This window comes from Coffea arabica, chromosome 7e (assembly GCF_036785885.1).
Source record: "Coffea arabica cultivar ET-39 chromosome 7e, Coffea Arabica ET-39 HiFi, whole genome shotgun sequence".
NCBI classification, from domain to species: Eukaryota; Viridiplantae; Streptophyta; class Magnoliopsida; order Gentianales; family Rubiaceae; genus Coffea; species Coffea arabica.
This window is the reverse complement of record NC_092323.1, coordinates 18,406,032-18,478,120: the sequence shown is the minus strand read 5'-3', so window position 1 is coordinate 18,478,120 and position 72,089 is coordinate 18,406,032. Positions and strand designations below refer to the sequence as shown.

The 72,089-nt window shown below is 35.0% G+C and overlaps 4 protein-coding genes, 1 long non-coding RNA gene and 1 pseudogene across 5 annotated transcripts; 4 read left to right on the top strand and 2 right to left on the bottom strand.

Moving 5' to 3' along the window:
• Positions 1–19,940: 19,940 nt before the first annotated feature.
• On the top strand, positions 19,941–22,210 carry LOC113700677 (uncharacterized). Its single transcript, XM_027221139.2, has one exon. It carries the CDS (start codon positions 19,943–19,945, stop codon positions 21,812–21,814), a length of 1,872 nt encoding a protein of 623 aa, XP_027076940.2. The 5' UTR covers positions 19,941–19,942; the 3' UTR covers positions 21,815–22,210.
• A 17,921-nt stretch (positions 22,211–40,131) lies between these two features.
• Positions 40,132–42,725, top strand: LOC113700344 (uncharacterized). The gene is made up of 2 exons (XM_027220770.2): positions 40,132–40,275; positions 40,448–42,725. The coding sequence occupies exon 2, from the start codon at positions 40,479–40,481 to the stop codon at positions 42,102–42,104; it is 1,626 nt and encodes a 541-aa protein (XP_027076571.1). The 5' UTR covers positions 40,132–40,275; positions 40,448–40,478; the 3' UTR covers positions 42,105–42,725.
• Positions 42,726–44,438: 1,713 nt separating this feature from the next.
• On the bottom strand, positions 44,439–45,154 carry LOC113700345 (probable calcium-binding protein CML29). Its single transcript, XM_027220771.2, has one exon. It carries the CDS (start codon positions 45,054–45,056, stop codon positions 44,583–44,585), a length of 474 nt encoding a protein of 157 aa, XP_027076572.1. The 5' UTR covers positions 45,057–45,154; the 3' UTR covers positions 44,439–44,582.
• A 3,130-nt stretch (positions 45,155–48,284) lies between these two features.
• On the bottom strand, positions 48,285–48,911 carry LOC113700673 (large ribosomal subunit protein uL16-like; annotated as a pseudogene).
• Positions 48,912–54,825: 5,914 nt separating this feature from the next.
• LOC113701315 (uncharacterized) lies at positions 54,826–57,230 on the top strand. The gene has a single exon (XM_027221903.2). It carries the CDS (start codon positions 54,967–54,969, stop codon positions 56,914–56,916), a length of 1,950 nt encoding a protein of 649 aa, XP_027077704.1. The 5' UTR covers positions 54,826–54,966; the 3' UTR covers positions 56,917–57,230.
• Positions 57,231–59,100: 1,870 nt separating this feature from the next.
• Positions 59,101–63,119, top strand: LOC140010860 (uncharacterized). Its single transcript, XR_011818008.1, has 2 exons — positions 59,101–62,408; positions 62,515–63,119. It is a non-coding gene; the product is annotated as an uncharacterized lncRNA (long non-coding RNA).
• Positions 63,120–72,089: the final 8,970 nt, after the last annotated feature.

The following is a 72,089-nucleotide window of genomic DNA, read 5'->3' as shown; positions in this document are numbered from 1 at the left end:
TTAGACTTACCATTAATTTTGAGCAGAGAAAATCTAATGCTGTAATCTACAAATCTGATATACAAATCTAGTTTAACAAATGCTGAATGCAAATAGAGAAATTTCACTTAATGAAGATTCTAGGGATGTAGATTCCACTTATGGCATAAACTACACAAATAAATGGATTTACTTCTTGCTATTATTCTTGCTTAACCAGAGATTTATTTCCAAGATTACCAAGTCTCATTTCCATGATGAAATGGCTTAGAGCAATATAGATTTCCCTATTTCCATGGTGAAATACTACTACAACTCTGTTTTAATTCATGAAATACTAAGTAATCCACTTAAGTGTATTTCTATTTTCATGAACATACAACTCAAGCTCTACTCATGTGTTTCCATTGTTATTACCAATTCTCATTGAACAATAACAACTGTAAACAAGTTATTGGTGATCAAACAATAACAAGAAATCACAGCTACACAAGTAGACAAGTTAACTCAAGATATAACAAGTGTAAATCACATTCAATTAGTATTATTTAGCCATAAGTTTCATCTACTCCCTAGATGAAGGAGTTTAGCTACTCATGAATGATTTAACAATCAAATTCACAAGTTTATTAATGCAAAACATCATAAAGTACAAGTATAAGAAAGATAAAAGAAAGCTTAGCCAATTGAAGGTGAAGCTCTCCAATTCCTGCTATGTTCTTGCACAATATGATTACAAGTGAAAACTCTCCAAAAAATGCTTCTCCAAGTACTCCTATCTAGAGAGAAAACTTGTTGCAAGAAGGAAAACTAGCTACGTATGGTTATCCTTGCTTCTCCCTTGTGTTTCTGCATAAAAGGTGGTAGAAATTCCATTCCTCTCACTTCATAATTTCCTCCACTTAGATTTTGTAAAAAGAAGTCAAAGATATGATGTTCCTTTTGTCCACACTCATTTGGTCTTCTCTTTTATTGCAGAAGCATGTGCCACCGATTTCTGTCCCTCAAAATAGCTGTAAAAGTTGTGAGAAAGGTAAAGAAAAACGGCTGTGCCACTTGCTGAGGAGAGAGACAGATCCGAGCCTCGGATCCGAGGAGTGATAATGGATCCGAGCTCGGATTATAGGATCCGAGGCCTTCCCATGATGGATCCGAGGTCGGATCGTCCTGACCTCGGATACACTCCGCCAGAAGTACAGACGAGGGGTCGGATCCCTCTTGTACACACGGATCCGACCTCGGATCCGTGTTGAGCATTTTTCCAGTTTTTCACTTCTTCCCTTTTTCTACATTTTTGCTCCCACTTTCTTGTGTACTTTGTCCTCTGGATGACCCTGACATTTCTTTCAACTTGTGCATGAATTTCATACATCAATTACCTTCACAATTTCACAAAATTACGCATTAATCACTCATTTATCAATTTCTTAACTCTTAAACAATATTTAAGCAATTATCACCAAAAGAGTTTAAATATGGCTTTAATCTTCTCAAAACATACCAAAAATTCATGCCAAATTCATACAAAATGTACGTTAAATATTCACTTATCATGGTGTCCCTATAAGTAATGCCTCTATTTGGTAATAGTTGTGACCAAAGCCAATAGCTCTTTTTCATATATTGACAGTCCTAAGTTCTTCTGCATCATACTTTGACTCAAGTATGCCAATGGCCTTCTATTTTGCATCAGTATAGCTCTTATACCACCATAGCAAACATCTGTCTCCACAACAAATGGTTGAGAAAAATCAGGAAGTGCTAATACAGGTGTACTGCATATAGCCAACTTCAGTTTCTAGAAAGCGTCTTCTACTTCTTTACCCCACTTGAACCTATTCTTCTTGAGGAGAATGGTTAATGGCTTTGCAATGGCTCCATATCCCTTGAAAAATCTCCTATAGTAGCTTGTTAGACCCAGAAATCCCTTTAACTGCTTAACATTCTCTGGTCTTGGCCACTGTATCATACTGTTAATTTTCTTGAGATCAGCCCTAACTCCTTTTGCTGTGATAATGTGGCCTAAGTATTTGACCTGCTCCTGTACGAAAGAGCACTTACTTGACCATTTTGCATATAACTGATGTTGCCTCAGAATTCCTAAAACCTCAGTAACATGCTCTATGTGCTCTTCCAATGTAGGACTGTAAACTAATATATCATCAAAAAATACTAGTACATGCTTCCTCAACTGCTCCTAAAACACATGGTTCATCAGACTCTGAAAGGTTACAGGGGCGTTAGTTAGTCCAAAAGGCATGACCTTAAGCTCATAAAGGCTTTGATGAGTTCTGAAAGCTATTTTAGGTATATCTTCATCCCTTACCCTTATTTGAAAATATCCATCTCTAAGATCAATCTTGGCGAAGTACTTGGACCCATGTAGCTCATCCAACAATTCATCAATGAGAGGCATAGCGAACTTGTTCTTTATTGTCAGCTCATTTAGTTGCCTATAATCTACACAGAACCACCATGATCCATCCTTTTTCTTAACCAGAAGCATTGGAGAAGCAAAAGAGCTACTACGCAATTGGATGATCCCATTCTGGAGCATTTCCTATACTAACTTTTCAATCTCAGTTTTCCAAACGTAGAGACACCTATATGGTCTAGTCTAGAATGGCTTAGCACTCTCCTCAAGGATGATGGCATGATCATGACTCCTTACAGGGGGTAATCCCTGAGGTTCCTTGAACACATCACCAAATGTCTCCAATACTCTTTCCATCTCTGGAAGAAGTGATTCATAAACCTGCTCCCTGTCCTTTACTCATTCACCTGTGCTAGGATCCCATAGGCTTGCTTCTTGACCCATTTATGTTATCTACTCCCCCTTATTAACTTCAATTGCACCACATTGCTCTTTTCTTTTAGTTCTACTTATTGCTTACCATTTTTAAATTTCATACTTAGTCCCTTGAAATCAAATTCCATTGGGCTGTATTTGGCAAGTCAATCCACCCCTAACACCATATCACACCCTCCTAGTTTCAGTGTGTTAAAATGATGCTGGAATTCATACCCTCGCATCTTCCATGTTACAAGTTTAGCTCTTCTGGATTGTAATTTCTCCCCATTTTCTTCTTTAATTGCTTGGGTATGACCAGCAGTACCTAATCCTAGGCTTTTTGCCACCTGTTCATCCATAAAGTAATGGGTACTACCATTGTCAACTAATGCAATGATATTTCTTCCCCTAATCACCCCCTTCATTCTGATAGTTTTATGCTCACTACCTCTTGCTAAAGATGAATAGAAACCTCCACGAGCTCATGCCCTAATTCTCCCCTAATGCAATCACAGAAAATATCCGCTTCATCCTCCATTTCTTCCCTATTTACAGTAACTACTCCTTCTTCTTCACTCATCGGCAAGAGGTTCAAATGAGATTGCTTGCACACATAACCCAGGGTATAAGGCTCAGCACACTTAAAACAAAGTCCCTTCTCCCTCCTGTGGTTAAGTTTAGTTGGAGTGATTTTTTTTGAACTGGTTCTAGGCACTGGTAAGAGTATTGTAGGCTTTGGTAGTCTGTTTCTCTGAAAATTTGGGATTAGGTGGGTTCCATTTGGAGTGATTTTGGAGTTTAGGAGTAGATTTCTAGAAATATGGGCTATTAGAGGGTGATTTTTGGATTTTTTGCAGGGCTCTCAGATTTCTCTCCTATAATTTAGCAGCATCTATTGCATCTGCTAGGCTCATTGGTTTAGCCATTTTAATCATATTGACTATATCTTCCTTTTGTTCACTCAGAAAATATGCTTTGTAATAAGAATCCTGTAAATGAGGGAGTGAAGGCATTACCAGAGCTTTGAGCATCTCAAGCTTCTCTAGGTAATCTGCTACAGAACCTGTCTGCATCAGTTTATTGAATTCTTCGATAGCTTCTTCTGGAGTCCCATCACCAAATCTCTCACATAGTGCATTAGATAGCTCATTCCAGGGAACTGTTTCCCGGCCACTGAAAACTCCATGGAACCATGTGTCTGCCTTATCTTTGAAGTAAAGTTCTGCAATATGTAATTTTGTAATCTCCTCTACTTCATTGATCTTGAAGTACTTATTGGCCTTCTTGACCTACTTACTTGGGTTCTTGCCAACAAAGTTTGGCAACTCCATCTTAGGCAACCTGGTATTAACTTTATTTTCCTTTGGTTCAGATATACCCTGAGTTTCTCTTTGTATCTCCTATATCTTGTCTCTTTTTTTAGGTCCTGCTCCGGAACTACTGGCCTCAACATCCTTACCCTTGTCATTCAATTTCACCATCATTTGTGCCATCATGTTCATTATGCTTTCATATTTCTGGTCCAGAGTTTTAAGAGCCTTTTCAGTGTTTTCTTGCCTGTGCTCCATTGTTCTGACTGCTTGTTCCAGTCCATCATTTTTATTAGCGAACATCCTTACTGCACTATCCAACTCAATTAGATCTTTCCTCAGCATTTCATCTTATGTTTTAGTCAGCTCGGATACCACTGTTGTTGTACAGAACCAGAGTCGCAGTAGAGAAGAGATGTCTCAGAATCAAAATGTCTTAACCATAGCAATAACCAATGGAACAGTGAATTTAGAAATTAAAAGATGAACTCAACTTTCATTAATGAACTTCAATGACAAATTACAAGAATAGAGAATACGAATTTTGAAGGGAAAGGGAAAAAATTGTAGGAAACTCGGGGAAGAGGAAATGAGATTGGTGACCCAAATCTCTTACAACCGAATCTAGAAAATGACAAAGTTGTTGATTACAAATAATACCATTGCTTATATCACTTCGTATTCTAACAAACTCTCAAACGGATCAATCAGCTCCTAACATGTGGCCATCTAGAATCAATAGTTACAGTTGTACCCAGTAAAGGCATGATCCTATGAGCATGCCTTCCCCATAGCTCGTTTTGTTCGTTCCACGCCTTCAGTTGTCTAATATCTTGCCTTCTCCAACTTCCTCCTTATTTCTTCATTTTCGGCTGTCGTTTAACACTTTACTCCAATCCATTGTGATAGATGGGCTCTGTAAGATGGGCAACACTCAAATGGCCATTGAATTCCTACAACTCATGGAAAAAGGAAAAAGATGTGAGCCGAATATTAATTTATACAATACCATCATTGATAGCTTGTGCAAGGATAAAATGGTTGATGAAGCTCTTGGCCTCTTACAGGAGATGATTGAAAGAGACATTCCCCCGAATGTTGTGACTTACAATTGTTTGATTCAGGGTCTGTGTAACTTAAGCATATGGAAGGAGGTTAAAAGGCTCTTCTCTGATATGAAGGATTATAAAATTGTTCCAGACGTTTTTACTTTCAGTATTGTGGTGGACGCACTATGTAAGGAAGGGCATATAGAAGATGCTGAAAAGGTAGTCTGGATCATGATCCAACAAGGTCAAAATCCCAACCTGGTCACATATAATTCCTTAATGGATAGGTACTGTTTACAGAGGCAAATAGATGAAGCAAGGAGAGTTTTCGATACCATGGTTGCTAGCGGCCTTACTCCAGATGCTCATAGCTATGGTATTTGATAAATGCCTATTACAAGAACAAGAAAGTGGAAACAGCCATGAATCTCTTTCGAGAGATTCAGCATAAAGGTTTAACACTTGATACTGTTGTTTATATCACTGTTTTGCAGGGGTTTTTTAGTGTAGGAAGGTATCCTAGTGCAAGAGAGGTTTTTGATGAGTTGCAAGCTTCTGGCATAAAGCTTGATTTTCACACTGACTGCGCGATGTTGGATGAGTTATGCAAGACTAGACATGTCGGTAAAGCATTGCAGTTATTTCATTCAATGGAAGCTAACGGAATAGATCATCATATTGGCATGTACAATATCATCGTCGATGGCTTGTGCAAAAGTGGGAGGCTAGATGGTGCTCGCAATCTTTTTGGCAATCTTTATATGAAAGGATTTGATCGTAATGTCACAACATACACCACAATGGTTGCTAGCTTGCTTTCAGAAGGCTTGCTCACCGAAGCTAAAGAGCTTTTTGAGAAAATGGAAGAAAATGGTTGCCGGACAGATAGTGTTACATACAATGTTATTCTGCAAGAACTCCTTAAAGGAGGCCATTATGATGATGCAATAGTCTATCATAAAGAAATGTTCACAGAGGTTTCTTGCTTTTCATCTACTTTTTCCATTTTACTTGATTTATCTAATGAAATATAGAAGAATCCTTCTTTGCTTATGTTGATGCTGAAGATTGATCTCGATAGTAAGAAGTTTATGGACGGGGGATAAAGAGGACCTTCACATTAGTTGCAAGTTTTGGTCCTACTGGTTTTTGGCCCCTAAATTTTAATTTACTGGAACTAACATTATTTAGGATTGCTTTTGATTCTATTTTAACTTATCATCTTTATGGCATATAAAAAGTGTTGCAGCTGAGTCTTAAAGTATCTATCTTGGTCATATTTTGTGAAATGCCTAAAAGTTCTTCAGTACTGGTAGAAGAAGCTGTGGTCTTTAAGGAAGTTGAATTGATGTGTACTATATAGCAGTTCACAGAAATCTGTTACTGTTAATTGGATATGTACTACTTCTTCAGAAAGACTAAGGAAATTGCTGCATGGCACAAACTTTCAAAGAAGTGTTAGTGGCCAATCTTTCACTCCTTTTGTAGCCAAGTTTTTAAGCTTAATTTATTGGGGGATTGAGCTTGGGAATGATCTTGACCTTGATCTTTAATTTTGAAGCATACACATCTTTAAAAAAATCAACTCTCCTTGTTACTAGACATGAAATTGCTAGGTTTGTTGTGATCCTGAAGGTTTTCAAAAATTGTTGTAACTGTCTTTTGTAGTTATGCATTTTTTTTCCTTTGGTTGTTTTAGACTTTGTCTTCTCCCCTTTAAGATGTTTACTACAGTGCACTTTGCCAGCCAAACTGTAGTAGTTTCTGTGTTTACATATGAGTACATGTTATAATTTTTTATACTTCTGCCATCAGTCAATATCTAGCTTTTAGGAAGTTGATAGGTTGCAAAATTGCTATTCAATTTATGATTAGTTTTTCCTTGATTTTAGTCAAATATTATATTAATTAATAGATTCTATTTATATTTGATTAATGGTGCTAATTGTAGGAAATTAAGCAAAACGTGATTAAAAGGGCAATTTTCCAGCATGTTAAGGATTAATTTGGTGGTGGCATATTCGTAACCTGCTTTCAAGTCCAGAAGACTTGAAAATTTATTGCGCGCGAGATTTTCTAGTTCGTGTCAATTATGGACAGCTTGTGGTTGAAGATTGAGAAGACTTTGATTACATTTATTAGTAGTAGTATTGGATTATGAAATGTAGAAAATTATCTTTTGTAAGTTATTTTTCTAATTAGGAAATGTGTCTTTAGTATTGGTAGTAGATACGAAGTAGGAAACTAAAAAAAGGACCGGATTCCCATTTGATTAATACTTCCTGCAAGAAACAATCTGGTCGGGACTTTCTTGGCTTTAAGAAGGACCCTTTGCTTTTTAAGAGAAAGGAGAGGAGACGGCCGCTTGGCTTCGTTCTTCATCTTTTTCCCTTTTTTAATTTTCTTCAGTGTGAAACACTTGAGCAAATGGTTCCAATGAAGTTGTGCGGATTGTTCCTAATGATGCGAGGCAAAGTTCTCTTTTCTAGTCAAGAAATAACAAGAATTTGGTTCATCTACATGTGTAAGATCCAATTATTTTTATTAATTTCTTTTATTCGTTAGTATTCGTATATTTTCTGATTTAATTTCTCATAGTTGTTTTGTTGTTTGAATATCATGAGCACCTGATATTTAATTCAGCTCGACAAACTAATACCAAGTAGGACAATTAAATTTATAATTGTTTAATTGTTTTAAATTAATGACGACTAATGTGATTGAATTCATGTTAGAGAGACATATAATCTAGTTTAAATAAACGCTAATAGCGTGTTTATTGATTAGAATATGGTTTTTTTAGTTTCTAATGCAACTAAGAAATTAAATTCTACGGGCTTAATTAGGATTATTTCTTGATTAGAAAAATAGTTAACGGACGTACCTTAACTATCGAGAAGGTAAGGAAAAATTAATTATCATTGCTTGTTTGGCAATTATAACCTGTTTATTAATAAATAGATGAAATAATTATTGCATCGATGATCAGTTTTATGAACCACTTTCGAAATTATTTCCTTGACTAGAGCTTGCGTATTGATTTAATTTTAATTCTCTTTTATTTGCCAGTTCTTACTTAAGTAGTTTGTTTAGTTTAATTTCAATTTTCCAATGGTTTTTACTTGGAAAGAGACAGATTTTCCCCTAATCCCTATGGAGACGGCTCTACTTATTATTATATTCGAATAAATATTCTTGTGAGTAGGAATTTATTATTGTACAGGCCTGACCCTTGTCAAATTTTGACGCCATTTCAGGGATTGGCGTTGGTTAAATTGTTTATTTTTGAGTCCATCTTGTGTTTTATTTTTTATTGTTGTCTTATTATTTTCTTTTTACTAGTTTATGACTGCTAATATTTAATATTTTGGTGATAAACTGAATTTTATTTCTACGAGGGGTAATGGGGTTCGTGTTTTTTCTAATGAACAACATTTAGATATACTAACATCTCTTATAGAAAAATTGGATGTTGGACAAATGCAACAAGTTAGAACCTGTAGAATTTGAGATGACTCGGATCATTCAACCGACATATGCCCCATGTTTCAGGATGACCTGAATGTTTAAATTAATACTTTTGTAGGTTTTTTAACCATGTCTCAAACGTGGTATGACTCTTATTCAAATGGGTATGATTAAGGATGGTGGAATAACTCCAACTTTAATTATGCAACAGGACCAATGGATTTTCAACAGTAAGAGTCTCAAGAACCATTATCCACATCAGGTATATCTCTTGAAGAAATAGTTAAATCACTAACTATTAACACAATTCGATTTCAACAGGAGATAGAAATGAGCATTTGTAACCTAGAGGAACAATTGTGTTTATTGGCATCTACAATGACGCAACTGACTTCTCCAATTTGTGAAGAATTGTCCTCACAAACCATTATCAACATTGAGGAAGATGATCAATTACCTTGACAAGTGACAAAGAACTGCAATAGTCTCAAGAAGGATCTAAAAATGCAGTTGAAAAGGAAGCTGAAAGTGAAGATATGAAAATCCAATCTCAAATCGTTCAAGTAAATGAATTCAGTGAACAATTCCTAAATATGGTGACACCTCCTCTATTCTCCAACCAATATTATCCCGACTCTTATTCTATAATTTCTGTTAGTGCCATTGATTTTGTTATATCATAATTTTCTAAATTTCATTATAGGAATAAATTAGGAGTTGTTATGGCCAAATATCTTTGGAACCAGTAAGTGCTTGTGATAGAGGAGTTAGTGAAGAATTAAGGTCACTGTTTAATTGTTTTGAACCATCTACAAGTCAATGGAAGAAAGTAACTCATAAGCTCAAAGATCACTCTATTTACGAGGTTTATTATGATTACATAGAGGATGAAATATTGAAATCAGTTACAAGATTTTATCCTCCGTGAACAAAAATAGCAATGTCTAGCCAAAAATATTAAAGAAATGCACTTATTGGTAGGCAACCCAATTCACTTTTTGGTTCATTTTTATTATTAGTTTCATTATGTTTATTTTAGATTTTTCATATTTAGTGTGTTTAATTTTCTTTTTTAATATTTCAATGGTTACAAGACTTCCACCCAACAAGGCGTACCCACGCCTAATTGACTGGAGAATTCATGTTCCGATTTCAAAAATTCTGGTAGACAACTAGGCAACATAACATGCCCACGTCTTGAGCGTACGTTGTAACTTACAAATACCCAACTCCACCATCAGAAAACTACAGTGTAACAGGACGTGCCCGCGTCTTGTTCCAGTGAGGAGGAGTAAAAAAATCGAAACCCTAACTATTCTCCTTCTTTCCTTTTTTTTTTTTTTCTTTTTCCTTCATCTCTTTCTTTCTTTTCATTCTTTTTCTCTCCCCCTTGCATTCTAGATGACGAACTCCTCGCCTTCGCAGTTTGAAAATTATCATTGAGTTTGAAGTCATCGCCACCGCTCACCCTTGTCAGCTGTGGTTAGGGTTGCAACCATTTCGTTTGTTGTACTCCTCCTTTTGCCCTCACCCATAGCTGCCATGCCCCCTTCATTGATCAGAAAAGTTTTGTTTTCCCTTTTTTTCTTTTCTATTATTCTTTATTTCTTACATTGGGGACAATGTAAGATTTATGTGTGGGGAGTGATATATGGAAATGTGCAAGTGTAGGCATTTTTGTTGAAATTTTTTGTTCGATTTTGTCGAATTTTATCCAATTTTTGCCACTTCTTGTATATTTTTGTGGTTATTCCTGATAAACGATGGCTAGATTCTCAAATTGACTATTGTCAAGATTTTATATGCTAAGAGGTCAAGTATGACATGGTTAGGTTTAAGACTATCTCTCTGGTGAATATTTGAGATTTCGTGGTCTTAACTTTTCTGACATTTTTCATGTGAATTGGTTCAACTATTAATCTCAATTCTCCATGTTTGAAAAATGAAGCAAGTTTGTGATTTTTAATTTTATTTTATTGCTTATTTGTGAATAATATTTAGTTATACTCCACTAGTTATCATTGCTTAGTAATCGGGGATTTTCACTAAAAGTGTCGACTTTCATGTCAAACAATGGCGATAACTATGAGTATGTGATCCTATAGTGATGACAGTTGAGTAACCAGACTCCTTCATTTAGTAGATGTCAGAATTCACGTCAAAAGATTTGAATGGCTAAATACTACAATTTCTCCCCTTAAAAAAAGTGCTCAAGTATGGGGGTATATTGGAAAAAAGTTGTGCTAATAGAGAAAAATATGCAAGTGTGTGAATGATTGTATTAGCCTACTGATACATAAGTTTTAATATTGAGATTTTGCTTAATAATCGAACTGTTTACTAACAAATGTTGGTTGAATATTTTATATTCTTAAATTAGTTAATCGGCAGTTGGAAGAGTCCTTGGTTTTAAAAACTAATCGGAGAGATATATCTTGGAAACTAGCCACTAGTACTTGATATGTATTTTAATTGTAACTTGGCAATGGATGATTCGAATGATAGCTGTTGTTTGAGCTCAATTGCTTAATTGGTTGTTCTCATGCTTGAGAACAAGTATGGTTCAGATATGAGGGGAATTGATAGGTTGCGAAATTACTATTTAATTTATGATTATTTTTTCCTTGATTTTAATCAAATATTGCATTAATTGATAGATTCTACTTATATTTGGTTAATGGTGCTAATTGTAGGAAAATGAGCAAAATGTGATTAAAAGGGCAATATTCCTGCATGTTAAGGATTAATTTGATGGTAACACGTTAGGAACCTGCTTTCGAGTCTAGAAGATTCGAAAAATTACTACGCGCGAGATTTCCTAGTTTGTGTCAATTATGGACAGCTTGTGGTTGAAGATTGTGAAAACTTTGATTATATTTATCAGTAGTAGTATTGGATTATGAAATGTAGAAAATTATCTTTTCTAATTAGGAAATGTGTCTTTAGTATTAGTAGTAGATACAAAATAGGAAACTAAAAAAAGGGCCGGATTCCCGTTTGATTAATACATCCTGCAAGAAACAATCTGGTCCGGACTTTCTTGGCTTTAAGAAGGGACCTTTGCTTTTTAAGAAAAAGGAAAGGAGACGGCCGCTTGGCTTCGTTCTTCATCTTTTTCCTTTCTTTAGTTTTCTCCGTTGTGAAACACTTACGTGAACGGTTCCAATGAAGTTGTGCGGATTGTTCCTACTGATGTGCGGTTAAGTTCTCTTCTAATCGAGGAATAACAAGGATTTGGTTCATTACATCTGCGAGATCTAATTGTTTTTATTAATTTCTTTTATTCATTAGTATTCGTATTTTTTCTAATTTATTTTCTCATAATTATTTTGTTGTTTGAATATCATGGCTCTTGATATTTAATTTAACTTGACAATCTAATGCCAATTAGGATAGTAAGATTCATAATTATTTAATTATCTTAAATTAGCGACGACTAATGTGATTGATTTCATGTTAGAGAGATATATGATCTAATTTAAATAAATCTTGATAGTGTGTTTATTGATTAGAACAGACCTTTTCTAGTTTCTAATGCAACTAAGAAATAAAATTCTACGGGTTTACTTAGAGTTGTTTCTTGATTAGAAAAGTAATTAATATACATACCTTAACTATGGAGATGGTAAGGAAAAGTTGGTTGTTATCGCTTGTTTGGCAATTGTAATCTGTTTATTAACGAATACATGAAATAATTATTGCATCGATGATCAGTTGTATGAACGACTTTCAAAGTTATTTCCTTGACTTGAGCTTACATATTGTTGATTTAATTTTAATTCTCTTTTTTTTTTGCCAGTTCTTATTTAAGTAGTTTGTTTAGTTTAATTTCAATGTTCCAAACCCCCCCCCCCCCCCCCCCCCCCAAATTAGTTTTTACTTGGAAAGAGACAGATTTTTCCCTAATTCCTGTGGAGACACCCTACTCACCATGATACTGAATAAATATTCTTGTGAGTAGGAATTTATAATTGGACAAGTCCGACACTTGTCGGAAGTTAAGAAAGAGTGACTAATTACTGGTTAAGATCGTTATTTCCTCTCGATATACCATAGGCTATCTGCACTTGATTGCAATGTGATTTTTCTTCTGAGTTTGCTTTTGATTTGTAAGTGCATTTCTCAACAGTAGTACCGGCTTTACTGGAGTAGCACAACTAAAAAGAACATAAACTGTCACCTGTCGAGTGTTGCTTTACTGAAGCTTAGATGCCACAGCGGAGCAGACAATTAAGTGACCTGTGGACATAAGACGGGTGGAGCAGAGCCTACTGGTCTCCACTGGAGGAGATCCAAAACACCTCTACAAGAGCACGAGCCATGTAGCCTCCACCAAAGAGCATGAGCTTTTGGTAAGAAAAAGGATGCAGAACCACAAAAGCAGTATATTCTCAAACAAGGCATTTCCATGATAACTAAACAAATTGTTTTACATCATCTTCAGTTTCGTTTTTTTTTATCTCCTTTTTTTCTTTAATTTATAATAGTCCTCTTTAATGACGAAGTGATGGCATATTTAAAAGGTATGAGCATGGGTTTGTGGGGGGGGCGATAAGAGGGCCTCTATTTTTGTACAAGTTGTTGCAAAATTCGATGATGACTTTGTAGCTTTCTTCAGTGGAAACAAAATTGTCATATTACAACTCAAGTCCAGGGAACCATGGGGCAGATTGCCCCCGAATATATGTATGTTTGTGCTATGGTCTTGTTGGTGCATCAATGAAATGGGTGATCAATGCCTTGATTAGTGGTGTTGGAATATTTAAACTAGCATAATTGATCTATTTATCTTGCTTATTTGTCAAGGTTTATGCTGTCGTTCTGTTGTCAAAGTGTTATTGTTAATGTTGAGTGGTTGCAATTTGCAAACTGATCTTTGTCCTTGGCAGACTTCGTTTCTGTGTCAGTCATGCACTAGGTCTTGGTTATTGAGTTGGTTGTCTCTAGTTCCAATTCTGATTAAATTGGAAAGTTTGTTGCAGTGTTCAGATGTTTGTATCTACTGGGGCTGCCGCAATTTTTTCTATACAACATAGAGCCTTCATGGCACTCACTCAGTCACCAAGGTGCATCTCAAGGAAGCCCCCAGTCTTGATGAACTTTGGTCTAACATCCAATCCAAAGCCAGCTTTAATTTGAAACACGTTTGTTCTGGGATACTGGACCAAACCATTTGTGAATTGGATTTGAATTTGGTTGTTTCTTGGAACAAGTTCATCTGAATCCCTTTTCGAAGAACTTTCATGCATATCTGCTCAAAAAAAATGTGCATCCACTGGTTGAAACTAAGTTGCTGAATGATTACTTGTCCAGGACATTGAATATCTGTTGTTTTTCACAATTCTGTTTGATTCTTCCTTCCTTTTGTACTGCTGTCATTTAAATTGTCTTTAAACATGGGAAGGCATATATAGTTTGTATGCGATTGTGATGACTGATATTTGTCCTGCGAGTTTGGGGTGTTTTCTTCCCTTTTTGTTTTCCCCCTTTCCTTTAATGAGAAGAGTTCTAGGATTGAAATCATGATGCATTTCCATGCTTTATATTGATTTCTTTATTTTCTTATGTTTAAAAGAGGCTAGGGTCGTAAATGCAATATATAAAGTTCACTGGTTTCTTTTGGGAATGTCTTGCAGAGGTTGAGTTTCAGGTTAAAGGTGATTGTCTGGTTATCCCTAGAGTTTGTCTTCCTCTCCCCCATTTTTGGCGAAGATATTGCTTCTTTTGGAGCATCATTTCTGAGTTCTTAGCTTTCCAAGATGGCAGAGTGTCTTCAAATGACGAGGCACAGAAAACATGCAGACATCAAGTATAATTTTTTTTTCCCTTTTGTTTGTTTTATTAAGTTGTGAAGCGAGGTTACACTTCGTTAATTTTCATGCCTTTTAACAGATTTGGTGAATCTATGAAGTCTTAACCTCTTAAAGAATCATAAAACAAAGCAGCTATTATACTTGTAGAATCAGAAGTGACACTCCACCTCGCCCTTGGTGAATCAAACTTGTAATCTGTAGGCGAAGTAGCTCAACTAGAGGTGGCAAATCAACCCACTTAATTAAATTTACCCATACCCGCCCATAAATAGATGGGTATGGGTATCTTAAATTTTTGTATATGGGTAACCCATTAAAATTCTCTTCCCCTAAATCTCTTCTTTTCCTCCACCCATTTTTTTTTCAAATTTTTCATTTTGTCATGATGTTAACTACTTTTGTTTCATTATTATTATTATTATTTGTTGGTTTTATTTTATTATTTTGTTTTCTCTTAATTTGTTAACTTGCTCATTTTTCGGCATTACCAATTTATGATAAATTTGAGCCTCTTTTCTTATCTTTCTAAAATGAAATTTTAAATTTATATATGGAAAAAATGTTAGGGGTTAAAAATTTTTGGATTAAATTTTTATATTAACTTTTATAGTACTTAGTTCAAATTTTTATATTCTTATTATTCAATTATTAAATAATATGTAATTTTGTGAAATAGAGTATAAATGAAAAAAATTTGGTAATTAGGCTTATTGAACATTATAAGTAAATATTTAAAACTAATGATGGGTACAAAGAGCGGTATAAATTGATAACTTAGTTTGCAAAAATGAATTTAAATGAATTTACAAAAAATTAAAATAAATGGGTTATAAATGGGTAATTGGGTTATCCAATTCATTTTTTGACTTACCCATTTATACCCATCTAATTAAATGGGTATAAATGGATTGATTTATTTATACCCATTACCCATTTTACCCAACCCAAAGCCGCCCAAATCACCCATTTTAACACCTCTAAGCTCAACCAACGAGTACTAGCTCCATTACACTTTTGCAAATCAAAATGTTCTAATTTTTGCTTGCCAAACACCTGTACAAAAGTCATCAAAATAGAGCAGTAGTCTATTTTTTGCTTTTTTTTTATTTTGGCTTTCCCCAGTAATACGATGGCAAGAAGATGTATCTAAGATTTTTTTTTAAGCGTACCTAGGTGGACTTGAATTTGGATCCTCTTACATACGCTCTATTCTTTTGACCCACACAACCCATCCACCTTCTTCCCCCCCCCCCTCGGGGGCTTTTTAATTCTTTTTTTAGTATAAGTAGGAGATTTCGAATTCCAAATCATATTTACTTACATTCCCTTCTTTCGAACCCCAACCCAGCCCCTGCCTCCCCCTCCTCCTAACTTGTAAGTGGAAGGTTTCGAACTCAAAATGTCTTATTTACAGTTCCTCCCCTCAAACCACCCAACTCATCTCTTCTTCCAAGAATGATAACAATCACTCTGGAATTGGACTGGTTGAACAGTGAAATATTTGTTAGTTAAATGCTAACCATCATCAAAATCAATTTTCCCCGAGTTAATTGGGACACCACAATTTAACTTTGTCGAAAAAATTTACTTTGGGCAAAGGTGAAGTTATAGACGGATACGTGCACATTGCAGACTTATACTCACCTGAAATTGCACTTAATAGAGTAGCAAACTAATTTAATCGCCGTAAAAATTAGATAAAGCAAGAGAAGTTCCACTTTATCTCTTTATATTGTCCCCTAGCTCTGTAAACGGATTAGCGTTGTGCCCTAGTTTAAACCAAAAAAAAAAAACATACATTATAAAATGAGGTATTATTTGAAATCAAAAGAAGAATTTTAGATTATTTGCACACAAAACCGAACCAATGAAATTTGTTTGTAATTGTTCTTCGAAATTATAAATGTACATATTGCATAGAAAAATATGCATCTTTGGTTTCCAATGTTTAATACCCGTGCAATTTTAGTCCCTAAAGTTTTGATCGGCAATGTTTGGCTTTAAGCATGGTTTTAGTCCCTAAAGTTTCATCATAAACAAATATGATCTCTAATGTTTCAGGAAAAATGCACTTTTCATCCCCAAGATTTCGAGTGTAAGATAATTTCATCCTTAAAGTTTCGGTAAAAACACATTTCATCCTTGTAGTTTTATTATTTTGACCAATTTTATCTCCAAAGCTTCATGCAAGCACATTTCAATCCCATAGTTTCATAAATTTGATCAATTAAGGACAATTCAATAATTGTTAACCAATTTGGACCGAATATCATCACATGACTAGCATGTCTTGTTAATAATTGTATTGTTAGTACTTAATTTAGTCATTGATTAAATTATATAAATAACAATGAGTATGTTCGGAATAAGAAACTCTTTTCTTTTAAATTTATGATATGATGTATGTGAAATAAAAAAATCAATTAGATGATAGATAGGCAACTTAAAAAACATGTATACGATGCAACAAAACAAAATTTTGCAAATAAATAACAATCTAAACAATTATTTCTTTTAGGTTAATATTTTTCTCCAATTGGTTGCAATGGGATTGTTTGAAAAATTTATCCAATTGGCTATAATGGGGTTATTTATTCTCCAGGACTTTGTTTCCTTTCAATCTTTTTATTCAATTTGTGATTAAGAAAAGAGTAATGGTGGCTGAAATTTTTTAATTTTTTAAAATAAGAAAGTGAATTAAAAAAATTATTTTTGAGGTTTTCGTTGATCCAATGTTTCTATATTTAACTAACAGGCATGCCATAGTCAAGTGATAATATTCCATTCGAATTGCTCGACAATCCATCAATTGTCCTTAATTAGTCAAATTTATGAACTTACGGGGATGAAATGTGTTTGCATGAAACTTTAAGGACGAAATTAGTCAAAGTTATAAAATTATGAGGATGAAATGAGTTTTGACTAAAATTTTAGGGATGAAATTATCCAACACCCTAAACAATAGGGATGAAAAGTGCATTTTCCCCTAATATTTCTAAATTGAAGTAGATTTAGGACAATTGATAGATTTTCAACAATTACTGACCCAATCGGTCATGTAAAATAACGTGTTTATTAAATTAAACTTTTTTGAAGAACAAAACAGGGAATAACATTGAACAAAAAAGAATCACATGATAGCACGAAGTAATTAATTAATCAAGTAATCTGAACAAAAGGAAATAGTTTAAACTATGCGCAAAAATTTACAATACGCGACTATAGGTAAATTTGCTTGGAGATAGTCGGGATAGAGAATGAAAATGAGTTCCAAATTAATGAATTGAGTGGTCCAACTCGTCTTAATGTTGTAGTTGAACAAATTTCTTTTGTTATTTTCTCTCTTTTACTAGTTAATTAGTTAGCAAGAAAAGATATTAGTTCTTAATCTTGTTTAAGTTAGGGTTTGTTTGATAACATAAAAAAAGTGTTGAATCTGAATTTTTTCAGACATTCAGATATTTTGAATGTTTGATAAATGAAAATCCATTTGCTGAACTTGTGTGTATTTTTTTCAGTACAAGAATCCTAACTGAATGCTTAATTTTGATCAGAATCAATAGAATTACTTCAACTACCTTATCTTATCTGCCAAATCTACCTTTGTTTATTAATTATGTTCAAAATTCTTATCTAATTAAACAATAAATATTCTCTATCTAATGATTTTCTATTTCTCTTTTCTCCCTTTTGAATGACTTTCACATGTTCTCCATACTCCTCATATAATATATTATATCTTTTATATTAATTTGTTTTGAAAATAAATATTATCATTTTCATACCTAGCATTTTTAGCTAATTAAATGATAGGTACTATTTCTTTTTTGGATGAAAAGATATAAGGGCAAAATTGTTAAATTTAACTTATTAAGCATTCAGTTATAAATGTTTATCAAACAGTATAAATAGGTTTAGCATTAAAATTCAGACATTCATATATTTTTTTCAGTGCTTAAAATTCAGCAAATTAATTGTTTCAGAATTCAGTATCAATTTTATCAAACGAAACCTTAGCCACTATATTGCTTCTTTTTTTTTTCAAATTCAATTTAATGGATACATAAGCGTACATAACTAAATTCTATTGGGAGTAATTCTTCAAAAGCGTTAAATCAACTTTAAATTGGATACACTGGGGACTAAATTGATATTGCCAAACTCTAGGGACTAAACTGCATGTGAGCTAAATATTAGGGAACCAGATTCATTTTTACCAAAACTTTAAGGACTAAACCCACATAGGTGCTAAATATTGAGGACCAAAATTGCATGTTTTCTAAAAAAAAAAAAAAAAAAACTAATTGTAACATTATTGTTTTGGTATTCTTATTGTCCATGAATCTCTTTATAACACTAAATCATTCATATAATCGTCAATATACCAGTTATCTATAATTTTCAAAATAAAACTATAAAACTCATTCACTAGAGGCTTATCCAGCAATTGAAGCAATAAAATACCAAAGACAAGTAGGTAAGGTAACTACACAAAACAGCCAACCTATTACAGAAAAAAAACCAAAATACAACGACAAAGAAGCTGGACCAATCTAAAAGGATAATGTACATGAAAATAGATTATGGAATAAATGAACATCTAAAATCACTGCACAGAGGAAAAGAAATTAATGTAGAGCAAATGGAAGATTACCAAAGAAATGAAGGAGAGTAAGTTTGCTGACGAAGGAGAAGATGAAGAAAGAGAAGGAAATAAAAGATAAAAGATAAAAATCCAGAAAAAGAGACCTATTCCCCTTGTCTAAGCCAAAGTGAAATGCTCTTACAAGTTAGAAGTAAGCAAGGGGCAATAAAAAAAGTACGTCTGGACGGAGTGTTATTTGAAATATTATTGTTTGTAATAATTGCTCTAATATTTTTGTAATCCATGTGGCTGAAAATGTCAAAAAAGAGTTAGAAAATGTATTTGTAATGCAAAATAATATATAAAAAAATTAAATAATACCAATAAAATTACCACATGTTTTCTCTAACAAACTAGGGACATGAGATTAATGAGAAAATAAGGAAAGAAACCAGTTTTTTTCATCTTACCTTCGTAGTTTCATCATAATAATTACAAAATTAATTATAAATTACAAATATTCGTATCCATTTTACTATTTGAGTCGAGTGAGATCTTGTCATAGTAACGTGAAATTGACTTGGACCTGACACTGTACCTTTTATTTATTTATTTATTCTTTTGGTCAAAACCATTTCTTTTGATTTTATTGGCCTCAATAACTGAAAGAATTTCAAAGCAACAACGACGCCGTGTAAGCAAAAGCCGTTGCCTCGAAACGAGAAAACAACAGTGATAGGGTATTATTTGAAATATTATTTGGAATAATTACTGTAGCACCTTTTGTGATGTGATGTATGTGAGATAAAAAGATGGTTGGGAATATAAAAAGGTGGGTTGGAAAATGTGTTTTTGATGCAAGCGAAATATTATTTGGGATAAGTGTTGTATCCAAACACTCCCAGTGTTCTGTGGTAACGATGCAGAGAAGAGCGTCTTCTGTGGTAATGGTTTCCATGGCTCGGTCTCAGGAAGCAGCGGCTTCATTAGGTACTACTGCTCCTGCAGGTTGTACTACTCTTGCATCATTTCTCTCTCCATTCCCAAACCATAGACCCCATTTGGCTTTTTATTCTGCTATTAGTAGTAAGGTTAAGAGTTCTTCTGGAAAAGCTCTGGAATTTCAACCTGAATTAAGGAATGATATTAATAATGTCAACAGTCTTGATGATGCTTTGAGCTTGTTCGAGCGGATGGCTCGGATGAGGCCTCTGCCATCTGTTATTCAATTCAATCAACTGCTGACTTGTATTGTTAAGATGAAGAATCATTATTCTTCGGTTGTTTCCCTTTTCAGAGATATGTGTGTCCGGGGCATTCATGTTGATGAGGCCACCCTTAATATAATGATTAATTGTTACTGCGTTGTGGGCCGAGTGGATTTAGCTTTTTCAACATTGTCTGGCTTCTTCAAACGTGGTTTTGTTCCTAATGTGGTCACCTTTGGCACTTTACTTAAGGGACTCTTCCGAGACCATAAGGTTCCTGAGGCGCAAGAATTGTTCAAAAAGATAATCAAAGAAAAACTTTGTAAACCCAATGAAACTATGTTGGGGATTGTGATAGATGGGCTCTGTAAGGCAGGAAACACTCAAACAGCCATTGAATTCCTCAGAGCAACGGAAAAACGAGGAAGTCCTTGTAAACCTGATGCAATTATGTATAATACCATCATTGATAGCTTGGGCAAGGATAAAATGGTTGATGAAGCTCTTGCCCTCTTACAGGAGATGATTGAAAAGGACATTCCCCCGAATGTTGTCACTTACAGTTGTTTGATTCAGGGTCTGTGCAGCTTAAGCAGATGGAAGGATGTTGACAAGCTCTTTGCTGAGATGAAGGCTTATAAAATTGTTCCAAATGTTATTACTTTTAATATAGTGGTGGATGCACTATGTAAGGAAGGGCATATAGAAGATGCTGAAGAGGTAGTCCAGATCATGATCCAGCAAGGTCAAAATCCCAACCTGGTCACATACAGTTCCTTAATGGATGGGTACTGTTTACAGAGGCGAATAGATGACGCAAGGAGAGTTTTCGATACCATGGTTGCTAGTGGCCTTACACCTGATCTCCATTGCTATGGTATTCTGATAAATGCCTATTACAAGACCAAGAAAGTGAATGCAGCCATGAAGCTCTTTCGAGAGATTCCACATAAAGGTTTAACACCTGATATTGTTATTTATAACAGTGTGTTGCAGGGGTTATTTAGTTCAGGAAGGTATCTTAGTGCACGAGAAATTTTCAACGAGATGCAAGCTTCTGGCATGAAGCCTGATTTTCACACTTACTGTGTGGTACTGGATGGATTATGCAAGACTGGACATGTTGATGAAGCATTGGAGTTATTACATGCAACCCAAGCCGATGGAACAGATCTTTACATTGAAATGTATAATATCATGCTTGATGGGTTGTGTAAATGCAGGAGGCTCGATAGTGCCCGAGATCTTTTCAAAAATCTCTCCCTCAAAGGATTGGACCCTAATGTTTTGACATACAGTATCATGATTGCTGGCCTACTTTCAGAAGGTTTGCTCATGGAAGCTAAAGAGCTTGTTGCAAAAATGGAAGAGAAGGGTTGCCTGGCAGATAGTGTTACATACAATGTTATTCTGCAAGGACTCCTTAAGGGAGGTCATTATGAGGACACAATGGCCTATTACGAAGAAATGGTTCACAGAGGATTCTCTTTGGATGCATCTACCTTTTCCATTTTACTTGATTCTGCTACTGAAAAACAGAAGAATCCTTCTCTACTTATGTTGATGCTGAAGATTGATCCTGATAGCAAGAAGTTTATGGATGGGAGATAAAGAGGACCTTCACATTATTTGCAACTTTTGGTCCTACTGGTTTTTGTCCCCTAAACGTTTATTTGCTGGAACTAACACTATTTAAGTTCACTTTTGGACTGGGTACTTGAGGAACTCTGTTGGTCATATTTTTGCGAATCCCTCAAAGATCTTCGGTTCAGGTGGAGGAAGCCATTGTCCGTATGTCAAGTTCAATTGATAAGTGTAGCAATTCATAGAGATTCTCTGCTGTTAATTGGATTTCCTTAATTGGTTAGTGTAGCAGATCTGAAATCTGCTGCGGTTAATTGGATTTGTACCACTTAGAGAGACTTCTTGTTGATATTTCCATGGAGAACCTCACTGTGGCATATCACTTAAGTGGTAACTTTTACAGGTTCTTTTGGTTTGTTTTTCATGGGTGTTAGTACTTTAGCTTGTCTGTCATTTTTACTTCAGATAACTAATATTTAAAGTTATTGTAAATATGAAATGAAATGTGATATGCAAATATAGTTTGTGACTTTGAATTTCTGGACAAGGTTTAAGCTGCATTCCTGTAATTTTGAGAAAATTTTTTCTAAGATAAAATTGTTACTTTTATTTCAATTCCTAAATAGTGCTAAAGGTTCAGCTGGTTCAAAAGCGTAAAAACTTTCTAGACCAGTTTCTTGCTTTGGATTCATAGTTTGAGGTCCCATGATAGTCATGGTTATTGATTTGTTTTCACTGCATTTGACTGAATCCAACCTTTTAATTATGATCCAGAATAAGTATTCTGATCACTTCCCCTTGAATTGTCAATGATGTAATAAATTGTATAGACATTCAGTAGAAGTGTGGCAAAAATATCATTCTCTGGCAATAACCTGGATTAGTTCATCCAAGAAAGTCTCCGTCCTTTATATAAAAAGAAAACATACATATGTTCTTTAGTATGAAAGCTAAATACTCCCACGTCTCAGTATGAGTGTCGAACTTCAGTAAAACCAGGACTATCCCCCATATTATTTTGGATCTAATCTATCATGCAGTCTCGTTAAGGATGTAAGATATAGTCAGAGGTTAAAATCAAGTTTATTTAATTTTACAGAGAATGTGATTTCCATTGAAGTTATTAATATCTAATTGCTTTATTTGACGATTGAGATATCGTACTTATCAGGGAAAAGCAATTTGGGTGCCCTATTTTGATTCAGTGTCCATTAATAGCTCTCTTAGCATTCTCTGTTGGATGAGCCTAAACCGCAAAAATTACTTCAGACCACGTGTTAAATAACATCAGTTCAAATAGAGTTGTGAGAAAATTAAGGGCAAGTCTTGATTGTAATTTATTTTATTTTATTTCTTGGTGACAAACATTTGACAACAAGTCTTGCATTGAAGTTTTATGAATATGCAAGTGAACATGCGAGAGAACAATCTAAAAGTTACTTGCTGTGCTCTGCCTTTTCTCTAAATCTCTTCTGTTTTACAATGGTTCAAAATTATGTTCATCAGAAAAAATTAATGCCCTACAGACGAACCTAATTATCTTTTATAATAGCATTAGAGGAGGATTCTCAATTTTGTTGCAACAATACAAACCGGGACACAGAAAAACTAAACTTGTTTCTGAATTCAGAAAAAAGGTTTGTGATAAAAGTTCTGTAAATGGGACAGCATCTATTCTATGTAGCTGGTTCAGTTTCTTAAGAATTTCACCATAATATTTGTTCCTGCAGTATGCAGTAAATTTGAATTATTTACTGAGAAGATACTCAGGATAGAATGGAAATACTGAATGTGTACTTTGGAATACTAGTAATCATTATTTGTTTGTCCTAAAATTTGTTTCATAAGGTATTATTGGTCAGTAAGGTGGAAATTAGAGATATTTGTTGTTTTTGCTAGTCATTATTGGGCATGATCTGCAGTGATATGAATGACCTTTCAGTAATTGTAACATATCTATTCGTGCCTGTGATAGACCTCAAACCTGGCGAGAAAGGCCTAGAGTGGCCTACTAGTAAAGAAATTCTATTGATGCAGCACATGGCCTGAATACCTGCATGAGCATTGCAATAGAAAGATTTTTTACCGAGATTTGAATCCTTGAAACATCCATCTGGATGATGACTTTGAAGCTTTCTTCAGTGGATGCAAAATTGTCATAGTGCAACTCAAGTCCAGGGAACTATGGGACTCATTGCTTGCGAATATATGTATGCTTGTGCTATGGTCTTCTTGGTGCATCAATGAAATGGGTAAATGCCTTGATTTGTGGTGTTGGAATATTTAAACTAGCATAATTGATCTATATATCTTGCTTATTTGTCGAAGTTTATGCTGTTGTTCTGTTGCCATATTTAACATCATTTATGAATTCTTAACTTTCCAAGATGGCAGAGTATCTTCAAATGATAAGGCGCAGGAAACATGCAGACATCAAGTATAATTTTCTTTCTTTCGTTTGTTTCATTAAGTTGTTAAGCAAGGTTATGTTTCGCTAATTTTCGTGCCTCAACAGATTTGGTGAATCTATCAAGTCTTAACATGACTCTTAAAGAATCACAAATCAAAGCAGTCATCATCTCCCTCTCTCCCTCCCTCCCTCCCTCAAGAGGATCAAAAGTGATACTCAACCTCATCGTTGGCACTTTTTTTAAGGGACTCTTTCAAGAAGATAAGGTTCCTCTTGCACAAGAATTTTTTGAAAAGATAATCAATGAAAAAATTTGTAAACCCAATGAACTATGTTGGGGATTGTGATAGATGGGCTCTGTAAGGCAGGAAACACTCAAACAGCCATTGAATTCCTCAGAGCAATGGAAAAACGAGGAAGCCCTTGTAAACCTACTGCAATTATTTACAGCACCATCATTGATAGCTTGTGCAAGGATAAAATGGTTGATGAAGGTCTTGCCCTCTTACAGGAGATGATTGAAAAGAACATTCTCCCGAATGTTGTCCCTTACAGTTGTTTGATTCAAGGTCTGTGCAACTTAAGCAGATGGAAGGACGTTGACAATCTCTATGCTGAGATGAAGGTTTATAAGATTGTTCCAAATGTTTTTACTTTCAATATAGTGGTGGATGCACTATGTAAGGAAGGGCATATAGAAGATGCTGAAGAAGTGGCCCAGATCATGATCCAGCTAGGTCAAAATCCCAACCTGGTCATGTACAATTCCCTAATGGATGGGTATTGTTTACAGAGGTGAATAGATGAAGTAAGGAGAGTTTTTGATACCATGGTTGCTGGCGGGCTTACTCCCAATATCCATAGCTATGGTATTCTAATAAATGCATATTACACGACCAAGAATGTGGAAGCAGCCATGAAGCTCTTTCAAGAGATTCCGCAAAAAGGTTTAACACCTAATATTGTTATTTGTAGCACTGTGTTGCAGGGGTTATTTAGTTCAGGAAGGTATCTTAGTGCATGAGAAATTTTCAACGAGATGCAAGCTTCTGGCATGAAGCCCGATTTTCACACTTACTGTGTGGTGTTGGATGGATTATGCAAGACTGGACATGTTGACGAAGCATTCCAATTATTCCATGCTATGGAACCTGATGGAACAGATCTTCACATTGTAATGTACACTATCATACTTGATGGGGTGTGCAAAAGCAGGAGGCTCGATGGTGCCCGAGATCTTTTAAAAAATCTCTCCCTCAAAGGATTGGACCCTGATGTCAAAACATACAATATCATTATTACTGGCCTACTTTCGGAAGGCCTGCTCATCGAAACTAATGAGCTTTTTGAGAAAATGAAAGATAATGGTTGCCGGGCAAATACTGTTTCATACAATATTCTGCAAGAACTCCTTAAAGGAGGCCATTATAAGGACGCATTGGTGTATCATGAAGAAATGGTTCGCAGAGGTTTCTTGCTTGATTCATCTGCTTTTTCCATTTTACTTGGTTCATCTACTGAAAAACAGAAGAATCCTTCTCTGCTTATGTTGATGCTGAAGATTGATCCCGATGGCAAGCAGAATATGGAGGGAGGATAAAGAGGACCTTCATATTTGTTGCAACTTTTGGTCCTGCTGGTTTTTGGCCCCTAAACTTTAATTTGCTGGAACTAACATTATTTAGGTTCGCTTTTGATTCTGTTTTAACTTATTGTCTTTGCGGCACATAAGATGTGTTGCAGCTGAGCCTTAGCGTGTCCCTCTTGGTCATATTTTGTGAAATGCCTTAAAGTTTTTCAGTGCTGGTGGAAGAAGCTGTGGTCTTTAGGGCAGTTGAATTGATATGCATACTCTATAGCAGTTCGCAGAAACCTGCTGCTGCTAATTGGATATGTACCACTTCTTCAGAGAGACTTCATGAAATTACTGTGTGGCACAAGTTTTCAAAGAATTGTTAGCGGACATTCTTTCACTCCTTTTGTAGCCAAGTTATCAAGCTTAATTTATTTGGGGAAGCATGCACTTCTTCAAAAAAATCAACTCTCCTAGTTACCAAACAGGAAACTGCTGGGTCTGTTGTGACCTTGGAGGTCTTCAAAAATTGCTGTAATTGTCTTTTGTAGTTATGCGTTTTTTTTACTTTGGTTGTTTTAGACTTTATCTTCTCCCCTTTGTGATATTTACTACAGTATACTTTGCCAGCCTAACTGTAGTAGTTTCTGTGTTTACATATGTGTACATGTTATAATTTTTTATATTTCTGCCATCAGTCAGTATCTAGCTTCTAGGAAGTTAAGAAAGGGTGACTAATTAATGCTTAAGATTGTTATTTCCTCTCGATATACCGTATTCTATCTTCATTTTGTTGCAATGTGATTTTTCTTCTTACTTTGCTTTTGATTTGAATGTACCTTTCTCAACAGTAGAAGCAGTCTTGCTAGAGTAGCACAACTAAAAAGAACATAAACTGTCATCTGTCGAGTGTCGCTTCACTGAAGTTTAGATCCCATGGTGGAGCAGATAATTAAGTGCCCTCTGGACATAAGATGGGTGAAGCAGAGCCCACCGGTCTCCACTGGAGGAGATCCAAAACACCTCCAGAAGAGCATGAGCCCTGTAGCCTCCAAAAAAGAGCATGAGCTTTTGGTAAGAGCAAGGATGCAGAACCACAAAAGCAGTATATTCTCGAACAAGGCATTTCCATGATAACTAAACAAATTGTTTTTCATCATCTTCAGTTTCGTTTTTTTTTTTGTCTCCTGTTATCTTTAATTTATGATATTCCTCTTTAATGATTGTTAGGAGAATATTAGTATTCTTGTAGATAATATATTAGTAAGGGTATTCTTGTAAATAGTCGGTTAGGTTTGTACTCCTATAAATATTAGTTGGTCACTCATAATACAGTGACTAGATGTTTTCCTCCCAAGATACCTGTTAACATGGTATCAGAGCAAAAGTCCTAGGATTAGGGTTAAACATCTAGCAAAAGTTTTCGTCATCGCGACTGTTCACGCGATACTGTTCATTGCGACTGTTCACTGTTCATCGCATACTGTTCATGCGACACTGTTCACTGTTCACGCGGCGCTGTTCATCTTGAGTTTTGACCTTTTCTTTGGTTTGACGTGCCATTCGCCATGGTTGAAAGGTTTGTTAATGCGGTTACCAATGACCACATTGAATCGAGTTTTTCAGCACATGGGTCCCAGAAGACTGTTACTATATCTGAGGAAGATTATGTTAAATTCCTACAGTACCAAGCTACAAATCACGCATCTCTTCCCTCTGCTTCTTTAGCACAAAAAGGTAATGACTCATGGATTATTGACTCCGGGGCTACTGATCATATGTCAGGTACCTCTAAAATTTTTTCTAATTTTCAAGAGTCTACTCCCTTTCCTCATGTTACTTTAGCTGATGGATCTACCACTAAAGTTAAAGGACTAGGCACTGTAGAAATTAATCAATCACTTCCGCTGTCTTCTGTTCTTTACGTACCCAATTTGTCCTTTAATCTAATGTCTGTTAGTAAGCTCACTAAATTTCTACAGTGTACAGTTACTTTCTCTCCTGATTCTGTTGTCATTCAGGATTTGAAGACAAAAAGGACGATTGGTGGAGGGCATGAGCATAATGGTCTTTACTTTCTCAACTTCAATGGTCCGATAGCATGTCCTGCTACTGTTTCTCCTCTTGAAATTCACTGTCGTTTAGGTCATCCATCTTTACAAAATTTGAAAAAGTTGGTTCCTACTTTGAGTCAATTATCTTCGTTAGAATGTGAGTCTTGTCAGTTAGGAAAGCATCATCGTGTTTCTTTTGCTCCTAGAGTCAATAAACGGGTTTCTGAACCATTTTTGTTAGTTCATTCTGATGTTTGGGGTCCTAGTCGAGTCACTTCAAAATTAGGTTTTAAATATTTTGTAATCTTTGTTGATGATTTTTCAAGAGTTACCTGGCTTTATTTAATGAAAGATCGTTCAGAACTATATTCTATTTTTTGTGCATTTGTTGCAGAAATAAAGAATCAATTTGGTGTGCCGGTACGTATATTTCGCAGTGATAATGCGAAAGAATATTTTTCCACTCCTTTTAATACCTTTATGAGTAAGTCTGGTATTATTCATCAGTCCTCTTGTCCTCACACTCCACAACAGAATGGAGTTGCTGAAAGAAAAATTGGACATTTAATCGAAATTGCTCGAACACTGTTGTTGCACATGAATGTGCCCAAACAATTTTGGAGTGATGCAGTTCTAACTGCATGTTATTTAATTAATCGCATGCCATCTAATATTTTTGGAGGTCAATTACCTCACTCCATTCTTTTTCCTCATGAACCTGTGTTTAAATTACCTCCTCGTATTTTTGGATGTGTGTGCTTTATTCATCAGCTTACTCCCGGGGTGGATAAATTAGATTCTCATGCTATTAAGTGTATTTTCTTAGGATACGCAGGAGCGCAAAAAGGGTATAGATGTTACAGTCCAGTTTTAAATCGATTTTTTACTTGTGCTGATGTTACTTTCTTTGAATCTACTCCATATTTTATCAAACACAGTATGCCTTGTGAGTTAGACCAGTGTCCCTCTTTTTCTTCTCCTGTTTTACCAGTCCCTTCCCCTTTATTACCTGAGTTATCTAGTCCACCAGATTCCATAGCTCGATTATCTCGTCCTCATCTTCAAGTTTACTCTCTTCGTTCCATGGTTGAGAAAGTTCCTGATATGCCACGCAATTCACCAATTAACTCTCAATCTTCAAATTCAGGTATGACGCCCTCCTCTGAGTTAGATCTTCCTATTGCTTTACGCAAAGGTAAGAGACATTGTACTTCCCATCCTATTTCTAATTTTGTGTCTTATTCTCGTCTCTCTATGTCATATTCTTCTTATGTTGCTTCCCTTGATTCTATCTCCATTCCTAAGTCTATTACCTATGCTCTTAATCATCCTGGTTGGAGATTAGCTATGCAAGAAGAGATGTCTGCTTTGGAACAAAATAGTACTTGGGATCTTGTCCCTCGTCCTTCAGGTAAGCCTGTTGTTGGTTGTAAATGGGTGTACACTATAAAGGTGCAGCCTAATGGTTCTATTGATAGATTGAAGGCTCGTCTGGTAGCTCGAGGATTTACTCAGGTGTATGGAGTAGACTACTTAGAAACATTTTCTCCTGTTGCAAAGATTACCTCGGTTCGCCTTCTTATCTCTTTGGCAGCAACTTACAATTGGCCATTGCATCAGTTGGATGTGAAAAATACATTTCTGCATGGAGATTTAGAAGAAGAAGTATATATGGAACAACCTCCTGGATTTGTTGTTCAGGGGGAGAATTCGCAGTTGGTTTGTCGTTTGAAAAAATCCTTATATGGATTGAAATAGTCTCCAAGGGCTTGGTTTGGCCGGTTTAGTAGTGTGGTCATGGAGTTCGGTCTGACGAGATGTGGAGTAGATCACTCTATATTTTATGGGCATTCTAATGCTGGTAAAATTTTATTAGTTGTTTATGTGGATGATATTGTGATTACAGGTGATGATGTTGTGGGGATCCAGAAACTTAAATCCAATCTGCAGGCAAACTTTCAGACAAAGGATTTAGGTCATTTACAGTATTTTCTGGGTATTGAGGTAGCTCGGTCTAAATATGGGATTTATTTATGTCAAAGGAAATATGTACTCGATATGTTGAGTGAAGTTGTGATGTTAGGTTGCCGACCTGTGGATACTCCTATGGATCCCAATGTGAAATTAGCAAGAGATCAAGGAACATTGCTTGATGATCCTAAGCAATATCGAAGACTTGTGGGTAAGTTAAATTATCTCACTGTAACGAGACCTGACATTTCGTTTGCAGTGAGTGTTATGAGTCAATTTCTTGATACCCCTCGTACTAGTCATTGGGATGCTGTTATACGGATTCTCAGGTATCTTAAGGGTGCACCTGGAAAAGGGTTGCTGTATCAAAATCATGGACACACTGATATTGAAGGATATAGTGATGCAGATTAGGCCGGTTCTGCCTCAGATCGAAGATCGACCACAGGATATTGTGTGTTTGTTGGTGGTAATTTAGTGTCGTGGAAGAGTAAGAAGCAAACAGTTGTCTCCAGATCAAGTGCAGAATCTGAATACCGTGCTATGGCTCACACTGTGTGTGAGTTGGTTTGGTTGAAAAGCATGTTACTTGAAATTGGGTTTGAGTATAAACAGCCTATGAATTTAGTGTGTGATAATCAGGCGGCTGTCCATATTGCGTCTAATCCAGTATTTCATGAAAGGACAAAACATATTGAAGTTGATTGTCATTTCATTCGAGAGAAATTACTTGATGGAGTCATCAAGACATCTCATGTACCGTCTGCAGATCAATTAGATGATTTGTTTACCAAGAGTTTAGGGGGCTCTAGGGTGAAATACCTTTGTAACAAGTTGGGTGCTTATGATATATATGCTCCAACTTGAGGGGGAGTGTTAGGAGAATATTAGTATTCTTGTAGATAATATATTAGTAAGGGTATTCTTATAAATAGTCGGTTAGGTTTGTACTCCTATAAATATTAGTTGGTCACTCATAATACAGTGACTAGATGTTTTCCTCCCAAGATACCTGTTAACAATGATGAAGTGATGGCATAAGTAAAAGGTATGAGCAGGATGAATTAATGTGATGGGGTGGAGGGGGGTGGAGAGAAGAGAGCAGAGGGCCTCTGTTTTTGTACAAGTTGTAGCAATGTATCATTCACATTCGAAAGCAATATTACACCATTGCTTGAAATAATATTGGCGTAATGGTTGTATAAAAGGCAAGGGTAGCTTTCTAGAATTGAATGCTAACCTAGACTTTGCCCTACATTATGTGCTTTTACCTCAATGCCTACATTATGTTTCAACTGCAGTTTTCTTGCAATGATCAAACCGTGTTGCTGATCCTTTATATTTTCAGAGCTGTTTTGAGGTTATTTATTATCTCACTTTGCTTCATTTTCCAGATTAAATTCAGAAGCAGCTTTTTTTCCCCTCTCCCCCTTTTGTTGATGTGTGCTAGGCCTAGTTTCAAGATTGATTCATATCTCCCAATGTGATTTATATTGCATTTTTTGTCACTTGTCCTGAAACACAAGTCTTGGGTGATTAGATCATACTTTAGGGAAACATATGTTGCCTTCTGAGCAAGGTATGTTTAGGACTAATAGCTATGGCTTGTTAGTTAGTTGTAGTTACTGCTGCGCTGGATTGTTTTTGCATGCTACTCGTATCAATCTGCAAGAAAATTCTCTTTTCATCTTATGAATCAAGAGATTCAGTGGTTAATTTCTCGTTTTAGTGCTTGACACATTAATGTTATTGACTGTGGCATATGGGTGCTGTGTTTTTTCAACTGTTTTCTGGTATATTAGATGCAGGTTCTTGTCTAATTTAGAATTTGAATAATGCAACTGAAAGGCAGGTCTCATCTGTTGTGGAGAAGGGGATGCAGTTGACTTGTGGGGTACGATACAATGTTGGTTGGATACAAACTGTCTTCTGCATACAATGACATGAGGATGGTGAATGGTGATACTAATGGTCATCCACTTGAGTTAATGCCTCAATGGGCTGGAGTTAGGATAAGGTTTGAGGCTACCTTTTGTCTAGTAAATTGTGTAGCAAGATATCTCAGATTGACCAAAGTTAGCAGCATTCTTCAGTATTCCACAATTTTGGCTTTAATCCCTTATTGTCATCCAAATGCTCACATGTTTTGTATTAAACATTTAACGACAAAGGGATGAAAGGAATTAATGATCTGATATTCTTCTCAAGCGTATTTTTTTTGCCAGGTTTTGGATGTCTTCACTAGCATACAAATTTCCATTCACCAATGCTGACGTCCTTAAACTTAATCTAGACCTGTGGAAAAGGCACATCCAACATGCGTGCAATACAAGGCGAGGACACCCAACATACAAGGCAAAGAATGATGCTATGAGTATGTGATTTATTGAAGTATGTTAGCTAATTTTTATGCTTTGAAATATTGAAATAAGAAATAAAGAAGAAAGTGGAAAAAATGGTAGAGGGTAAGTTTGGGGCAAACAACAGCAGCAGTAACAACAATAATAATAAGGTGGCAGCTTAGATGGTTAGGAGGATGAGGATTCTATTAAGTGGTGATTAATTCAACGTGAGAGTTAAACATGGAGAAGAAATTGGTTTCCATGCCAATCCTTTGAAGTTTTTTCTTGTCTTTTTTTTTTTTTTTTTTAAGTGATGTTGAGCTATAAGAACAGGCAAAACAATTAATGACATTTTTTTTAACTCCAAAGCTGGTAGAGGTTTTATTATAGTACAGATTTTATGGCTAACTTTGCTAAGCATCACCATTGATCTGCATGGGATGAAATAATTTTGGCTACAGGCTATTTGCTTTTGCATTTAAAATAAGAAAGGGAAGAAATGAGCAGGAGGCTCGATAGTGGCCGAGATCTATTCAAAAATCTCTTCCTCAATGGATTGGACCCTAATGTCAAAACATACAGCACCGTGATTGCTGGCCTCCTTTCAGAAGGTTTGCTCGTCAAAGCTGTAGAGCTTATTGCAAAAATGGAAGAGAAGGGTTGCCTGGCAAATAATGTTACATACACTGTTATTCTGCACGGACTCCTTAAGGGAGGTCATTATGAGGACACATTGGTGCCTCCTGAAGAAATGGTTTGCAGAGGATTCTCAATGGATTCATCTACTTTTTCCATTTTACTTGGTTCATCTGCTGAAAAACAGAAGAATTCTTCTCTACTTATGTTGATGCTGAAGATCAATCCCGATGGCAAGAAGTTTATGGATGGGAGATAGAGAGGACCTTCACATTAGTTGCAACTTTTGGTCCTGCAGTTTTTGGCACCTAAACTTTTATCTGCTGAAACTAAAATTATTTGAGTTCACTTTTGAACTGGGTATTGGAGGAACTCGGTTGGTCATATTTTTGCGAATCCCTCAAAGATCTTTGGTTCTGGTGGAGGAAGCCACAGTCTGTATAGGAATTCATAGAAATTCTCTGCTGTTGGTTGGAATTCTACCACTTCTTCTGGGAGACTTCTTGTTTATCCTTTCATGTAGAACCTCAGTGTGCCATATAACTTCAGAGGAAACTTGTGAAGGACCTTTTTCTTCCTTTTTCATGGTTTTAGTACTCTAGCTTGCATGTAATGTTTGAATTTATTGGAATTAGGAAATGAAACTCGATCTGGAAATATGGTTTGTGATTTTGAATTCAAGAAAAGTTTCAGCATTTTTATAAGTTGGAGGATTTTCTTGTACATAGGATAAAATTTTTTACTTTCATTTCAAATCCTAAACGGAGCCAAGCAGCCAATTTAGAAGTGTAAAAACGTTTTAGGTCCTGCTTTGCATTTAAATTTTGAGGTCCCGTGGATTTTCGTGGTTACATATGAATGCATGTTATAATTGTCGATATTTGTGCAATCAGGTGTTCAGTCAATCTTTAGCTTGGAGGGAGTGAAAAAGGGTGACTAATTAATACTTAAGGCTATTATTCTTCTGTATGTACTATATCATGTCTGCATTTTATTGCACTGTGATCTTTTTCTTCCTTAGCTTTTGATTGTAAGTAATTTCTGAACACTAGAACCAACCATGCTGGAGTCGTACAACTTCAGAGAACATAGAACATAGCCTGTCGAGTGTTGTTTCACTGAAGCTAACATTCGCAAGGGTTACTACATTCTGTTTCAGCTGCTAACAGCTTTCCTGCAATGATCAAACCTTATTGCTGATCTTTTATATCTAGTTCTTGCTATCTTTGCAGGGGGGTTTTTCTTTTCTTTTTTAAAAAAAAAAAAAAAAATTGCAAAGCTGTTTTTGAAGTTATTTATTTTTTCACTTGTTGCATTTTTTTCACTTGTCCTCAAACATAAAGTTTTGGGTGATCAGATCATATTTGCGAGAAAGGCATATCAGTTACATGGACTCATGAACAAAGTATGTACAGGAACTGAAGATATGGTTTAGTAGCTGCTACTAAGCTGGATAATTTTCGCATGCTATATCCTGCGCCCCATTTTTCGAAAATAAAAAGGGTGGTGTTACAGAATGAATTTTTTGTTTTTAAAAAGTAAAAGAAAAGGATTAATTTTCCTACACTGACGGTGTTTTGGATAAATGATAACTATACAAAATTTAAATTTGAAATCCAACTTTTGCATATGTGTCATGAATCTAACGGTAATAGTGTATACACTGTTAGTATATATAAAATTTATCCAAAAGCAAAAGGGCCTAAAAGGGGACTTTAAAAATGTGATGTTGGATTCAAAAGGATAGTCTAAAAAAAATTTTAAAAAAGGGAGCCACCACTTACTAATGAGTTTAGGTGTACTGAGTCACTAAAAAGAGTATTTAATAGAAAAAAACGAAAAGCCTCTTTTAGACGATTCCAGTTTTTGAAAAAAAGAGAAAAAAAAATCGGAAATCACGGTTGAAGAAAGAAAAGGCAAAAATTCGATTGACTCGGATCTAAAGTACCATTTCAACTGAATCAAAATTAGTTGCAAGATTTAATTGAAATTTTCCTAATCTAATCTTTAAACTTATCGCATTTGGATGCTACTATATGAATGCATACGTAAATTTAAAAGGGGTATCGGAAGGGACTAAATGTCCTTTAAAGGTCTAGTTTGTATCAACGCATTAGTTGCAAAATCCAATAATGATCCCTTAAAGGAATCACGAGTATGTAAAAATGAAACTCAAAGAAAAGAAACAAAATTAAAACTTGTGTATATAAATATAAGTAGCCAAAGAAAAAGGAAATGTAACATAATGGATACGGGGGACTAAAACTCGTGAGACAGTTTCCTTTCTTATAGAGGTGTAATAGGGTTCTAAGGTTATGAAAGCAAATATTCTCCCATTTCCCATATTCAAAAGATGATTTTTCTAAATTAAACAAGTAGATGAACTAATTTATTTTCGAATTTTCTAAGTGAAATGCAAATCTAAATGATATGGTTCCCGAGAATAATATGACAAGAAATATCATGCAAATGAAAAAATGACCTAGAAATAAGGAAAATGCATGACAATGCAATAAATGGCACACAAAGAATGAATCTAATGCGTGGATAACTTAAGGGTCTAGTATTGGACTAACATATTTTTACAAGTTCTTACTAGCATCGGACTAATAAGGAAATGGAGGGAGAAGTTATAACTAGCGTTGGACTAGTGTCGTGATATTTCTCGTCCATACTTTATAATAAAACAAATAAAGTATGAATAAATAAACACATAAGAGTACATAAAGCACATACAACATAAGAATAATATCTAGATGCAAAAATTCTAATGAAAGTGGATAAAACATATAAGCATATAAACATATGAGTTACGTAAACACGTAAAACCTAACTATTATATTGAGGAATCTAATTACAATTTAAAAGGACAAATATAAGAAAATAAACATATTTTTTACATTTGTCATTAATCTAACTACAACTTTTGCAAAATATAACTTATATATTATATTTACGTATCTAATTATAAATTTTGTGAAAGAAAAATATAACTTATCGATTACATTTCAGGTATTCGAGTGCTCTCTAAATAATTATAAGACTTGAAATAAATAAATAAATAAACATAGAAATGAGCATGGGCTAAAAGTAAATAAATAGAAAAATAAAAAACACATAAAATACGTAGGAGCACGTAAGAGCTGGTAAACATTTGGCCCACTTCCTCATTCTATCAATAAATATCCCAAGAAATAGGAAAGGAAATCCAAGGAAACGAAATCAGTAGAAACCTCTGTTTTCAGACTCGGACCGGACCGGCCGGTCGAACCGGTCGAACCGGAAACCGGCCAGGTAGCCGGTCCGAGTCACATTAGAAAACCGGAAATTTAAAATCCGGTCAAAGCCGGTCAAAAACCGGGTTTGACCGGGTTTGACCGGGAAAAAACCGGTTTTTCCGGTTCAACAGTAATTTTTTTTTAAAAAAATTCAAACTTTTTAATATTATGTTTTGACCCCCTAAATTGTTAAAACTTATTGATATAGCTCAAATATTTGATACTTTATAAATATTGTCCTAAAATTTGATGTTATTTTTCAATTAAATTCATAATTTTAATTCTAAACTTGTTAATATTTATTAAATAATATAAATTGCTACTTGATTGTTCTAATTTCTTTGTATTTTCTTGTTAAATATATTTGAAACATCAAATATATATGAATATGCCTTTATTAATATCAATATATTATTAGATATTATATATATAATATTTTAATTTTTAAATAATTTTTATTTATGACGTCATCCGGTTCGACCCCTATCGACCCCCGGTCGAACCCATTGACCCCTGACCCCTGACCTCGGCCGAGTCGCTATCCGGTCCGGTTCTGAAAACATAGGTAGAAACTAGAAAGCCAGCAATGAAACGGGTCAACATGGCCGGTCAAGGAGCGGCTAGTTTTCTAGCCATAGTCACCGGAAACTGAGAAATTTTGGCCGAAAAATTCACCGGAAAATCAGCCTGGAAGAGTTTTTTTTTTTTTATAGGAATCAAAAACTCTTAACACTTGATAAATATGTCTAGTACCTTGGTATAAACCCAAAATCATCAAGTTTGCATAAACAAAACTCCAAAGTCGTGAACACAGAACTCACTTTTTACTCGTTATTTCACAAAAACTTTCAAAGAAATCTTAGTCCATCCCCACCAGAAGCTTCACAGAGCCATATATGGGAAATAACATTATTCAAATGCAAACAGAGGCCAAAACCATCTGTCTAAGAATCCACCATTTTCGACATTTTTGAGGTTCAAAGGAACGGGTTTCTTATTTTTTGTTCATAAGTCCAAGGTTTTTGGTTGTAACATGCTGTTAGCTTCCAAAATAGAGAGAAATGAACATGAAACTAAAGTGAAAATGAACATACGATCAAACACCGAATCATGGGAGTTGGTACTTTAGCTTGCCTGTCAATTTTACTTCGCATAACTAAGATTTGAATTTATTGGAAATAAGAAAAGAAATGAAATGGCATATATAGTTTGTGACTTTGAATTGCTAGAAAAGTTTTAAGCTGCATTTCTGTTATTTCGAGAGAATTTTTTTTCTAAGTCCTAAATGGTGCCAAAGGTGCAGCCAGTTCAAAAGTGTAAAAACTTTCTAGACTAGTTTCTTGCTTTGAATTCATAGTTTGAGGTCCCATAGATGAGTCATGGTCATTGATTTGTTTTCACTGCATTTGACTGAAATCCAAACCCTTTTTAAGTGTGATCCAGAAAAATTATTCTGATCACTTCCCCTTTAATTGCCAATGCTGTACTAAATTGAACAGACATTCTCAGTAGAAATGTGGCAAAAAAAATTGTGTTTTCTTGCAATAACTTGGAATAGTTCATCCAAGAAACTGTCCGTCTTTTTTTTTTTTCTTTCTCTTTTTTTTTTTTTTAAATAAATCCAGTTGCTTCTCGACAATAGACTTGATTATGGGATTCTTTAATCCTAATATTTGGTTGTTCTTAAGTTACAATAATAACTGAGGAGTTGGTTTTTATTGCTAACTGCTATTAGGTCATCATGTGCAATAGTTTAAATAATAATAATAAAAAAAAAGAGTCTTACTGGCACGTCAAAATGGTAATAATATAATACTTTTTCTAGTCTAACAAGTTTCGTATCTATCAATTTTATTTATTTTTTAATTCTTGTTCTTTTTTGGTAGAGCAGGAAAGCAGTGGAATTTTTAGTGCAGAGTGCGAAGATTTGATGTGAGTTCAAAATGGATAGAAACAATTAATTAGGTATTGAAATGAATGGAATTAGTTATAATGAATTCTATATGGAAGGAATTGGTATTTAAATCATTTTGTCAAACGAAATATTTTGCTCCATAATGATGTTTTAGATAAGTATCTAATGCAGAAGAATGATTGATTATTTCTATTGTTTGTGGAAGAAATAAACTGTCTAGTGACCCATAAACAATGTGGAGAAGTGATCTTTCATTGATCTGCCATACAGCTCTTCTGTGCAGATCCCCTTATCATCAATGGACTCCTGACATATACGAAGGAGTGCGGTTCGTCCGAGAAATTCCTACCTCTCTATCTATCTCTGTGATGTTTGGATTTTTCAAAACTCCATGGACATGTAAAGAGAAATGCTATCCCCACTCAAACCAAGACATGAGGCAGGGTCAAGATCTATTTTGTGATAAACAAATCTATTTTGTGAGATCGTTATTATGGGTAGTTTCTACAAAGGATCGGACTAATGACGTATACAAAACTTGAATTCTTGATGTAGATATTACATAGTTGGTTTTCATCCTTCAAAGACTACGAGTGTGATAGGAGCATCCGTTAACAAAAGAATTACCCTAAGATGATCATCTCATGGCTATTGAAAATGAATTAAATCAAATGGTTCTATTTCTCAATCTTTTTGACCTGCTTTGCTCCTACGGAACCAAGGTCGAAAAGATTGAAGTATGTTTTCGATATTGCTTGCACTAATTAGGGATGTGGTCATGTGTTGCAAAGAGAATAACGGTGGCATGTTTTGAATGCTGTTAAGAAGATTAATAAGTGTTTGGATTGCATTTTCCATGATTTTTCATGGAAAAATTACTGTAGCGATTTGATGTATGTGAGGAAAAAAGGTAATAGAGAAATGTGATCACGGAAAACGACGTAATTTTCCGACGGAAAACGGCAATCCAAACAAGGCTGAACATTTAATTTTGTGTCCTAAGGTGGAGATTTCAAAAAGGCCTTGTAGAATTTGTCTCCAGAATGAAGTTTAGATACGTTTTCTGGTTTAAATGTTGAACGTTTAATTTAATTTGATGGATGCATGACTGCATGTAACTAACAGTAATTGGGAATAATTCTTCAAATGTGCTAAATCTGCTTTAAACTGGATACATTGGGGGACTAAAATTGTTGTTGTCAAAATTTTAGGGATTAAAAATCCATATGGGCTAAATGTTAGGGACTAGATTCGTTTTTACTAAAATTTTAAGGATTAAAACCATACAGGTGCTGAACATTAACGATTTGTAACACTCTGTTTTCTTGTTTTCCATGAAACTCTTTACAATTTAAAAACGTTGGTCATACCAGCACCAGCTGTATATAATTTTCACAATAAAACTCCAAAATTTATCCAGCAATTAAAGCAATACAATGGTATGCCAGAAGTAACTGAACAAAACAGCCAAACCTATGACACAAAAAACCAAAGTACAATGACAAAGGAGTTGGACCAATAGTATGGAAATGAAACCAAATGGTGTTTGCTTTTTCCCTTTTTGTCTTGCCTCTTTTATCTTTTTTTTTTCTTTCTTTAAAGAAAAAGCAAAACCAAAAGCCAATATAAAAGGATAATATATGTGAAAGTAGACAACAGATAGATGAACATTAAAAATAACTACTAGAGGATAAACAGAGGAAAAGAAATTAACATATAGAAAATGGAAGATTACCAGAGAAATGAGGAAGAGTGAGGCCTGTTTGAGGTTTCGGTGTTTTTGGTAAAATAGCACTTTTAAAGCATTTTGTAAACGTCATCCCAAAAAATTAGAAGAGTAACTTTTGGTGTTAAAAGTATTTTTAACAAAAAGATTAAACTTGGTGCTTTTAGAATAACTTTTTTATTTAAAAAATAAAAAATAAAATTTTAAAAATAAAATAATAAATTTAATCATTTTATCTTATATCATGAACTAAATAAAGAAAAAAATATATTTTAAAATTACATATTATCCAATACAATAAGTATTTAATAAATTATATTTTTAAATAGGAGTATATTTTAAAGTACTTAATCACTTGATAGTGATACGCACTTTGATTAAATATTCTATTAGGAAATTACTTTTTAATAAACTATGCTGCCCAAACGTCCAGAAAAGTACTTAAGCGCTTTGAAATTTGCCTGAAGGATTCCAAATCCTCATCAGCTGAAGAAGTAGTAGCAGATGATACCGATGCAGAGAAGATCTTCTTCTGCGGTAAGGGTTTCCATTGCTCGGTCTCAGGAAGCAGCGGCTTCATTAGGTACTACTGCTCCTGCAGGTGGAACTACTCTTGCATCATTTCTCTCTGCATCCCCAAACCATAAACCCCATTTGGCTTTTTATTCTGCTATTAGTAGTAAATTTAAGAGTTCTTCTGAAAAAGCTCTGAAATTTCAACCTGAATTAAGGAATGATATTAATAATGTCAACAGTCTTGATGATGCTTTGAGCTTGTTCGAGCGGATGGTCCGGGTGAGGCCTCTGCCTTCTGTTATTCAATTCAATCAACTGCTGACTTGTATTGTTAAGATGAAGAATCATTATTCTTCAGTTGTTTCCCTTTTTAGAGATATGTGTGTCCAGGGCATTCCTGTTGATGAGCGCACCCTCAATGTAGTGATTAATTGTTACTGCGTTGTGGGCCGAGTGGATTTAGCTTTTTCTACATTGGCTGGCTTCTTCAAACGTGGTTTTGTTCCCAATGTAGTCACCTTTGGCACTTTGCTTAAGGGACTTTTTCGAGAACAAAAGGTTCCTCAGGCACAAGAATTGTTCAAAAAGATGATCAAGGAAAAACTTTGTAAACCCAATGAAACTATGTTGGCCATTGTGATAGATGGGCTCTGTAAGGCAGGAAACACTCAAATAGCCATTGAATTCCTCAGAGCAATGGAAAAACGAGGAAGTCCTTGTAAACCGACTGCAATTATTTATAATACCGTCATTGATAGCTTGTGCAAGCATAAAATGGTTGATGAAGCTCTTGCCCTCTTACAGGAGATGATTGAAAAGGACATTCCCCCGAATGTTGTCACTTACAGTTGTTTGATTCAAGGTTTCTGCAGTTTAAGTAAATGGAAGGATGTTGACAAGCTCTCTGCGGAGATGAAGGTTTGTAAAATTGTTCCAAATGTTATTACTTTCAATATAGTGGTGGATGCACTATGTAAGGAAGGGCATATAGAAGATGCTGAAGAGGTAGTCCAGATCATGATCCAGCAAGATCAAAATCCCGACCTGGTCACATACAGTTCCTTAATGGATGGGTACTGTTTACAGAGTCGAATAGATGACGCAAGTAGAGTTTTCAATACCATGGTTGCTAGTGGCCTTACACCCGATCTCCATTGCTATGGTATTCTGATAAATGCCTATTACAAGACCAAGAAAGTGAATGCAGCCATGAAGCTCTTTCGAGAGATTCCACATAAAGGTTTAACACCTAATATTGTTATTTATAACACTGTGTTGCACGGGTTATTTAGTTCAGGAAGGTATCTTAGTGCACGAGAAATTTTCAAGGAGATGCAAGCTTCTGGCATGAAGCCTGATTTTCACACTTACTGTGTGGTACTGGATGGATTATGCAAGACTGGACATGTCGATGAAGCATTGGAGTTATTTCATGCAACTGAAGCCAATGGAACAGATCTTTACATTGAAATGTACAATATCATGCTTGATGGGTTGTGTAAATGCAGGAGGCTCGATAGTGCCGGAGATCTTTTCAAAAATCTCTCCCTTAAAGGATTGGACCCTGATGTCATAACATACAACACCATGATTGCTGGCCTGCTTTCAGAAGGTCTGCTCATCGAAGGCAAAGAGCTCGTTGGAAGAATGGAAGAGAAGGGTTGCTTGGCAAATAGTGTTACATACAATGTCATTCTGCAAGGACTCCTTAAGGGAGGTCATTATGAGGACGCATTGGTGTATCATGAAGAAATGGTTCGCAGAAGATTATCATTGGATTCAGCTACTTTTTCCATTTTGCTTGGTTTAGCTACTGAAAAACAGAAGAATCCTTCTCTACTTATGTTGATGCTGAAGATTGATCCTGATAGCAAGAAGTTTATGGATGGGAGATAAAGAGGACCTTCACATTATTTGCAACTTTTGGCGCTGCAGTTTTTGGCACCTAAACTTTTGTCTGCTGGAACTAAAACTATTTGAGTTCACTTTTGAACTGGGTATTGGGGGAACTCCGTTGGTCATATTTTTGCGAATCCCTCAAAGATCTTTGGTCCTGGCGGAGGAAGCCACGGTCCATATGGAAGTTTGATTGATAATTGTAGCAGTTCATAGAAATTCTCTGCTGTTAATTGGATTTCTATCACTTCTTCTGAAAGACTTGTTGTTTATCCTTTTGTGGAGAACCTCAATATGGCATATCACTTAAGAAGTAAATTGTGAAGGCTCTTTTTCTTTATTTTTCATGGTTTTAGTACTTTAGCTTGCATGTAATGTTTGTTTATTGGAATTAGGAAATGAAACTAGATCCGGAAATATAGTTTGTGATTTTGAATTTATTGAAAAGTTTCAGCATTTGTATAAATTGGAGAATTTTCTTGTAAGTAGGATAAAATTGTTACTTTCATTTCAAATCCTAGATGGAGCCTAGCAGCCAATTTAGAAGTGTAAAAACGTTTTAGACCATTGTCCTGCTTTGGATTTAAATTTTGAGGTCCCATGGATAGTCATGGTTATATATGAATACATGTTATAATTGTTTATATATGTGCAATCAGTTGTTCAGTCAATCTTTAGCTTGGAGGGAGTTAGAAAAGGGTGACGAATATACTTAAGGTTATTATTCTGCTGTATGTACCATATCATATCTGCATTTTTTCCCTTAGCTTTTCATTGTTAGTAAATTCTGAACACTAGAACCAACCCTGCTGGAGTTGTCCAACTACAGAGAACATAGAACAAAGCCTGTCAAGTGTTGTTTTACTGAAGCTGACATTCGCAACTTCTTTGACAGTAATATTAATCGATTACTTGAAATAATATTGGTGTAATGGGCTGTACTAAAAGGCGTGGGTTGCTACATTGTGTTTCAGCTGCTAACAATTTTCCTGCAATGGCCAAACCTTGTTGCTGATCTTTTATATCTAGTTCTTACTTTCTTTGGGGTTTTTTTTTTTTTTAATTTTCCAAAGCTGTTTTTGAAGTTATTTATTTTCTCACTTTGCTGCATTTTCCTGATTAAAATGTAGAAGAAGCCCCCTTCTTTTCGCATGTACCAGTTTCAAGACCTGTTCTTTTCTGTCAATGTAATTTATGTTGCATTTTTTTGTCACTTGTCCTCAAACATAAGTTGGGTGATTAGACCATATTTGCGAGGAAGGTATCTCTATGAAATGGGCTTATGAGCAAAGTATGTGCAGGAACTAAAGATATGGCTTATAAGTTGCTTTGGCTGCTACTAAGCTGGATAATTTTTGCATGCTATTCATATTAACCTGCATGAAAATGCTTTTCTAATCTTATGAATTGAGAGATTCAGTCGCTTTTTTCTTTTGTTAGTGCTTGATATGTTAATTTTACTGTCTGTGGAATATGGATGCTCTGTTTTATCATCTGTTTTCTGGTATATGAGATGCAGATTTCAGAATTTTTATAATGCAACTGAAAGGCAGGTCTCATCTGTTGTGGAGCAGGGGATGCAATTGTCTTATGCACTATGATACAAACTATCTTCTGAAGACAAGGACATGATATTTCTCGGGGAGGATGGTGATCCTGATGGCTATTCACATTGAGTTACAGTCCCTGGAGTCAGGATAAGGTTCCACGGTATGTCAAAGTTAGCATTATACGGTATTCCACTTTTTTGGCTCTGATCCCCTTATTAACTGTCATTTAAATGCTTGTACGTTAGTTGAGTATAAGGTTTCAAAGATAAAAGGGATAAAAGGAATCAACCATTTCATTGACATTGATATGCTTCTCTTGAGGAATTTTGCTTGCCAAGTTTTAGATGTCTTCATTAGGAAACGAATTTCCAGGCTTCGATTGTTACTTCCTGAACTTCATGTTATATGGCCAATTTGGCTAAGCAATACCTTTGATCTCGAACTGTTGATCAGTAATTTGTATCGAAACGGCAAATTAATTCATACGAGAACAGCAAATCTGTACGAAATTGTATAATATTCCTCTTGTTTGGAAATGATTGAAGGACTATAGATATGCTTTGGAATTTGATAGTGATAGCATAAATTTGTCCACACATTCTAAAGTGAAGGCAAAACAAATAGAAGTTTGTAAGCATATTTACAAGAATAAAGATGTACTAGAGGATTCGAAGTTAGGTCGATTGATATCGGGAAAATGGTCATGTATATTAGATCTAAGTTTTCATTTTCTAGTACTTACAAATGTTAACCTAAAGTAAAAAACATATTTCAAAAAATAAAATAACTGAAGTAACATTATTTTATGTTCTTATTCCTTATTTTTGAAACAAATACATATCCATGCTTATGCATGGGTTACAAACTAGTACTACTGCTTTATGCCTGTTGTATTTGTCCATTAGATATGGAAAACCAGAACAGAATTCTAGAGGAGGGCATTGACAATAAGCTTGAAGTCCTCATAACTTATAGCTCCATCTCCATCCCCATCAACAGAAGCAATAATACTCTGGCAATCTTGAAGAGACAAATCTTGTCCCATATTTTCCACAACTTCAAACAGTTCTTCACCGGTCACAAACTCTTCCCCCTGAAAATCCAAGGCTGCAAAAACCCTCCTGAGAATAGTTGAGAGGCCACCAAGTCCAAGGTCCTTGGTGTTCAAATCAAGAAACTCTGTAATGCTTAGCAGTCCATCTTTGTTAGTGTCACCTTTTTGCATCATAGCCTGAATATCTGCCTCAGCTGGATTGTATCCTAGTGATCCCATGATCCCACCAAGCTCTGCTGCAGAAATTTGGCCATCACTGTCAGCGTCGAAAGCCCGAAAAGCCTCCACCAGCCTCAGAACATGACTAAGCATATCAAGTTCAGCAGATAGAGGCCCCTCTTGAGCCATTGGTGAATTTTTTTGAATCTATCTATGTATTGCTTCAGATTTTTGTATACAAATAGAGACAAGAAAAAAGAAATAAGATGGTCTCGATGAAAAAAGTATGCACAGCTTGATTTATAAGTTCATTGCCACATTTTGTAGAGGGAAAATGTTAGTGCTGGTCAATTTCCAAAGTTATTCTTCATAATCTAGTGAATTAAGTTATGGCCAAGAGGGTAGATTCTTATTCTTTTTAGATAGGTCAATTTCTGATTGTAATTTGTATTCTAGAATATCTCCAGATTCCAAGCAAATCAAGATAGAGTGTGCTTGAGTTAGCGAACAAAAATCATGGCGTCCACAGTTTCCAGTAATCGTGGGACCAATATTCAAGTTTTACGAGATATATTCCTTCTCCTCCTGCCCTCCCCCTTCCCTCTCTCAATTTGGTCTCTGGCAATGGAAGAAGAGAAGGGGAAAAAGAAAATGTCGGACCAAGTTGCAAGAACAATCCACCTTATTATGCATCTCTTCTAAGAGGTTGCTGCAAACTCATATTGGTGGAGATTGACTCTAACAAAGGGCATAAGCTTGGTCCCCCTTAATAAAGTGATTAAGGGTGAAATCTCAGAATTTAGATATTTTGGGTTCAAATCTTTCATTTGCCTTTTTCAATTCTTAAATCTCACCGTTTCTCTATTGATAGGGTAAAAAAAAAAGGGAGAAGCTCGATTTGTCGAGTCTAATAATATATTCTAACATTAACAGTTGAGGTATGGGATATTTTTCTTTTGAGCTTTATTGGTGACTCGCAAAGTTGAAGCATGGAATCTATTCCTTGGCATATGTCGGTAACCCGCTTATACTAAATTTATGGAGGAATTGTTAGCATATAAAGAAGCAGCGGAGGATAGTTGACATGTGTAAAAAGTGTGAGAAGAGAAATATAATAATTACAAACACGTAAAGCACATCTTATTCTCGCATCCAAATCAGAATAAAATTTTAGGCAAAATTGCCTTTATAAACAATCAAGACGCTCACTAGTTTTTCGTAATTTCTCTTTCACTCCTCTCAGTTGAATACAATACTCAAACACCTTATATCTAACTTTTGAATACAATACTCAATAATTCGAAACTTTTGATTTAGTTATGCCAATAGAAATGAATTTGGTTCATCGAAATGAATGAGAATTATGAGTGTGATTTTTTGAAGTGTCGAATTGTCACTCATATATGCATGCAATATAAATGCAAAGTGTGCAAACAGTTACTGAGAAAATGCATTACATCAAACTATCAATTGGCTATGTGGAAAGACATTGGACATTAATTCTTGATCATATCCCTATATGTAAGCAGTGATGGAGTTAGGATGTATCATCAATTGGGGCAATATTGTAAATCTGATATGATGCTACTATGCAAAGGGGAAAAAATCTGATTTAAGATTATGCTCTATTAAAGGAAAATATATTTTCTAAATTTTGGAGCAATTATAAGAAAATTACAAAAATTTGTAAAGATTTCTAGCCTACTCTTTAAATATTTGCAAAGTAGATATGAACGTGGATGTACATGCTTAAGATTGTAGCACTTTGTCCAATCTCTTTATATGTATCCTAGTAATCGATGCACACTTGGTCTGTGTGCACCCAAAAAAAAAAACATTTGTAAAAATCACATTTATGAATTTCATATTTTGCAAAAAAATATATATAGGAAATTGAATATAATAGAATTTTGTAAGTGGATGGTAACTTATAACATGCTATTAGTCGTTTAAGGAAAAAGGAGATTATGCAAAACCAAAAAAAAAAAAATGATAGAAGATCATGAATGAATTGAATGAGTGGAAAAGTTCAGCTAATTCACAGTTGTGAATTGAGTACCAATGGAGTTAATGTTTACTTGTAGAGGCATTCATATTCACAATTGGTACGGTTTTTTTTTTGGGGCTAATCAAAGAGATTAGGACTACTTACCTATATATTTAAAGGGTGCAATTGGAAGTTTAAAAAGTGTCGACGGTATGTTAATATTAAAAATTAATACTTTGCTATATATTGTATAGACTAGTACTTAGCAAATCCGATGCGTCTGCACCAAATGTTTAAAATACTACATTTTTCAAAATCATTTTTGTAAAATTTAATTTAATATTTTCAAAATAAATATATAGAAAATGAATAAAGTACTTTTTTTAGTGGAAAATTATACATTTAATGCATAATGAAATGTCTAAAAATGGTAGAGGATCAAGAATGAATGATTGGAGAAGTTTAGATAACATACAGTTGTCAATTAATTAGTAGTAGGGTTAATGTGCAATTGTGAAAATAATAGTATTCAAATTCAAATTTAGCATGTTTTTAACTTTTTTTTTTGTCTGAATCAAAGAGGTTAGAACCTCTTCACCCTTAAAAATTATTGGTACAGGGGAAAGTTCAAGGGGTGACTATGGTGTCTTAACACCACAAAGTGGTACTCCAAATTCATAGTTACATATAGATATAAATGTACATATATGGGTGTAGATTTGTAGATAACTGTGGTATATAAAGAATAAGAATTAATCTTTCCTACACTAACCGTGTATACGATGTCAGTGTTAGATGAATGATAAATATACAAAATTTAAATTTAAAATTCAACTTTTGCGCATATATCATTAATCCAACGGTGATAGTGTATACACCATCAGTTTATATAAAATTTACTCAAAAAATATTCTAACTTTCAACACCAATATCATCCTCCAAAATCAATTAGGATCCAATACTCTTGGACACTAACCGAACTAGAATTCTGCTTGAGAGAGGGGTAAAAACGAAATGTATTGCAATAAGTAATTAGTTTTCTATACTTGCCAATATACAGGATGCCTATTAATTAAAAACTACAAAAAGTACAGCTCTTCATAAAAAAAAAAAACAAAAAAAAAGCTTACAAAGAGAAATTTGGCAGATACATTTTTCAATATAAGTTCCAATTTTTTTTAAGGGATAATTTCAAAAACCTCCCCTAAGGTTTCTAACAATTTCATTGACCTCCCCTGAGGTTTCCACAATTACACTGACCTCCCTTGAGGTTTAAGATTTTTATAACAAAATCAGCCCATGATATCAAAAGTGAACATAAAAAAGTGTTTTCAGGAAAGAGAGGAAAATTTATTCCCATAAATGCCCCTGAGGTAGGTATACAAGTTATATTAGTGAATTAATGAAAACTAACAAAAACCAGAAATAAATTAGAAAAAGTAAGGGGATGTAAGTGAAATAAGGAAAAAGAGTGGCATTAGCATCAGAAATAAAAACCATAAATAAACTAGAAGAAGCTTGGCATTAGCACCATCTGGAACAATACGATGCTCTTGTTTCCATTTGACACAGTTTGGTGAATTCTCATTTCGTGCTAATTATGATTTTTTGGCGACGAGGAAACTTGAACCTAGCATGACTCAAAGCTGAGATGAGCATGGTGGCTGTTAGCATCCTTGCAGCATGCAAAGAGAAGTACCTGACCAATAGCAACACGAGCACATGTTCCTTATGGCTTCCCAAAAGCACCCCTCATACCATATTGAAGCCTATCAACTCCAGCAAATTGAAAACATCTTGTTAATATGCAGGACATGGAAAGGGTTAACTCTAACCCTCAAATAGAATGCGTCCTTCCCAGCATACTTAGTCATGTACTTGTTGCAAGCAGTACAAACAGCCTCAAGTGCTTCACTAGAGACATTCTCACTTTCCAAGAATGGGAACTCATCAGCTCCCTTCTTTTTCATGCCAACATCATAGATCTTGATCTTTGGATCTAGAACACTACGGCAGTACCTTGACTTTGGATAGGATTTATTTTTTATTTTCAACATATTATGAACCAGCATTAAGAAGGAAGCCACTTTCACTTTAAGCATCAATATTTAAGGTGGAAAAGAGTGATTTGTTGCAGAAACTAAGGTGGAAGAGAGTGAATTGAACAGGTTCATGAGCAGTGCAGAAACTAAGTTAAATAAATAGAAATGCAATCCAAGACTATCCAAAACACCATCTGCCTTAAAGCAATTCAGGCAGAGGGTGAGGATTGCAAAACCATTGTTTAGTCATAGTTTCACACAACACCATATACAAAAGCATGAATAGGCAGCATATTAATGAACTATACTTCACAAAGCACCACTAAGCACAAAAGAAGAGAAATGTAAGCATAACAGTAGCAATTATAAATGCAAGCTAAAACTACTGCTGGTGCTAATATTGGCAGAGTTAAGAGTTGCAGCTGCATTCATGCTAACAGATGTAGCAGCATGAGCATCACCAGGGGCTTGAACAGGAGCTGTTGACAGATGATTAGTTGGTTGAGCAAGTTCTCGTGCAACTCTTCTGTGAGAACCTGTTGCAGCATTTGTCAAAGTAGCATTTGAAGGCCTTCCTCTCTGCAGTTGTTCAAAATAGAAGAGCTTGTGCCTTACTGAATACATATGGAGCAGCACTAGAATGGATTTCATAATAAAAGAGCCCGTACCTTTCTTTTAGAGGCAATTGTACCTGCCTATACAATAACCTGAACATTTGTGGTGGCATTTCCAGTAGACGGACTTGAATTCCTACCTTTACTTGAATGCACAATAGGCACCTTTCCATGTGCATGATCCTGTCATAACAAATTTACATGTTAAAGTAATATGACTAGGTAACACTAAGGACTAATTGCATAATTCAAACATGATTTATACCCTGAGAACAGATCCTTGCAGTCCTAAATTTGCAATTCCTCTGCCTGGTTTCCCTCTTCTAGTTGGCATCTGTCATGAAGTAAACAACATAAGCAGTTGATGAGTCAAGAAAGAACATTTAATTTGTACAAATATGTGTATGATGATACCTGTTGAGCATGAGTATTAGCTGGATTCTTTCTTTGCACAGGAGCTCTTTGACATGTTCTCATGTTGTGACCAAACTAACCACAATTTTCACACTTTAAGATACTAGACCTTTTTGGCTGAGATGAAGGTCCTTCATCATGTTCTCTTTTTCTGTTAACTCTTGGTCTACCAGGAGCTCTTCTCAAAGGAGGGGGCGATACAACCTTAGGAGTAATTTCATGCATAGGAGGCCATATCTTTTCATAAGGTATAGGGTGAATCATAGAAGCATATGCCTTCAAGTAAATGTCTTTGGAGAACCAATGATCACAGTAATCTTCCAACTTTTCCATTTTGTAGATATTGCCAAGTGCATCATGTTTGCAAGGAAATCCAACTAATTGGAAGCCACCACGGTCACAGGTCCTTTAGTTTAAATTGACTATGAACGATCTGTCCATATCATCAACCTCAAATGTATTATCACTTGCCATATTTAGGGTACAATGCCTTGAAGCTTGAGCAATTTTTTTGGGTTTTTCAACAAATTTTAGGGTGATTCTGCTAGTTAATGTGCATCCCTTTTGGTATCTCTTATGCATTTTCTTCATGAACTTCCTTCTCAAACCTTCAACAAGGGTAAGTATGGGTTTGCCCCTGATATCACCAACCTATGAATTAAACGATTCAATGAAATTATTTGTGACATGGTCACATTTAATTTCTTTTGAGAATGCATATCTACACCAGGCTTTCTTGGGAATTTTGTCCAAATATTCCAAGCCTGTATATTGATATCTTTAATGGTTGACATTGTTTCATTGTGGCCTATGTGATCACAACTCTTTGCTGCTTTCCAAAATAAACTATTAAGCAGCATGCCTGGAAATTGCTGCATGCTGCTTGAAATTGCTGCAAATGTGCCTGCATCAATATCTGCCACTAGCATTTAAAAATATCTCCTCATAAGCAAGGTTGAGTCCCTAAAACAACAAATAGATGAGTCAAAAAAGCTATTTCAAATCATTTAACAAGGCCAAGCAAAGAGTAAATTGTTCTGAGCAGTACCTTTTGCCTATTACTTATAAAGTTTAAAGGTAAGTGGCTATTGAATGGTCCAAAAAACTCTTCAAAAAAGTGAAAGAACCAACTCCATGTTTCTTTGTTTTCATATTCAGCTACAACAAATGCAATTGGAAATAGACTATCATTCCCATCCAAGGCCACTGCTGTGAGTAAAACACCTCCAAAGGGACCTTTCAAGTGACAGCCATCAAAACTAATGAATGGCCTGCAAAACCTTCAAGAAAACCAGTTTTCTGTGCTCTAAAACTAACAAATATTCTTTAAAATCTGGGCTCTACAAGGAGATTTGGCCTATCATAATGTATTTTACAAATACTTTGTGGATTATATTGTCTTAGAAGTACAGCATACTTTGATAATTTGCCATAAGAATCAGTGAAATTTTCTTGAATCTCCTCTTCTGCTTTTTTTTCGCTCTAAAAAGCTGCATGTAACTTGGTTTAAGACCATACTTTGTTATCTCTCTTCCTCTATGCCCTGGCTAGATATGTTAGGATGAGCTCTCATCAAAGGCACCAACTTCTTTGCAATCCAATGTGATGTTGGTTCTACATTACTTTTATCCATGAAACAAGTATGTTCAGATTGATAAAATTTAATCATAAAGGTGACGGAATCAGCCATTGGACTCACATGAATTCTCCATTTGCAACCATTCATAGTTCCATACCACAAATAACTGTCACTCTAGTTTTCTCATTCTTCATTCTTATCATTGGAAATCCCTTTTGGATGACATAATCCTTCAAAGCTGCTCTAAAGGAGTCGATATTGGTGAATAATTGGCCCTTCACAAACTCAATGTCCTCTCTTGAGTTGAACACCCACATTTTTTATCTCATCACTTCTCTCATAGGATCAAGTTCCCGATCAGATTCGGAATCAGAAACCACATCACAATCCTCATTTTCTTCAAAATCAGAAAAATTAGTGTCACTCAAGTCACTACTCTCCACTGAAACTCTGTCACCATCTATATCACCTTCATTATTACTATCAAGCATATGTTTCCATGACTCATCAGAGTTAGAGTCCTCAAATTCATCATCAGAATTTCCAAGGTCAACAACCACCCTTTCATAAGTTTGTTCAATGCCTAAATTCTCTGGGGTGTTTTGATCATTGTTATGGTTTAAAGGTCCATCAGACTTAGTTGGAATAATTTCCATATCATACAATGCAAATTGATTACAATTCCAGATTTATGCATTTTAAACATCTCAACTACTGCATGTCATCATTAGCATCACGCATTTCACATGTTCTAGGAATTTCATTCCTCATATGTATCATCATATTCGCATTTCCAGGCATTTCACTCAATGCTTTTTTAGCGACATCATATAGCAAGTTAATGTACAAGTAGCCATTAGGATCAACATTCAGAATCTTCACTTTCATTCCCTTGTAATGCACAACTATGTCATAAGCACCATTATTCACCATCCTACATTATTAACATTAATAGTTCAACACTAACAACCATTAACATGATTCTATGATGATGAAACACTTTTACTCAATAAATGAAGAACAGGGCACAACTCAAAGATCTAAAACTATATTTGGCAGAATAGACAATTTATCTAACTTATTATAGATTATCAAGCATTCAACAACTATGGTCAACATAACATATAATGAACTTATCTAACTACATGTGCCAGTGATCACAACTTGTCTAACTACATCATCTATTCAACTTATCAAGCATTGAATAACTATGATCAACATAAAAAAATGATAATTTTTGTCATGCTTTTGACTTTAACATCTAACTAAGTTCATGGTTTTGACATACTCCCTATTTTCTCCTTCAAATTTACATGATGAACCTTGAAAATTTACATGTTCTGGAAGTAACAGGTCACATTCGATCATATTACATTAACAGATAACAGAGCTTGCATACCTTTTTGTTGTTAGTTTTGTAATTTGCAGTATTCAAAATCTCAGAATTTGCCTTCCATAGAATCCATACTCCCTCCTTTCTGCTTCAAAATCATGAAATTAAAGTACTATCATCATTGCCTCACTAGTTGAACGAAAATTGCACATTAACCTGTCTGTATATTAACCTGAATATTTATGGTAGCATTTCCAATAGAAGGACTTGAATTGCTACCTTTACTTGGATGCACAATAGGCACCTTCCCATATGCATAATCCTGTCATAACAAATTTACTTGTTAAAGTAATATGGTCAACATAACAGATGATCAACACCACTTGAGATATATCATCACTGCCTCACCAGATGAACGAAAATTGCAGGTTTGTTCAGCTTTTATCTTCACTACGTTTCTTCTTATTTTTCTTTCTTCTACTTGATCCCTTCTTCACAATATATAAAAGACTGATTTGTTGTCTTGTCCCTGATGTCAATCAGCAAAATTGCGCCATATTGGTGAACGAAATTGACGCCAGTTGGTAAAATGCATTTTTGATTAGCAAGATTCCAACTGTTAAGTTGGTTAATGAAATTGAAAGATTTAATTTGGCCCTAATGACTAATTTATCAGATTTTAGTCTTATAATAACACACAATATCTTGGGTATAATAATAATTTCATATTATATGATGTCAGCAATTGGGTCTCAAGTTCTGTCAGGGGAGGTCAGTGTAATTGTGGAAACCTCAGGAGAGGTTAATGAAATTGTCAGAAACCTCAGGGGAGGTATATGAAATTATCCCTTTTTTTAATTAGGGGACATACACTTAATTACAAATAGATATTAAAAAAATAGATAATAGCAAATTGTGCATCCAAAGATTTATAGGTGGATTTATTTCCATTTACTCCCATTGGAATAGTCGGACCATTTTTCTAGTATAATATTGCTGTTGAGGGGAGGGATGATTTGGTAAAAATGATCCGCTGTGTTACCAAGTGATAAAAACAAGCAAACGATCATCGGATTACATGTTGCTCCGAGTTTCCTTTTATTTTTCTCCTTCCAAATCTTTACATTCTTTTATTTTTTTTTCCTTTTCACAAACTCTTAAAACAACACAATGGACAAAAATTCGACATCACATTAAGAAGACTCTAATTTTAGACTAAGGGTCTGTTTGATAACATAAAAAAGTGCTGAATCTGAATTTTTTCAGACATTCAAATGTTTTCAGTGTTTGATAAATAAAAATCTATTTGCTGAACTTGTTAAGCAATGCTGAACCTATGTGTATTTTTTTCAGCACAAGAATCCTAACTGAATGCTTAATTCTGATAAGAATCAATAGAATTATTTCAATTACCTTATCTTATCTACTAAATCTACCCTTGTTTGTTAATTATGTTCAAAATTCTTATCTAATTAAACAACATAATATTCTCTATCTAACGATTTTTAGTTTTTCTTTTCTCCCTTTTTAATGACTTTCACATCTTTTCCATACTCCTCATATAATATATTTCATCTTTTATATTAATTTGATTTAAAAATAAATATTGTCATTTTCATACCTAACAATTTTAAACTAATTAAATCATAGATTTTATTTCTTTTTTGAATGAAAGGATATAAGGGCAAAATTGTCAAATTAAACTTATTAAGTATTCAGTTATAAATATTTATCAAACAGCATAAATAGGTTTAGCATTAAAATTCAAACATTCATATTTTTTTTTTCAGTGCTTAAAATTCAGTAAATTAATTGTTTCAGTATTCAGATTTCAGAATTCAGACTTCAGAATTCAGATTCAGTTTTATCAAACGGAACCTAAAATAGGATCCCTTTTACGCTTCTAATTTTAGAGTAAAATAGCCTCTTTTTTTTTCTTTTTATAAAAAAAGGGGTTTGGGCATTGCCAGGCTTTTGATTGAGCTTTAATATCCGACACTGTGACGACGTCGTAATTGAGAAAGCAAGCGCAATTGCCTGGATTTACCTCAGAAAATAATTTTCAACAACCGATCTTCAGAATTTGCCTTAAAAAATCCCAGTAATTAGTTCATTTGAGACCGGAAGACGATGGGGATGATGATGATGAAGACGACGGCGATGATGCAGAGAAGAGCTTCTTCTGTGGTAATGGTTTCCATGGCTCGGTCTCAGGAAGCAGCGGCTTCATTAGGTACTACCGCTCCTGCAGGTTGTACTACTCTTGCATCATTTCTCTTTCCATTCCCAAACCATAGACCCCATTTGGCTTTTTATTCTGCTATTAGTAGTAAGGTTAAGAGTTCTTCTGGAAAAGCTCTGAAATTTCAACCTGAATTAAGGAATGATATTAATAATGTCAACAGTCTTGATGATGCTTTGAGCTTGTTCGAGCGGATGGTCCGGATGAGGCCTCTGCCTTCTGTTATTCAATTCAATCAACTGCTGACTTGTATTGTTAAGATGAAGAATCATTATTCTTCAGTTATTTCCCTTTTTAGAGATATGTGTGTCAAGGGCATTCCTGTTGATGATTGCACCCTTAATATAGTGATTAATTGTTACTGCGTCGTGGGCCGAGTGAATTTAGCTTTTTCTACGTTGGCTGGCTTCTACAAAAGTGGTTTTGTTCCCGATGTAGTCACCTTTAGCACTTTACTTAAGGGACTCTTTCGAGACCATAAGGTTCCTGAGGCGCAAGAATTGTTCAAAAAGATAATCAAGCAAAAACTTTGTAAACCCAATGAAACTATGTTGGGGATTGTGATAGATGGGATCTGTAAGGCAGGAAACACTCAAACAGCCATTGAATTCCTCAGAGCAATGGAAAAACGAGGAAGACCTTGTAAACCTACTGCAATTATTTACAATACTGTCATTGACAGCTTGTGCAAGGATAAAATGGTTGATGAAGCTCTTGCCCTCTTACAGGAGATGATTGAAAAGGACATTCCCCCGAATGTTGTCACTTACAGTTGTTTGATTCTGGGTCTGTGCAGCTTAAGCAGATGGAAGGAAGTTGACAAGCTCTTTGCTGAGATGAAGGTTTATAAAATTGTTCCAGATGTTATTACTTTTAGTATAGTGGTGGATGCACTATGTAAGGAAGGGCATATAGAAGATGCTGAAGAGGTAGTCCAGATCATGATCCAACAAGGTCAAAATCCCGACCTGGTCACATACAGTTCCTTAATGGATGGGTACTGTTTACAGAGTCGAATAGATGACGCAAGTAGAGTTTTCAATACCATAATTGCTAGCGGTCTTACACCCGATCTCCATTGCTATGGTATTCTAATAAATGCCTATTACAAGACCAAGAAATTGGAAGCAGCCATGAAGCTCTTTCGAGAGATTCCACATAAAGGTTTAACACCTGATATTGTTATTTATAGCACTGTGTTGCAGGGGTTATTTAGTTCAGGAAGGTATCTTAGTGCACGAGAAATTTTCAACGAGATGCAAGCTTCTGGCATGAAGCCTGATTTTCACACTTACTGTGTCGTGTTGGATGGATTATGCAAGACTGGACATGTTGACGAAGCATTGCAGTTATTCCATGCAATGGAAGCTGATGGAGCAGATCTTTACATTGAAATGTACAATATCATGCTTGATGGGTTGTGCAAATGCAGGAGGCTCGATAGTGCCCGACATCTTTTCAAAAATCTCTTCCTTAAAGGATTGGACCCTAACGTCATAACATACAACACCATGATTTCTGGCCTGCTTTCAGAAGGTCTGCTCATCGAAGCTAAAGAGCTTATTGGAAAAATGGAAGAGAAGGGTTGCTTGGCAAATAGTGTTACATACAATGTCATTCTGCAAGGACTCCTTAAGGGAGGTCATTATGATGATGCAGTGGTCTATCATGAAGAAATGGTTCACAGAGGATTCTTGCTGGATGCATCTACGTTTTCCATTTTACTTGATTCATCCGCTGGAAATCAGAGCAATCCTTCTCTACTAATGTTAATGCTGAAGACTGATCCTGATAGCAAGAAGTTCATGGATGGGGGACAAAGAGGACCTTCACATTAGTTGTAACATGTTGGCCCTGGTGTCTTTTGACCCCTAAACTTTAATTTGTTGAAACTAACATTTGGATCCTGTTGTCACTTATCATCTTTGATGCAATTGAACCTTAGAGGAGATCTGTTGGTCATATTTTGTGAAATACCTCAAAGATCTCCAGTTTGGTGGTGAAGCCGCTTTGCTTGGGGTAGTTCAATTGATAAGTGTAGCAGATCAAAGAAATCTGCTGCCATTAATTGTATTTGTACCACTTCTTATGAGTGACCTCTTGTCAATCTTTCCATGGAGAACCTCAGTGTGGCATATCACTTTAGTGGTAACTTGTACAGGTTCTTTTTTCTTCGTTTTTCATGGGTGTTGGTACTTTAGCTTGCCTGTAAATTTTGCTTTGGATAACTAATATTTTAATTTATTGTAGATAAGAAATGAAATGTCATATGCAAATATAGTTTGTGACTTTGAATTTCTGGAAAAGTTTTAAGCTGCATTTCTGGAATTTCAAGAAATTTTTTTCTGAGATAAAATTGTTACTTTTATTTTGATTCTTAAGTGGTGCCAAAGTTGCAGCCAGTTTATAAGTGTAAAAACTTTCTAGACCAGTTTCTTGCTTTGGATTCATAGTTTGAGGTCCCTAGGATAGTCATGGTTATTGATTTTTTTTTTTGTTTCACTACATTTGACTGAACCCAAACTCTTTAAGCTTGATCCAGAAAAAAGTATTCTGATCACTTCCCCTTTAATTGTCAATGCTATACTAAATTGTATAGACATTCAGTAGGAGTGTAGCAAAAATATCGTTCTGATGGTCACATGTTTTTGGATGCTGTTCAGAAAATTAAATCTTCTTGCTCATGTTGAAAATCTATTTTTGTGTCCTAAGGTGGATTTCAACGAGGCCTCGTAGAAATGTTTCCAGAATGAAGTTAAGATATATGTTCTGAGTTAGTGTATTATTCCAAATTTAGCTGAGGTTTAGCTTAGACTGTGTTATTCTTCCACACTGTCTTCACGTGCATGGCTAAGATGCCATTGACTTTGTGCTAGTTTAAAAATCAATTTAGCACATTCGATTTAAAAAAAAAAAAAAAAAAAAAAAACTAGCGGAATACTCCCACTTCTCAATCTGAATGTCGAACTTCAGCAAAACTAGGACTATGGCTTACATTTTTTTGGATCTAATCTATCATGCAGGCTCGTTAAGAATGTAAGATATAATTAGAGGTTAAAATCAAGTTTATTCAATTTTACAGAGAATGTGATTTCAATTGAAGTTATTAATATTTAATCGCTATATTTCATGATTGAGATATAGTACTTGTAGAGGAAAAGATGTACAGGTGCCCTATTTTGACTCAAAGTCCATTAATTGCTATCTTACCATTCTCAGATGGATGAGTCTAAACTGCAAAAATTACTTCAAACCACACCCTATATAACATCTGTTCAAATAGAGTTAAAATTTCAGCTCGGTGATTGATACAAAACTCATTATTTCTCTTTATATTTGTATCTAAACCACATAAATAATCTTACTCCCATTTAACTAATAGCTTCAAAATAAATCCATCAAAAAATTGTGGAAGCTTTATTAGTTAAAAGAGTGACATTAGAATCACTATACTTCATATAGAGCAACTTAAACATACTTTTTTCGAAGCTCAACTTAAACATACGAAAGGACAAAATAAAATAAAATAGAGATACCAAGAATAGTTTTTTCAATTTTTCTCGTTTCTTTTCTTTCAAAAACAATTCCCAAGTTTTTTTTGCCTTAAGAACTAACAAACATGCTCAAACTTTATGCCTAATAATTAAATATCCATATCACACACAAAAAAATGCATGCTTTACATTTTTTCTGCCATCTAAAATTTGCTTATAATAAATTATGGATAACTTTTTTTTACACGCTGTCAGTGTATAATTTTCTTTTACACTAGCAGCTTAGATTATACCACATAATATGAATTTAAATTTAAAATTAAATTATGCAAATACCACATAATATTTGTTGAGTGGAAACTCTTTAGAGAAGACAGTGCATTTGGCTATGGTATAACATCTTTGAGTGAATGGCCCAAAAGGTCACTAAAATATTAAAAATGGCATCATCTGATCATCAAACCTTTTTTGTGGCCGAAAAGGTCACTAAACTCGCAAAAACTCTCCATCAGAGTTATTTTACTGAATTTCAGCGGTTCCTCGTCCGGTGGAATGGGCAATGTGGATTGGAGAAATATAGTCAAGGGGCAAAAATGTTTGAAAGGTTATTGGAATAGGTGAAGCCATGGATTGTCTCATTCACAAACCAAGTTTGAACCCATAGATTGAAATAGTCTTCTCTGCGGTAAAAAAATAGTGACTTTGTCCGCCTGTAAACCAAATCAAAACAGCAAATAACGAGTATTTACAGCCTAAACCCATCTCAAAAATAAGAGCAGCCGAGGAAATTGTGAAGCTGGTGATTTCAATGGACTGGGTAAAGCGACCAGGGATGAGTTGGAATCTAGAAGGTACTATCCTGAGAATCTAGACGGTTTCACCTGAACTGTTAAAAGAAGATCTAAAACCAATTTGATAGCCGCCGGCCGGAATTTCATCTCCTGCGGGCGTTCAACTATTTCATTATTTGGATCTTCTTTTACCATTCCCTCTCCCAAGCAAAACAGGTCGAAATCCAACTTCAAATTCCAAAAACCCTTTCTCCAGAATCGCCAAAAGCTCGATCTTTCTAACCTTAAACCCTCGATTTCTTTTGCTGCATCTTGTTGTTTGAAACCTGTAATGTGCAAACTATGATGTCTTGCTCCAATATATCGACAACGGTCTCCTTAAAACCTTCAATTTGTGACCCCTCTTCAATTTCTTCCTCATCTCAGCTCAACCCCCATCGCATATCAAATTATCAAACAATTACAGATACAAAAAGGTTTGATGTTTATCATATTTCGAGAGTGCCCCTTTTTCAAATGGCCACCGTGAGCTTAGGGAGAGGATGGAAACAGTAAAAAACACCCAAAAAGTGACAGAAGCAATGAAGCTAGTTGCAGCTGCAAAAGTGCGGAGAGCCCAAGAAACAGTAATCAATAGCATACCATTTGCAGAGGCCATTGTTGAAGTATTGTTCAATATCAATGAGCAGCTTCAGTTGGATGATATAGATGTTCCTTTAACAAATATTAGGCCAGTCAAGAAAGTTTCGGTTTGGCTATGCAATCTTTCACTGTTGATCTCTTCTATGATTCTATCCCAAGCCTCTCAATTCCAAAACTTTTGAATTCGTTCAATGTGCTTTTTTGGGTTTTGCAATTCTCAGGATAGTACCTTTCGGCCATTTTTGCCCCTTTACTATATTCCTCCACTCCATATTGCCCATGCCACCGGACGAGAAACCGTTGAAATTCGGTAAAATGACTCCGCTGGAGAGTTTTTGCGAGTTTAGTGACCTTTTCGATCACAAAAAAAGTTTGGTGACTAGAAGGTATCATTTTTAATAATTTAGTGACCTTTTGGGCCATTCACTCAACATCTTTTGGAACTTGCAACTGGTCAGTGTGCAATAGATTTCTTTTGGCTTGAAGGAGGATGATCTACTGCTAGAGCATGTGAGTATCTCATTCACTTTTCAAAATTTAGGCAGAATCATCATCATGCAATATGACTGTAACTCAGTATCGCAGCATTATTATGTTCCTCTAAAATTCTTAATTGTGCATAATGAAATGGTCAAAAATATTTTAACCAAGCTAAATTCATTTGTATATTTAGCATTTTTGGTTAAAGCTTTACATTATAGTTCTTGTGTCAAAGTGTTATTTGTAGTCTAAAGTGATTGCAAACTAATCTTTAAATTTATGTCACGTTGGATATTAGCCCTTTGAAGCTTTTTCTTTGGCAGGCTTCGTTTCTGCCTAAGTCATTTAGGAAGTCATTTTTTCTGAAGTCGGCTGTCTCTAGTTCAAATTTTAATTTAATTGAAAGTTTTTCTTGGTGTTTGAGTTGGTTGTCTTGCACCCAAAGTTTTGCCAACTTACATTTCTATATTCAAGAAGATAATAATATAAGAGTGAGCATCCATGGCACGCACTGAGTTGCTTTATAATGAAATGCCAATTTAGATGAACTTTGGTTTAACATCCATTACAAATTCAACCTTAAATTCAAAAGAGGTTCAACCTTCCATCGATTGAATTGAGATGCCAGAACCTTTTCCTCAATTGGATTTGAATTTGATTGGATCTTGAAGCATGTTCATCGAAATTGGGTCACCTGGGTTTGAATTAGGGCTGCAAACGAATCGAGCGGCTCGAGTCGAAATCGAGCTCGAACTCGAGCTCAAAATATTAAGCTCGATAGCTCGCGAGCTCGAGTATATATATATATAATATTTTTTATTTTTTATATTTTAAGTATATATATATATTTTTTATTTTAAGTATATATATTTTTTATTTTCTTATTTTAATAGTAAAATTACATATATATCCTTAATATTTTATTATTTATTAAGAAAAAAATATTATTTTATTTATTTTTTAAAAAATAAAATAATTATTTTTTTTTTCGAGCTCGAGCTTTAAATTTGCCGGCTCGTCGAGTTCGAGCTTGGTAAAATTTAATCGAGACTCGGCTCGATTAGTCTAAAACTCGATTCGACTCGACTCGTTTGCAGCCCTAGTTTGAATTGCCTTTTTGAAGAAATTGAACCATCCTATGATTTACCTTCAATACTACCACCAAATTCACCGCCACCTCCTTCCTAACTGTGTAATTTTCTTCTTGATAGGGTTTTCTTGAAAAATTACCATGTGCAGTGAGCTAGTAGATTCTAAACTGAGAGCTCTAATGTGGGATCTGAGTTGCTTCAAAACTTTTAGGATTGGATTTCCTACTTTTGCTTTACTCAATCCCATTGCTGCTAACTTTCTTCCTTTCGGGTTTTAGTTCTCCTAAAGTATCACCTTATACATCCTTGGGATTCATGTCCTTTTTGGCTGTACGTAGCTCTGGCTCCAAATATCCTATGCCATTAAAAGTTTGTTTCTCTGGCAACTGTGAGTTCAGAAATCATTTTGACCTTGATCTTCTACTTCTGGGGAATAGACATCGTGTTCAAACAATTCAGCACCTCTGGTTTGCACCCTGGATGCATTTGATTCTGCCTCCTGCATTAACTGGAGAGTGGTTCGAATGTTTAGTGTGGCAATCTTACAAATCATGTTCAACAGTGCAGTAGTTCATTGTAAAGGAGAGCGTTAGCCTAGCACTCTAATGAATCATGTTTCTCACTGCTGTAGTTCTTTGTAAATTCTTGTATTAGTAATTGACAAAAACTATAAATATTTGTACACTGTTGGTTATTTGGAAAGGACTACTACACATAACACTCTAGTTTAGCACCAAAAATGTCCATCGAAAATTGTTTTTTTTTTTTTTTGGCAGAAACTTATTAAGCTAAGCGCAAAGCAATTCTGAGGGTTTATGTCTCTGGCTCTAAGGTATTTTTCTCTCATTTAAATTGCTCAAAGCTTTGTCAGGTGTTAAAGAGATTAGAAAAACTCAAGTAGGCATATAGATGAAATGTAAGATCAGAATACTGTTCAGGAACGCTCCATGTGTCTATTCCTACTCCGGATGGTCTCAGTAGCAAAGCTGAGTAACTCTCCTTGCTACTGTTCTGGAAATATGTGTTCCTTGAGACAATTCTTCAGGTTGCAGTGCTTTGCACCGAAACTCAACACCAGAAGACCGTCCAAAAATGGCAGAAGTTGTAAACTGCACGCAGTGGGATCATTTGCAAGATGGGCAGAGGTGGGAGCTGCTTGAAGAAGTAAGAAAATCAGGAACTCGTTCTCATGTCCCACCAGCTTCTCTGGGCTGATGAATCTACACAAGATCAAGAAGCTATTCAGTTGTCACGAGAAAGATAGGTCCTCTGCCGGGCAGATCTGTAAACAAGGTCACTGAAGGCTTGTATACCACATTACCACATTGATGAAAACCTTTGTCAAAGTTAGAATCAAAAGTAAAAATGTAGCTAAAAATGAGAATTGGGACAAAAATAGGACATTTTGGATATGTGAAGGGTCAAAAAATACCATAGTAAAAGTGTGGACTGAAAAAGCGTGAAATCCCTTATGCAAGGGATCAAAATGAATCATTCTAAAAGTGAGTAATAAAAAGACTACAAAACTCAAATATGAGGGTCATTTGTGCAGTTTTCCCATTTTTTGATGTGCTTATTTGTACCTTTAGGAAACCAAATAGAAAAAACAAACCGCCCAAAAAATAAAAAATAAAAAAACCCATTTCATCATAGCTTTTTTTTTTTCTGCCAAATTTCATTATAGCTTCTTAAATGAATAGGTTGGCAGGAAATGGCCTGTTAAAGAATTGTAAGCAATGATACACCTTGATCGGTTTGGTTAGAGTTGCAAACGAAGCGAATCGCTCGCGAAACTCGAGTCAAATTCAGTCAATATCGAACTCAAGTTCAACTCGAGCTAAGTAAGTTGAACTCGAGTTAAAAGAGTTAAAAAATATCAAATTTGTTAGCTCGCGAGCGGCTCACTAGTTTGATTATATATATATATATTTTTTTTTATTTTAATAGTAAAATTATATATATAATCCTAATATTTTATTATTTGTTAAAAAAATAGTATTTTATTCATTTTTAAAAATTAAATATTTATTTTTAAGCTCAATCTCGAACTCGAACTCAAATTTGATATTTTGAACTCGTCGAGTTCGACCTCAAGTTCAAGTTTCGTAAAGTTAACTTTAGGCTCGATTCGATTAGGTTAAAATTCAACTCGATTCAGTTCATTTGTACCCTTATGTTTGGTATACAAGAAATTATTAATATCTTTTGTGCTACTAATTCAATCCTCCGTGCTCCCTTATCCCTAAGGCTAACTACTTAGAATGTAGCTGAAAAAATAAAATATTGGATGAATGTTGTTCTGACACGGGTCGATACAAAACTATTGCTGTAAGCCGGCAGCAAACAATTATTATATTTTTTTTAAACAAATGACTGGCAGCGAGGTTGAAGTAAAATGTTGCCCAAGCAGCATCTGCAGAAGTAATAAAAAAAAAAAAAAAAAAGGCTGCCTTGGGTCAATAGGTAGATTCTAGCTTTGACTGGAATCTCAAAATTGAAAGATATGACCAACCTTTTTTTTTTTCTTGCAGTTTTAGTCCTCCTACTGGGCTATGTCAGCCCGGTAGAGGTGATTAAATTAGAAAAAAAAAAAAAAATTGCCTTTGTAATCTAGCCAAGACATGATGAAAATTGCGAATTCGAGGTGCTTGTCTTGATTTTTCCCACTTCACATTAAAAGAAGGAAAGTTCTGTTCTGATGCCCTTTGTCACGAGGAAATAAAGAAACGTCCTTAAGTTGGTTGAAAACTGAAAAGCAACACGGCAGTGTTCTTATTAATTTCTCCACATCTTAGTTTTGATATGCCTGCATAGAAACTCAAGAATTAATGAAAAGACTTTGTATTCATGTCTTCTGTTTTATATACTCATTTTTCTGCATCATCTTCAGAATTCATACGCGATAGTTAAGAGACAATCCAAAACAAAGTAAAAGTCAAACATCATAATTACACAGTAACTAAGAGAGAAACCAAAACAAAGAAAAAGTCATTGTACTTATATCTTTGCTTCACAAATTTCTGGCCACAATACCTCATTCACAAAGGGAAAACAAAGGGGTTCTTCATGTATTTCATTTTGAACATCGCCTTCAACACATTCAATTCACGAAACACTTTCCATAAAGTACTTATCCAAATCATGGGCCCTGCAGGAAAATTATATTACGATGTAGTGCAGCTTCAAAGTTTAGACCATTGATTGAGAAAAGGTTGGGAAAAAAATAAGGCTCATAAGAAATCATTTTTAAGTATATAATTGCTGCTAATATATTTATTTACAAATGTAGTATAACTATGTGATGTGATGGTATAACTAGAGATTGGCTTTTAGGTGGTGATTTTTTTTCTGGAGTAAACAAGTGGCTTAGGAACATTTTTATTTAGCAAAATGAGCAAAGGGGTTGTTTGGAATTTTTATTAATTTTGTTACTCAAACAACAAAAATAAGGAAGATAAGTGATATTAAGAGAAATCTCAAAGGAGGTTTACGGTATTATCCCTTATACTTAACTTTGAATGGCAAGACAATTATAAAAGCAAGCCGGTCAGATGTAACAAGTTGAGATATAAAATGGATGTCCCCTAAAATATGGGCGAATTGCTCAGATTATTGGCAAAAAAATAATAAGCTGGAAGAATATTGGTCTGACAAGGGTTGGGTATAAAACTACTATTGCCGAGCCAACTAAACCCATTGCATATATTTATTGGGGTTTTCCTTTTTAATGAGGCATCAGCCTGCATTATTGGAAAGTTAGAGAATTTAGGTTCCTGAAGAGGAAACTTTTGATAGATAAGCAACTCAATAAAAATGGAGCATATAAAATCATTTAAGAATATTTTTGGTTAACAAAAAGTGCAAAAGTGTAGTTCAGGATTTTTCAAGATTTTGTCTTAGTAGGTAAGTGGTATTTTTAAAATTTTAGGAGTAATAAGTGATATTAAAAGAAAGCCGAAGGGAGGTTTCTGATATTATTATCCCTTTTGCTTTAATTTTTTAGAGGTAGAATTTTTTGTTTTATTAAAAACTTATGCTACCTGACGGACTAAGCCTGGCAGTCTTTTTGGTTAAAAATTTTTCCAAAGTTGAAACGCAAGAAAAAGATCAAGACAGATTTGCTAAATCAATTATTTTTATCTTATATTAAACCCTAAGAAAAGGTTTTTTAAAGAAAAAACCTCATTCAATTTACAATAAGAAGCATTGTCCAAATCTTTTTGAAAAATAATCGTTGAAATTATTATGTATAAGTGTTGATTTTAAATTTTTTTTATAAAATTGACATTTATCTAAATAAAATATACCAATAAATTATAATTTCATAGTGGATTTTTAAAAGAATAGAAGTAAAAGTATATATGATAGTGGGTAGTTAAACATAAAAATAATTTTTAATATAACCTAAGAGGTTATAAATATAAATCTATTGCGCAATAAAAAATAAAAAGAAAAAAATAGAAAAGAAGAAAAATTTGATAGCGTGAAATGGTGAAATGATGAAATTTAAAAATAACGATAACCATTAAAATAATAGAAGTTTAAAATATGCTAAATAGCATATTGATAATATCAACGCCTAGGAATGTTCAAATTTAAAAAGAAGTGCATGAAATGATAATATTAACTCCCAGTGCACCTTTTGCCCTCGCCTTTATCACTTAGTGTTGTGGACGGACAACAAAATCTTTTAGGCCATCGTCTGCAGCGTTCACATAAAACTATAGGCTCCTGTGGTGCATTGATCGGAGACGCAAGATCTATGGGAAAAGCATCGAGTCCTATGTCCTCCTCATCGACCGACTCTACGGTCGTACTGCTATCATAATCATTTTGAGAACGATACGTGATAAAATCTCCTGACTAACCGTATCCAATAATAGATATAGGCTAGATCGACGTATGTACGACTGTAGATTACCGGAGACTGTAATAATTGAAAAGATCTAGAATAGGAGACGTACCATCCATTTCGCTAAGAAAACTAAATATTGGATGCAATTCAGGAGCAGAAGATGAGGCCAATGCAGTGGCAACATATCCAAATGGAGGGTGATAGGGTGCAATTTTATCATTTATTTTATTATTAATCTCCCCTATTACCTGACCAGATGTGAATTAATTATTGGATTTTACTCACTTCTAGTATTTTGCATCTATTTCAGGGAGTAGAATGAAAATATGATAAAAAGTGTCAATTTGATAGAAAAGAAGTCCAAGCCACAGAGTGACCCCAGGGGCAATTTTGGAAAAGAAGATATTACGCCCATTTTGGTAAATTCGGTGAAGGAAGGACGGTTGAAGGGCTTCTTCTTCCTGTTGGGAGCCGCCGCACTTAGAAGACTTAGTTAGTAATTAAATTGGAGAGGACTCCTTTTAGCTTTTGGGGAGAACTTTTCCCTTTTGGCTTCTTTTTTTACTTCCTACGCATGTCAGAGGGGAAGCTTAGCCTTTGACTTTTCCTTTCATCTTTAGTTGCTTTTCTTTTCTTTTCGGTAGGAGTAGACAAGGGATGAGTTAAATCCCTTTGTCTAGTCAAGGAACAACGGAGGCATTGAGTCGTCTAAAATTGTGAGATCGATTTAATTTCATCTTTTTCTTTTATTTATTGGTATTCGCATATTCCTTGATTGTAGTGCTTATGATTATTTAATTAATTGATTGTCTTGGACCCGTATAATTAGTTAATTTGGTAATCTATTGTCAATTAGAGCATTAAATTCATAATTGTTTAATTGCCTTGAAATAGTAACAACTGGCATGATTGGGTTTGTGTCAGGAGGATATGCGGGCTAATCTGAAATAACCCTGGTAGTGCGTTATTTGGTTAGAATAGAGCTCCTCTAATACGTAAGGCAATTGGGGAATTAAATCTTTTGGGCGTACTTAGGATTATTTCTCAATTAGGGCAGTGATTAACGGGTGTACCTTAATCACCGACACAGTAAGGAGAGGTTGACTGTTATCGCTTGTTTGGCAGTTATAACCTATTTATTGGTAAATAATTGGGATTGGCTTTGCATCGATGATCACTTAGGTGAACCATTGCTGAAATTATTTCTTGACTAGAGCCTTAATTATTATTCATTTGATTTTAGTAAATTGTTGTTTAATTTTTAGTAGTTTCTTAGATTTTATTTGAATTTCTTTGATTGTCACCTTCTGCATAAAAACACCCCCTTTGTTACTGTGAATTTGAAAAAAAACAGTTTCACCCAATTCCTGTGGATTCGACCCTACTTACCACTATTTACAAAAATTAACTTTATTTTACCACTATTGCACAGGATTTGACCCAGTCCCTTTGTTTTTTTTATCGTGCTTGTTGGGGTCTTCGTTGACTGTGCTTTGCTCGTTAATATTGGTGCCATTCAATTGCTTTGTGGGGTTCTTCTGCCGATTGCCTACGTGTGGATTTGTGTGGGATGTTTCATGAACCAATACCTAGACACATTGCCTACTAGTCGATGTTGCTATTGCTAATTTTCTGAACGTCTATTGCTGAATTTAGCATATTATTGGGACAATTGTTATGGTTTGACTGGTGGGGGCATTTGTTGCAATTTTAGAGTGCATTTGTTGAGATTGTGGATGGCCTCAGTTTGCTTGTTGACTGAATGAATTGGGCAGTCCTTCTTCTTATTGACGTGACTTTGCCAGTTTCCAGTTGTTGATAATAGTTTCTAGTTGTTGATTTTGGCGTGCAACTGTTGCTTTGTTGACCATATTTGGGCTTGGGTGGCCCTTGGGTGGCCCGTGTTTGCTTTTGATTGTTGAGTTGGGGAACACCAGTGACTATGGATTTGCATTTGTTGGTTGCTATCTTTGTTGGATATTCTGTCTTTTGTTGTTTGGGGTGATAATTGGCGAAAATGGTGAGTGGTGCCACTTACAAGCACAGGTTCACAACGTAGATGAGCGAATGATGAACATCGCCCACCAAGTGGCAAGGATCTCTCAGAACCTGGTCTCGTACCTTCACCACGTTGGTTTCCCTTTGCAGCTGCCAAATATCCCTTAGCCACTTGAGAGGGAAGTTTCATTGTTCTCGTTCCTTTAATTGCTTTATTTCTTCAATTGAGGACAATGTCGGATCTAGGTGTGGGGGGAGGGACAGCTGTGTTAGTTTTTCTAGTTTTTAGTTTTTAGATATTTTTCTTTTATTTTTAGTTTGTTATTTGTCTAGTTTTCGTTTACTTTTTGTCATTTATCTGTTTAGCTATCCTATGACTGCCAAGTTTGATGTTGGATTGTTGCCTCTATTTCTGCTATTGCCAAATTTTAATAATAAAAGTGTATCAAATTAATGTAAATGAGTCCAAAAACATCTCTTTGGTGAATATCGGTGATTGTTTTACTCTTATAATTTTTGGTAAACTTTTCTAGGCATAGGGAATGATTGTTGGCATTTTCATGAGAATTAGTCCGGTTATTAATCTTAATTCTCCATATTTGAAAATGAGACTAGCTGATGCAAATTTTCTTTTGGATTTTGTGTTATATTGAGTTTTTGTGTGAATAAGAGTTGACTATACTCTACTAGTCTTTACTACTAAGTAACCGGGGATCTTCACCTAAAGTGTCGATTCTCACGTCAAAAGTAGTAATTTCTATGAGTACGTGGTCACGTGGCGATAGAAGCTGAGTAACCGGGTTCTTTCATCTAACAAATGTCAGATTTCGCGTCAAAAGGCTCCAATGGCTAGCGACTAAGTCTTTTGTTATTACTGAGAAAACGAAAAAAAGAAAAAAGAAAAAAAAAGAGAAAAGTAGAAAAATGTGATAAAAAAGTGAAGGTTGTGTTAGTGTATAATAATAGTCAACTTACCGATTTATGAATTTAATGTTGAGATTTTGATTAATAATTGGACCATTTGCTGATAAATGTTGTGCGTCATTCCTTTTTCTTAGATTAGTTAATCTGAAATTGGAGGAGTTTGTAGTTTAGAAGCTAATCGGAGTGATGTTTCTTGGATCTTGATCACTGATACTTGATATATGTTTTTCTTGGTATCTTGGCAATTTGGTAGATGGAGCGATAGCCATTGTCAAATTTTGGTGTTTGTTTGTTATTCTTATGCTTGAGAACAAGCATGGTTTAGGTGTGGAGGGAATTGATAGGGTGCAATTTTATCATTTATTTTATTATTAATCTCCCTTATTACCTGACCAGATGTGGATTAATTATTAGATTTTACTCACTTCTGGTATTTTGCATCTATTTCAGGGAGTAGAATGAAAATATGATAAAAAGTGCCAATTTGATAGAAAAGAAGTCCAAACCACAGAGTGACCCCAGGGACAATTTTGGAAAAGAAGATATTACACCCATTTTGGTAAATTCGGTGAAGGAAGGACGGCTGAAGGGCTTCTTCTTCCTGTTGGGAGCCGCCGCACTTAGAGGACTTAGTTAGTAATTAAATAGGAGAGGACTCCTTCTAGCTTTTGGGGAGAACTTTTCCCTTTTGACTTCTTTTTTTACTTCCTACGCATGTCAGAGGGAAAGCTTAGCCTTTGACTTTTCCTTTCATTTTTAGTTGCTTTTCTTTTCTTTTCGTTAGGAGTAGACAAGGGATGAGTTAAATCCTTTTGTCTAGTCAAGGAACAATGGAGGCTTTGGGTCGCCTAAAATTGTGAGATCGATTTAATTTCATCTTTTTCTTTTATTTATTGGTATTCGCATATTCCTTGATTGTAGTGCTTATGATTATTTAATTAATTGATTGTTTTGGATCTGGATAATTAGTTAATTTGGTAATCTATTGTCAATTAGGGCATTAAATCCGTAATTGTTTAATTGCCTTGAAATAGTGACAACTGGTATGATTGAGTTTGTGTCAGGGGGATATGCGGGTTAATCTGAAATAACTCTGTTAGTACGTTATTTGGTTAGAATAGAGCTCCTCTAATACGTAAAGCAATTGGGGAATTAAATCTTATGGGCGTACCTAAAATTATTTCTCAATTAGGGCAGTGATTAGCGGGCGTACCTTAATCACCGACACAGTAAGGAGGGGTTGACTGTCATCGCTTATTTGGCAGTTATAACCTATTTATTGATAAATAATTGGGATTGGCTTTGCATCGATGATCAATTAGGTGAACCATTGCTGAAGTTATTTCTTGGCTAGAGCCTTAATTATTATTCATTTGATTTTAGTAAATTGTTATTTAATTTTTAGTAGTTTCTTAGATTTTATTTGAATTTCTTTGATTGTCACATTCTGCATAAAAACACCCCCTTTGTTACTGTGAATTTGAAAAGAAACAGTTTCACCCAATCTCTGTGGATATGACCGTACTTACCACTATTTACAAAAATTAACTTTAGTTGAGCAAGTTTTTATTATTGCACAGACTGACACCCTATTAATTTTTAGCGCCGTTGCCGGGGACTGTTAGCGGCTGGTAGGCGAGCTGGTTTGCATGGGGGAGGAAGCGGAGCGAGAAGTGATAGCAATTGGCGGACGCGGCATGCGGCTGCAGACGGAGAGAGAGATGCGAGGAGAGGGCAAAAATGGGGAGAGGCGAGCAAGCGAGAGGCGGCGATTGGCAGTCGGCTGCGGGCTGGATGCAGCGCGCGTCGTCGCTCAGCGTTGGTTGCGGGTAAAGGAGATGGCGACGGGCATGAGGTGTGCTCGGCCAAAGGAGAAGAAGAAATTGGGGAGAAGAAAGAAAGAAAGGAGAAATCAAGAAGAAGAAAGGAAAGAAAGAAAAAAAAATAGTATTTGTGTGTTTTTTTTTTTGCTTTTCCATTTTTTTTCTCTTTTTAGAATTTGTTTTTTTTACTGAAAGATTCTCTCTTTTTTTTAAAAAAAAAAAACTTCTTTTTTTTGAATTTTTTTTAATTAAATAAATTTTTTTTGTCCAAAATCATAATTTTTTTTATTATTATGGACAAAATTTATTTTCGAAATTCAAAAATAGAGATCAACAGAAAATCAATAACCGCTCTTGAGTTTTTTGAATACTCACCTTTCCCACGAACGTGACGTAGGCACGTCATGAAGGCACGGAATAAGTAGCTCTTCAGATGTCTCGACGTGGGCACGTCATGAGGGAAAGAACCCTTCTGACTGTGAACTCTCCATATGACTTGACGCGGGTGCGTCAAGTCGGAGAGACACATACGAATTATCAAAAACGAAAATTGAAACCAAAAATCAGTCAAATTCAAGAATAACATATTTAATCTAACAAATAAAATCGAACAAACAACTAAAAGAAATTGGGTTGCCTCCCAATGAGCGTCTTTCTTTAATGTATTGGACTAGACATTATCATGTTTTGTTCATGGAGGATAAAATCTTGTGACTCGTTTTAATATTTCATCCTCTATATAGTCCTGATAGCCCTCGTAAATAGAGTATTTCTTGAGCACACGAGCTACGGCCTTCTCTAGACTAATAAATGGCGCCAAATAAGTCAACGATAATTTGAATTCTCCATTCACTCCTCCCTCACTTGTATTTTTGATTCAAGATATCTTGCCATCGCCACTCTTAATTTATTC

Coding starts and splice junctions, on each gene's coding strand:
- LOC113701315 (XM_027221903.2), top strand. CDS start 54,967: ATGGGGATGATGATGATGAAGACGACGGCGATGATGCAGAGAAGAGCT.
- LOC113700345 (XM_027220771.2), bottom strand. CDS start 45,056: ATGGCTCAAGAGGGGCCTCTATCTGCTGAACTTGATATGCTTAGTCAT.
- LOC113700344 (XM_027220770.2), top strand. CDS start 40,479: ATGGTCCGGGTGAGGCCTCTGCCTTCTGTTATTCAATTCAATCAACTG.
- LOC113700677 (XM_027221139.2), top strand. CDS start 19,943: ATGGTTTCCATGGCTCGGTCTCAGGAAGCAGCGGCTTCATTAGGTACT.